The sequence below is a fragment of the Hoplias malabaricus genome, chromosome 15 (assembly GCF_029633855.1).
Source record: "Hoplias malabaricus isolate fHopMal1 chromosome 15, fHopMal1.hap1, whole genome shotgun sequence".
NCBI classification, from domain to species: Eukaryota; Metazoa; Chordata; class Actinopteri; order Characiformes; family Erythrinidae; genus Hoplias; species Hoplias malabaricus.
The window spans coordinates 35,914,341-35,986,429 of NC_089814.1; the positions used below are offsets into that span (position 1 = coordinate 35,914,341).

Here is a 72,089-nt window from a genome sequence, read left to right on the forward strand (position 1 = left end):
TTTCTCAGTGGTACAAAGAGATGTATTAAAGTCTAAGTCTTACCCACTGTGATCAGACAGAGGAGTAGGAGGCCAGCGTTCCACATGATGAGTCTTCAGGTCCCTCAGCTTCTGGATTTACTCTTGACATCCGAAACTCCCTCTACTTTTAAACCTGTCCCTCACACCCACACACACACACACACACACTCTTTCGCTCCCAGTCCCCCACCAATCACACCACACTGCAAAACATCCACCAAACTCACATGTCAAAAGGTTTGTAGATGCCTCCTAAAATGGGTTTGATTTTAAAGGTTTTATTTGAAATTTCCCCTTTTCTTTTCTATTTTTTCCAATAAATAGAAAATGTGTGGGTGGCGCAGCAGGTAGTGTCGCAGTCACACAGCTCCAGGGACCTGGAGGTTGTGGGTTCGATTCCCGCTCTGGGTCACTGTCTGGTGTGTTCTCCCCGTGTCCGCGTGGGTTTCCTCCGGGTGCTCCGGTATCCTCCCACAGTCCAAAAACACACGTTGGTAGGTGGATTGACGACTCAAAAGTGTCCGTAGGTGTGAGTGTGTGAGTGAATGTGTGTGTGTGTGTTGCCCTGTGAAGGACTGGCACCCCCTCCAGGGTGTATTCCAGCCTTGTGCCCAATGATTCCAGGTAGGCTCTGGACCCACCGCGACCCTGAGCTGGATAAGGGTTACAGATAATGAATGAATAGAAAATGTCACATTTGAATTCAGTATCAATAAAACTATGTCTATTTTAGTATTATGAAAGGTGAAAAAACATGGAAACGTGTCTGGATTTTCTATTGGTCCATTCTTCATGAAAGGTCCAAACAGTCTGAAAAACAGCTGCTATGTTCAAATGATGTCATAAACTAAACATCCACAAACATGGAAGTACAGGTTTTTCACTGGACAGCGGATGATATATATTTACACTGATCGGCCATAACTGTACTGTAACAATAGTACTGTACCTGTAGAACTACACAGCACTCCTATGTGGTCAGTGGGGCTAAGAGAAGTGAGAGTGTGTAGAAAAGGGTGTGGCATAATGCTATGGCTGATCTGTGCACAGCCGTGGTAGTGTGTTTTCTTAGGGGACTGCTGGAATCTTATTTTCTTTGTTGCTGAAAAAGGTTTGTTCCTTCAGGGCAGTTATAATTCAAGAGAAATTAAATTATTTTGCTTCAAGTATTAAAGCAGAAAAGTGTTAAAACATTAAAACCTTAAAACCCACAACAATCCCACAATCCTAAATGTGTTTCTCCTAAAATTACTACAGTTTAAGCCTGGAACTGGTCATGAAAAACTTTTATTGATCTTAAAACACATCAAACAATATGCACACAGGGGGAATGTACTCCATACGGGATACTTCTCTGAAATGAAGGACATGAACTGAATTGTGCTCCTCTTAACTGCACCAAGAGCCTCTAATCTTCTGGAAAGACTATACACTAGATGTTGGAACATAGCTGTGAGCATCTGATGGAGCTAATCATAATCATCAGTGAGGGGCTTGTGTTGGTGATTAGTTCTGGATCACGCTCACAACTCCAACTCATACCAGAGGAACTCCATCTCTCCCGAGAACACTGTTCCACAACCCAGTTCTCCCACACTCTCACAGTGTGAAAGAAGACCCACAGTCAGTTTTCTGTGTGCTGTCTAAATCTGAAAACGTGAGAGTAAATGGGCCATCCTAATTCTGCTCCACTTCTGACGTCAAGTCAGAGACTTTAGAATCGCCCCACCCCCTCGTCTGAGTCTGTCCAATCACAGTGCTGGACCCATATTTATGTGAGAGCACAGAGAAATAAGAGCACTGTGTTAAAACAAGAACGAAGAAGAAAGAGAGCCGAGTGAAAACGGTTAAAAACCAGAGCTTCTGCTCCTCACTTTTGGGGTCGGGGTGAACAATGAGCAGCTCATTATCATTTAAAGAAACAGGGCTGTTTAGACAGAGGGAGAACGCTGCTGTGCAGCTTGTGGGGTTTTGAACAAAGCAGGACACAGATGTATTATTAAGAGACAGAACTGTGTTCCACTGTGGGGAAGAGACGGAGTGTTCACTTCAGCTTAAGCCTTCCATTCAAATACAAACATTTGCTTCAGTCAACAGAGTTTGTAGAGAATAGTAAAGGGTGTGGAAGATAAAAACATTTATTTGTTTAATGAAAAAACCGACATGTATCCCGTCCCACAGTGAACCGCTTTCTGAAGACGGGGAGGTGAGTTTGACTCTGTTATCTGAAACTGTGAGTAATTTTTTTATGTGTAACCGCTCAGGTCCTATCTCCTGTCTCCTTCAGCCTAGCTGCTTCATTTGTATTTCTTTCCCATCTCATTTTTGGGAGGAGAGGGGGATGGGGTTGTCCTCTGAGGTCTCTTCTACTTGTATCTGTCCCAGGGGGCTACTGGTCTGCTTGAGCCACCACAGATCCAGCCCCAAGACTCTGGGACTTGGAAACTGCAAAGGAAGGGGGCTATACTGAGGAGAAATTCCAACCTGGAGAAGTTGGGTGGACTTGTCCTTAAACAAAGGAATGTCCCACAACCTGCAGGCCATTAATTCCATCAGCAACTCTCCAGAAGTGGGATACGAACTCAGTTTGCTGAGTTGGTAGATGACTGGCTTCAAATGCCAAGCAAACTCAGTTCCCTCATTTCATTTGCCTCAGAGTTACCCAGGCTGTGTCTCAAATACACACACACACACTTAATACTAATTATAACTAGTGATGAACCTCTTCAAAAGACCATGGCCTAATTTTTAACGAGCTGCTGTTGTGAGTCGGCTAAAAACAAATGTGTTCTCTGCTGTAGCTGGAGATTTTACAGATGGAGAGTTAGTGCTGGATGTCCGCATTGCATGGCGTATCATGGCGACTTTCTCTGGATAATCAGGGCTGTGCAAGGTTTACATGCCATGGTTTAGTCCCTAATCTGCTCGCTCTGAACCATGAGAGAACAGGGACTAAATAAGAACCCGCTTGCAGGACCAGGACTAAATTTAGAAAGGAGTAGAGCACCATAATCTGTACATCACAGTAACCGAGCATCTCTTTGTTTGTGTTTTGTTATAATAGATATTGAATTCACAGAGAAGTGAAGGTCATCAATCCAAAGGCAGTTCTACGTTAAAGACTGGAGCATCCAAATCATCCGCCACAAGAACGTCCCTGTAGTGGGGTTTATTGAATGGACTTTGAGGAAATATGTAGTCATTTTACACAGAAACACACAGGTCTTCCCGCTGAAGGACCCGCGTAATCACCCAGACTCCAAACTTACTGGATTGCAATAGAAAAAGGGATGTGTACACGACATACACAGAGAGGTCTTTATCATATCACTGTCTGTGAGGAGTGTGGTGTGTTCTCCATGTATCTGTGTGGCCTCCTCCAGGTGCTCCACTTTCAGCCCCAACACACTTTGGTGTGTGAAATGACTGTGTGAAACTGTCCACAGGTGTGTGTGTGTGTGTGTGAGAGAGAGTGGCTTTGGGCATAGTGACATTAGTCTCATGTGCAGCTGCTCCAAAAGGTCCTGTTGTATTGGCAGTGCTTAGAGTTGTGTAGTGTGTAGAGTTGAACGTCTATCACTAATGGAATCACCTTAACGCAGCGAGGGTCTTCAACACCAGCGTGTGGCAGGGTTTAACAGCACTGTGAGCATTGAACACTACTGACACCTGTGTTACTGTTCCCCCTGTTAATGACCAAACATCGTCATCTAGTAGCTGAAGTGTGGAATCACACCCAAAGAGTAATAAGGTAACGTCCTGTTGATGGAACCATCTGCTGTGAGCAGTTTGTAAAGGAACAAAAACAGAGCCAGGCCACTGTACTGTCCAGTAGAGTGGACGTCCAGATGGACGTCCAGTGTCTGTCTGCTGCGAAATAGAAACAGAATCACAGCCACTGTCCTGTCATCACAGAGTTTGATCACAGCACACACAGGACTTGAATACAATGTTTCTGTCAGGAAAACATTTTAAATGTTTTTTGGAAATAATTTGCAAATATCTGCAGAAAATGAATGATTGAATGGCCCTAGAAATGTTACCACAGCACGGCAGCAATGCAGGTCTCATACTGGGTGTGGAGTCTAAATTCAAGCGTAATTCTGGCATAAAACAAAACAGGAGACACTTTAATTGTTGCTGTCAACAGTTTAATTTAAATTTAAGCAAAAAGCCAAACAACCGCAAAGGAAAACTGTAGATCTGACCTAATCCTCAAACTGAGACTCTCGCCCTGAGATGAAAACAGCAACTTTCAATGGTCTAGAGAGAGGGAGAGAGAGAGAGAGATGGGTGTCAGAAAAGCATGAAAAAAAATACCACCAAGACAGATTCATAGATTTAACTGATTATAAACAAACTGATCAGTAATAACATTAAAGCCACCTCCTTGTTTCTACACTGTGTGGTCAGTGGAGCTAATAAATGGACAGTGTATGAAAAATGATTGAGGTTTTTTTTTTATATTATGGCTGATCAGTGCATATTACTGAGCTCTTATTATTATTATTTCTGTAGAGAGCTACCATCTCTTCAGTGTTTATCCCAGAATGCCATCGATCCACTTCTTGATTGGTTTGGCACAGATGTCGACAAAGACAAATTTGTCTTCACAAGCGTCTCCGTGTCCACTGATGAGAACTCCGTACAGGACGTCCACCTTCTCCTCCTTGGTCCAGAAAAAGAAATGTGACTTGGAGGTCATCTCTTTCTTCAGGAGACCAGACCCAGAGTCGCCCTGTGTTGAGGGACAGGAAGAAAAGAGGTGTGGAGAAGTGTGTTTTAAACAGACTCAAGAAAACTGATTCTAGTTCATTGGAACTTTTTCATCAAGATGCTGATTCAGTATTTAATTCGTTCATTCTTCTTCTGTAACTGCTCCGTCCTGATCAAGGCCTCAGTACACAGTTGGTCTTTCTCCACTGATGTAAAACCAGTTTGGTTCCTGTTTTCAAACCTTATTTAGAACCATTTTCCACCACATAAACTGGTTCCTGAACTAAAATCTATAGTAGGTTCTTGAGCAGGAACCGTCACAGCATTCGTTGGGCAAGTCGAGACAAATCAAATGATAGCGTGAATTCCATATCAAAACCATAGCTCTACCTTTCCATTGCCCCTAGGGGTGGGGTTCTCATTTCTTGTTGGAAAAGAGAGGGAGGGCTGAATACCCCTTCAAACTGAAATCACACTCCAAACGGAAAGTAAACTCTGTAATCACCAGTGTATTATCTTAGTTTAATGTAATTTCTGTGGATTATGGCCCTTTATCTCAGAACAAGCAGAAATTTGTGTTCTGATGACGTATCAGGATCTTGAAGGGTTGCCCTGGGGGATTTTAACCACTACACCCTGTAAGGACATTTCAAAACAAGGGGGAGAGGGGAAAATAAGGAATGAGATTCACCCTTAGACGCTGCCTACTAGGACTGTTCTTACCTTACAGGCTTTGATTGCTGCACCGTCGACTCCTCCGCCACAGTAGATATAGTTGTGTTTCTGATAGTCGGTTGAGGACAGGTCTGGACAGTGGCTTTTGCTGTGGATCTTGACCTCCAGACACATAAGATCCTTCACACCCATACCTACAATAAATAAATACTCAGTGGTTGTAGAATCGGTTGTTCTACATGAGTAAGTCCTGAGAACCAGTTGCTGGTCTAACTGAATCTCATGGGTTCTGTGTGTGTTGTATCTGATATTCTAGATCTTTAAACCCTGAGAACCTAGTTGTTCCCCTGTAATTTTTACTGAAACACACCTGGGGCATTAATTATTAATAAATGATATAACTGATTGTGATAAAAAACTCAGATGTTCCTCACCTCCCTCAGCAGTAGTAGCTCCTCGTCCAGAGACCTGCAGTTCGTCCCCGTCACTCGGAGCGATGCAGGCTCCTGTCGGCAGCGCAGCCGGAGCAACTTTGGCTGATTCTGGAAGCTTTATCAACATGATGGGCTCCTCTGTCGAGCTCTTGGGATAAACCCTGATGTCTGAGACCATCAGCTGCTGTTTTACAGCCATCTTTGGATGCCCACCGAGTTCCACTTTCAGTTTTCTGTTAGGTCAGAAAGGTCGATAGAAAAAAGAAAACTTGATAACAGGAGCTTGAAGCTCTGAGGACATAGATTGTTTAATATTAAACATGAAGATTACACTTAGCATTAATTAGCCATAAAGTTATATTTTCCTGACCTCTCTAATTAGCTACAGTGTTAGCTTTAATATTAGCTTCAGCTTAAGCTCATCTGGAAATGTATCCATCACTAAAACCTCCTCTTATTAATCCTCAAACCATGCAACATTAACATTTGTTGCTACACCATTCATTTGTTAATCATTTATCTTCTGTCAGGTTTGTGGTGGGGCAGAAGTCCCTGGAGTTGCCAGATCTTCATATTTTAAATGGTTGGCAAATGTGAGCAAATATTGGATGTTGCAGGTTGCTGTCTTTTGACATTATAGTTTTCCATTAAGAATCTGTTATGCTGCATTCGAGTGGTGTTGGAAAATGGGAAGTACCAATTGCATAAATAAAGCAAGCCAAGTCATATTTCACACCAGTGAACTAGATTCTTGATAATACACTAGTTTACAAGATGTGACGTCATATAGCAAACTTTTATTCTTCCCCAAGTAGAAGAATAATGAATACTGAAAAGAATACTATGCCAAGTAGACATAGTAACATTAACCACCTGGTAAACACAGCCTTCCAATGAGCTACTGAATAAAGCATTAGATGAGATCACGCCGTTATGCATTCTTGGTATTACTGGTTGAACATAGTACCTGTAGCCTTAAAACAACAGACTCTTGGAGGCTGCTCTTGAGAAATTGTACTCTTGATTTCCCCTCAACACTGAAATGAAATTTATGCCCAGATCTCCCACACCTGGGTCTCACCCATCTCTTCCAGCGTAGCAGTGAGAGGAGGTGATCACCCACTGTTTGTGAATGAGAGTCCCAGCACACGTCATGCTGGTTCCGTTCCGAAACTCATGCACAACTCGGGCATGCTAGAGTCTCTCGGTGTCAGGACATGTGATGGAGGACACCAAGCGTTTTTGCACATCAGAGCACCCCACACCTGAGGAAAGAGAAGAGAAGCTGGGTTTATTAGGCACAGCTCGGGATAAACCGACTCAGCTGGGCCTCGTGGGCTGAAAATGGGTCAGCTGGGTAACGGAAGGGCATGGGTTCTGGGAGGGTTGGTACATGGGGAATTAAGTTGAGACCCATGACTGCCTGTATCACCCCAATGTTTAACCCTTCCAAGCCTCATCAGCTGTGGTGGACAGTGACTAAATAATTGTAATTCATTACTGTACACTCTTACAACATGATGGTTCTACAAAGGTATTGTAGTAAAGAAAATTGTTTTATATAGAACCATGAGAACCTAGAGTCCTGTGCATGATTAATGGGTTCTTTTGCATCTTAAAACAGTTTTTCAAATTGATGGAGAATGTAGTATATGGTTCTATATAGCACATTTTAGAAAAGGGTTCGATATGGAACAAAATTGTCCTTCTATTGTAACAAATTTGACATTGTAACAATAGAAAAACCCATGTTTGTGTCGTATAAAAGCCATTTCTAAAAGCTGCTATAGAGAGTCATATATATTACATTATCCATCAATCTTAAGAATAATCTTAAGAATTACCTTTAATAAAGGACTCTGGAAGTGCCATCATTTTTAAGAAGTAGTTTTTCATGTATTGTGCACTTGAATATAAGATGGTTCTCTATTGCTAACCAAACCTTGTATCTCCTTTTGTTTCTGATTTGATATAATTTGAAATGGACCAATAGGAACACAGTCTATATTCTACAATCTGTAACTGACCTCCACTAAATGAGAGACAAGATTTTGTTCCAAAAGTTGCGATGAAGAATTTAAACCTAAACTCTCTGATTACAGTGTGTTACTACTGCATTAATGACAATATCAGGTTCTCACCAGATAGTACAGAGAAGTCTTACCCACAGTCAGCAGAGAGAGGAACAGGAGAACCGCGTTCTTCATGATGAGTCTTCAGCTCCTTCAGTGTCTGGATTTAGTCTCAACATCCAAAATATCCAGACTTTTAAAGATGCTCCGCATCATCACTCCACTGCCCCACCTCTCTGTGTCTCCACCCTCCCCACCTCTCCACACCACGCAGCAACTCATCAACAACACTCTCACTGAGCCGTCTGCTGAGGAACTGCTCCGAGACCAGTTCACACTTTCTCTGAGTGTGTCACAGTGTGTAATGCAGATAAACAAACAGATCCCAGATCAGAGAAAAGCTGGACTATGGCAGTTTAGAAGTTAATGTAATTATGATAATATTTAAATGATGATAAGAATTATAAGTATTATTATGAGGTAATTCAAATGTTTTATAATATGAATCTTTAATGTGATTATACATACGTATAATGAAATTTCATGTACAGCCTTCCCAATCAGCAGAACATTTATTTGCACATTCATATGGAGGGCAGAATAGTCAGGAATGAGGAGTATAAACAGTTTTTGAGGTAGATATTGCAATACACATTACAAGTTATTAAAAATATATAATTCAATAAATTAATATGGATGTCCACACATTAGGGACGTGTAGAAACAATGAGGTCATTATAATTATTATCTGATTGGTGTATTCTATATTGTACTGTATTAAATTATATTGATTAATATTCAGAGCATTTGCCTGAGTCCACAGAGGAGGTAAAGGACAGTATTAAAGATGACAGATAATAACGCTCACTCTCCTTATGGAAATGAACGCTCTTTCTATCATTTGACTACATTAGCCCTGAAGAATGGAGGATCCAGCCCTGCCATTAACCACGTTATGAAGATAAGAAGCTGATCTGGTTCCGTTATCTCTGCAAGTGAGGGACTGCTTTGTTACCTGTAGCTGTTCAGATATGTCTGCTACTGTCCTCAGCCTTCCTTCCACAGCTCTAAGGTGAGATTAAATTTGGTCTTTAACGACATTCAAAACACCTCGACTCTACACCACCACGGTCCAGAACTCACTGAAAGCTATTGTCACTGTGGTGGGACTCCCATTCATACCTTGTAGACCATTTAGTTTGGGAACGTATGTAGAACAAATTGTATTTTAACTGTAGGCCGTGAAGTTAAAACCACATACTTTTATTTTATTTTTCTGTTTAAAAACCTTTTATTATGAAAACATACAGCAATTCTACTTTCCTTCTGGAAGACAGAATGTAAGGATATTTACACCGTCTGTAACTTTAGCCAACAAAAATTGTGCCCGTAGAAAATATGTAATTTTTTTGTCACTGAAGTCATCTGAAACTGCATGTGTTTTTTCAGTGTGATAATAAATACAACCTGTTACCAAAAACATTGGGGTGATGTGGAAACATAAACAGGTTTTGTAACAGTTTCAGGTTTCATTTCTTGACACAGCAGTGGACAGCAGTGTTAAAGTGAAAATGGTTTTCTTAAGTCCTTCCATGTCTGTGTGGCTACATTTATAAAAGCAGTTTGACAGTTTCTCCTGCAGAGCCATCTGAGGGCTGGAAGGTCACACACAGTAGTGTCCAGCATTGTCCTAAACAGACAGATTTCTCTGTGAATGTTCACACAATGTTATGTTCAGTAGATTGTAAAAAGACTTAAACTCTTGCTCTGAAAAATGTTTTTTTTTATCATTTTGTCATTTATCAGTTGTTTGTGTTTATTCAATGAATCTCTCAGTGAGTGTGTACTCCTAATTGAGAGTTACTGAAGTGTTTATTTATATGCAGTTAAGGTTTCATGTACATGTATTTACATGGGTGTTTTTCTTTTTTTGCCAGTCTTTATTTTACTCAAGTATCAATCATTTTTCCAGAGGATGGATTTGGAACAGTCAACACACCAGTGCTACTAAGCCATAGCTGGATGAGATGATGGTTCTATGAAGTGATGTTCACAGTAGATTTGTTATGTTAAGGCCACTGATTATTTACCTGTCGGAAATTTTGAAGATGTGTCATTGTGCAGACAATTCCACAAGAAGTTAGATATAGCACTGCCGTCTTGCGTGGTAGGATGTGTTTTGTGAAAGGGTAAACACTGAGAACTCAGAATGGAACCTAACAAAACCAGACGGGAAAACATTTCAGGGATATTAGCTTTATTTTTAATGCACCTTTCACAAATTAAATTAAATTAAAATGCATAACTAATCAGCGTAACGATTAATGCAGAATAAACCAGGACTCAATCAGAAAGTATGAAATAAAAATCAACAAGTAAGATTAATAATGGTGTCTCATTAAAAACAAAAGCCCTATGACTCCGTAAAACATCAGCTAATAGAATGTGAAGCAAAATGACAATAATTTCATTGAGCAGTAGATGGAATAATAAATCAGAATACACAGGTAATCAATACACACACTAAAATTCAACTGAGAGAACTCAAGACTTCTTCCAGCATCCAGTATTAGGCTGCCATTCCATCAACTAGTTTTAAAAGCAGATATGTAAGGTACGTTATATTTGTAGTATTCAGCCGACACTGTCAGTCTAATCTAGTTACGGAAATGATAAATGTAGCATTAGGTTAGTTATAGTTATTTGCTCAACATCACATGTTTATCTTGAGCTAATTGTGTTCTCCATGAAGCGTGTGTTAACAGAGGATCACAACCGTGTGATTCAAGGTGTTCGTGTTTTCTTAACTTTAGAGAGATGACACCGGCAGCTACAGGCTTGATGACAGGAGCAGTGGCAGGGCGGCAGCATTTTGGTGGCTTCGTTGGAGTGTTCAGTGGTGGATTCAGTGGTGGATTCAGTAGTGGGTTTGTCAGTAGGTGTAGCACTGGGTTTTTTATTGGGTTTGTCACTGGAGTTTTTGTCCGGGTGGGCGAAGCATTGGTTTTGTGTGTGGGATGAACAGCAAACCCTGCAGTGGCTGAATTTACACGTTTGGTTGTAGTCAGAGCAGCATTTCTGCTGCAAACACACACACACACACACACAAAGTGCATTTCACTTACTGCAAATCACACACCCAGGTTAGGGTTAGGAAAAAATCACATGTAACAGTATAAAGAATAAGAAGAAGAGGAATTATGGCCCATTCTAACTCTTAGCAAAACATTTTCAGTCCCTCAAAGTTGTGTCCCTATGATGGCAGTTTAATAACTATATATTTGCAATGAGATTAGGGTCAGGATAGTGGATAAGCTGGGAAAAAATTCATCCACCGCGGAATTGCCCTTGAGCAAGGCCCTTAACCCTGAAACTGCCCCCAGGCGGCGACGTGGTCACAGTTCCCTGCTCCAGGTGTGTGTGTGTGTGTTTGTGTGTGAAGAATTGCTCAGTATGTGTGTTTGTCGTATGTGTCAGTGAAATGCACGGATGCAGAGAAATAATTTCCCTAAGGGGATCAATAAATGTGTTTCTTCTTCTTCCAACACCCTTTTAAAAACTATCTATAAAACTAACTATATTAGGATCGCGTTGGGTCCAGAACCTACTCAGAATCATCAGGTGCTAGGCGGAACACACCCTGAGAGGGCGCCTTCACAGGCGCCAGACCTTCATAGACCTTGACATACACATGCACTCATACCCAGGGACACTTTTGAGTAGCCAGTCCACCCACCATGTGTTTTTGGACCATGTGAGGAAACCCACGCGGACACAGGGAGAACACACCAAACTCCTCACAGACAGTCACCCAGAGGATACCCATGCGGACACAGGGAGAACACACCAACTCCTCACAGACAATCACCCGGAAGAAACCCACGCAAACACAGAGAGAACACACCACACTCCTCACAGATAGTCCCCCGTAGGAAACCCACGCAGACACAGGGAGAACACACCACACTCCTCACAGACAGTCACCCGGAGGAAACTCATGCGGACACAGGGAGAACACACCACACTCCTCACAGACAGTCACCCGGAGGAAACCCACGCAGACACAGGGAGAACACACCACACTCCTCACAGACAGTCACCTGGAGCGGGACTCACACCCACAACCTAAAGGTCCCTGGAGCTGTGTGACTGCGACACCTACCTGCTGCACCACCGTGCTGCCTCTAAAATCTCAAGTTAATTATATTAAAGTTAAAGTTAAACACATGTTGGTAGGTGGATTGGCGTGGATTCAAAATTGTCTGTAGGTGTGAGTGAATGTGTGAGAGTATGTTCCTGCCTTGCACCCAATGTTTCTGGGTGATTCTTAGGACCCACAGTGACCCTGAACTGGATAAGAGTTTACAGACAATGACTGAATGAATGATAACATGCCTTACTTATTATATACCAAAGTTTTAAATATTGATACAGTTTATTAATGCACTCAGAATCTGCAGATTACAGAAAAATTGTGTGGATTTATCTCAGCCTTTATTTGATGTGAATCTGCTGGAGAGGAGTATTTCTGCACTGTGTGTGTATGAGGCTGTGGGAACCATGTGTAATAGAAACAAGGGTCTGATTATATGAATCCAGGACTTATATTATGTTCTTTTATTTTTCACAGTTGTATAATGAAAGATTACAGATCTCCCCCTCTCCCTCTAGAGAACAGGACTGGACTTTAACACCACTGCTGTACCTTTAAAAGTATATTACACTGTTTGTAACTTTTTTGTTTTTTGGTTTTTTTTTTGAGAGTGTATGATGGGGAAAAAAACTATCACTGGAAAACTGACCTGTTTTTCACAGTCTTCACATTCGCTGCAGCATCCTTTAAAGAATTCTTTACAGCATTCACTACAGCATCTTTTACAGAATCCTTTACAGCATCTTTTACAGCATCCTCTACCAATCTGGCAAAGCAGAACTACTAACAAGATGATACAGACACAAATATAAACTATGACCTAAAAGAAAAGACAGTTGCACATAATTAGTCTTACAGTAACAGTAACATTTTGTAATTCTTGCATTGACAGCTCTGCATCCTTTCAGACCCATAGTGTTGGGGTCCTCACTAAAACTAGAAAATTTGATCATATCAGTCCAGTCTTATCGGCCCTTCACTGGCTTCCAGTTAAATTCCGTATTGATTACAAAATTCTTTTACTCACGTATAAATCCTTATATGGTCTCGCCCCTGAATACTTGCAAGACCTCATCACACACTATGAACCACCAAGATTACTCAGATCTCAGGGCGCCGGCCTCTTACTAGTACCCAGAATTCATAAGACTTCAGCGGGGGGGAAAGCCTTCTCCTACAAAGCCCCTCAGCTCTGGAACAATCTTCCAGCTAGTGTTCGGGACGCAGACACAGTCACTATGTTTAAGTCTAGGCTCAAAACACACTTGTTCAGTTTAGCCTTTGGCAACTAACCTCTGTCTAGTTTAAGGTTGTCATTTCAGGAACCCATGGACATGGAGAATCAGGGTAAACCTGGATGATGTGCTCACAATTTCTCTTGCTTGGAACAAAAGGATGTCTTTGCCTGAGCTCCTTCTGGTTTCCCTCCTCCCAGTCTGTTACAGTCAGATCCGTCACTACACTACAGAAAATATTCACATGCTCTTATTCTCTGCTGCACTCAACTCAACTAACTGCTTCCCTTTTACTGTTTTACTGTTTTCTGAGAGAATGGTGGCCCACTGATGGAAGATTGTTTGCTGGATTCTCCTGCAGACCAGACCAGACCAGCTGCTCACCTTATTATTATTATTATTATGTAGCATAATGACACTTCATTGGTGATCATTTAAAATTCAATCTATAGTTTGATCAGAGGAGGATGGGTCCCCTTTGTGAGTCTTGGTTCCTCCCAAGGTTTCTTCCTCCAGCCTCGAGGGAGTTTTTCCTTGCCACTGTCGCCTTCGGCTTGCTTGCATTGGGCTTTGATTTAAATGTTCTGTCTTGAAACTGTGAAGCTGCTTTGTGACAACGTCAGTTGTAAAAAGCGCTATACAAATAAATTTGATTTGATTTGATTTGATAGTGTTGAGCTGTTCTCGCAGCAGAAGGATGGACACAGAGAGCCATGTGTGTTCTCAGATCTATGGAAGCCCATTTCTGCCACAAAAGGCCATAAAGTATCTCATTATTATGCCATCGTATCTGATCATTTTGACTTACTATCATTATGTATCTCAAAATAATGAGATATAATCTTAGAATATTGACTTAGTATTTCAAAATATTGAGTTAGCTGCTTACGTTTTAATGAAAAAAAAAAATCGTTACCTATTTTAAATTATATCATGTGGCGGAAATGTGCGTCCATGCAGATCTGAACATTGTTAACTATTAATTGCCCTTGGATTTTCTTTGAATCCCATACTGAATTATGAGGTTGTGTGTCTCTGAGTTTTGAACAGTGGTGTAAGGATGAAAAAATGCAAAGGCAATAAGTACAGCAGGTCTGACAAAATGTGTCAAAAACAACTACATAGATAGATAGATAGATAGATAGATAGATAGATAGATTATTTTCAGGTGGACTGTATTATTTTACAATTGTTTTACAAAACAGTCCTTCAGAGTATTGTCCTTTGACTTAGTCTGCGTATTTGGGAACATGTGCAAACAAGACCAAAATCTATTACAGCATCTGTTATTACACCCCTTATATAACAGGTTTCAACTCAGCAACCATTTATATGTCTATGTGTCTTAAATGTGCTGCACTTTGACCAAACAAATTTCCCATTATTGGGATAATAAAATATAATTTGACTTTGACCTTGATTTAGCGGCCAATAGCAGGAGAATGCACATTAAATAGATACTGCAATATATAAGGCATGGTATTTTAACAACACCCTCCTTAGACATGGATACAGTGCAGTACAGACTTCCAGTGAGTGTACTATAAACAGAGCAAAATATAAGAACAAAACAAAAAACCTACAAAAATATAAGGAAAAGTAGGAAAAGACATTAGGGCAAAGAACAGTGCAATGAAAAAAGTAAGTGTGCAAAATCACTACTCAGAAAGGTCCTAGAGGCTTACCAGCCAACAGGCCGGAATGAATGTGATTGGTTAAACTGAGATTTTCAAACAGCAACATGAACAATAAAGCTCCACAATAAATGTACAATATACTTCTTTAGAATCTGCCTCACAAGCAACAGAGCTTTCTTTAGAGGCAGTGAGTTACAGCGCTATGATTTACACATATGATTTATGATCGCTGCCTCTGAAGAATCTGCAGAATGACAGAGAGGGAGTTACATCAGCCTCCATTCGAACAAAACAAAATATAATTTTTGCAGCACTTCTAAGAAATTATGAAACTAAGTCTATAGTAACATAAAAGAAAGTTATATTGCACATATATTCTTCTACATACATTTCTGGCAGTCACGTTCTGGGGTCTAGGTGGAGCTTTTTACGGTTTATGGCGCTGTATTTGAAAATCTCTGTCCGATGCATTTTAAATCAAACACATTCATCCTGCCTGTTAGCTGGTAACCAATTACATTCCTTCTGCCTCTGCTTTGAAGGCAGCGCTGCTTCTAGAACCATTGTGAGCAGTGTTTCTGCACGTGTGTGATTAAAAACCATGCAAGAACATGTTGGTAGCCTACAGTTTAAAATTTTACCATCACAACAAAACAATATTTCAACAGGATTTAAAATAACTTACTTTAGAAACGTAAATCGATGTCCTTATATGTTCCTTGTCATTGGTCGTTTGATTGGTGCCATTAGAGCATTTCCACAGCTTGCTATTATTCTCAGTTTGTCCTCCACATGATGAAGTCATCAAACAGGCGACATAACGGCCATCACTAAAAAACAGTGTCAGCCAAAACGCAGATGGTACTGAAGAGTACAGAAGTTTCCGACAAATGCAGAAGCAATTGTGTGTTTCTGAAAATGGCCAGAGTTTTGAATTCCAGACGTAAACACCAAGGTTAACAGTGACAAGAAAAGGCATCCCCAGGTACAGAAAGACAATAATCCAGGTAATAATCTCCCAGGTAAACCCCACATTTTCACAGGGGCACTCGAAGTCATGCTCCACCAGCTTTTCTACAACAATAAGAGCAAGGTTCAGCAGCAGATAAATTGCAGCAGGGTGATTGTTAAAAAAATCGTTCAGTTTCCCCAGAGCCATTTCTAACGCATGAGGAAGACGTAGGAGAATGTGGGGGTGGTGTAGTTCAGCAGAGTTGAGGTATAAACAAATTTCACAAAAGATCACACACAAGCCGGATCTTTATTTTGATTGGCTGTTTCAATATATATATATATATATATATATATATATATATATATATATATATTTTTTTTTTTTTGCAAAGTCCAAAAAGCTGGAGAGAGTGGGCGGTACAGCTCCAAGTGAGCGCGGATGAACATTTTAAGCATGACTCAAGCACGTCGCTGCCTTTGAGATATGTAGACAGGCTAAGGCTCTGGAGATGACCCAGAGGCTAAAGAACCCTTTTTATTTGTTTTTGAAAACAGGGCTGATATGGAGCTGTTTCTAAAAGCTTGTGTTGATGAGCAGGGTCTCAGGGTCAATGTGATGTTTGTGGTTAAGCCATGCCCCTCACCCCAGAATTTTTAAGGCATGGAAACTGGACTGTAGGGCCCTCACCTCAATTCTTAAGGCACAGATACTAGACTGTGGGGCACCTTATACACCACAGTTCAGACAGTGTGTATAGTTTGATACCTTTAGAAACCTAGTCTGTCTGGTTCACTGTGATGTCCTGCTTTGCGTAAAATGCCCAAAATAGGGACCCTAGTTGTTTTCTTTCTTCTTACAAATTTCTATAACTAATGCAGCTCTGTTGCTCTGTTTGAGCAGTGTTTGGAAGTGTAAGAGAATGTCAGTGAGTTCTTTGGGATATTGTTAGGTTATTGTGTATTTTGTCGTACAGCTGTACACCTGGTGACCCTGTAATAACTGTTTTGTTTTCAGCGTTAATATTGTACCTTGTAAACATTAAGTACATTATATGGAGCATTATGTGATTCACAGACTTGTTTGTGTTTGGATTAATATGTGAAATCCTTGCAATAAATAAAGAGAATAACAATTTAACTGAGAGCACACTGAGAATGATAATGTTTGCTTACATAGAGGCTACTACTCACTTCCTAACAAGAGACATGACAGTAAATATGGGTTCATCAGCACGGCTCAGTGCTGGGGTGCTATATAATCTTCGCCTGGCATTAGGTTCATGTTTCTCTACTCCAGAGAATCCAGTTCTATTGTCAGTAATTCTCTACAGGGATCAGAGAGGCAGTGTGTGCACATCTGTGTTAGTAATGGGTGCAACTTAATGTAGAATGCATTCATTACAACTTTGTCCTCAAATATTTGTACATGTGGTGTGAAACTGTACAATAAATGAACTATAATAAAATAAATTGATAGCCCTTTGGGCGGCAGTGTTGCAGTCACACAGCTCCAGGGACCTGTAGGTTGTGGGTTTGAGCCACACTCCATGTGATGGTCTGTGAGGAGTTGGTAGGTGGATTGGCGACTCCGTGTGAGTGAACGTGTGTGTGTGTGTGTGTGTTCCCTCCAGGGTGTGTTCCTGCCTTGCACCCAGTGATTCCGGTTAGGCTCCATATGTTTGCAGTTCACTCCATAATCAGATTACCAAAAGTATATGATTAAAATATCAGAAGTGCTATGTATTTCATTTTCACTGAAACCTACTATTTTAAACTATAACTAGTAGAAGGTATCTTGTTCTGTTGGAGAGAAACTATGCCCTTTTTTCAAATCACAAAGGCTGTTTTTCCTACATTCACCTTCCCACAAAACATAAATTTGTGTCAATAAACAAAAAAGTGACATAAATTTGAAAAAACTTGACGTGACTTGAATATCTACATATGCTGAAATAAGCCTGCTCCACACTACAGTATACTTGACCCGAGTTTGAGTCTTATTTTCTCCTCCCAAAAAGTCTCCTAATTGTAGGGAGATGATTAAAGATGATCCTGTAGTGTGTGAAGTCCATTCTTTACTCTTCCTCTCCTCCCAGAGCAGTCGGGGCTCTGAGTGTGAATTGTGAATATGAAACATGTTCAGTATTTACAACACAGAGTCTTGTAGTGTGGGTGGACTTGACTCTTAGATGTGAAACGCCATGTTAACATCAGGCCTGAAAATTGTAAACCAATCAGAGCTGAGCCGTGTGTGTTTACATCATGATTCTGATCTTGATTCTGCCGAGGGTGCGTTAGTGTACAGGTGCCCTGGCAATGTGATGAAATATTGAATACTTCAATGTGACTCTGTTACAAACACCTTCATTTCAAAGTGCTGCCTTGTGAGGAAGCCGAGTGTGTGAGGAACTCATGCCTTCTCTAGTGACGTAGCATTTGACAAAAAACTCCGACGAGGTTTTGAGGAGTGAACCTGTGTGTTGGTGTGTGTTATCTGAAAGTGTGTGGTGTGGAGGAAGAACTAACAACTGAACACGTACAGTGTCTGGTGAAGATCTATCCAAGGTCTTTTGGATCCTTTGGATCTATGAAGCTTAAATATTAAAAAGTATTGGTATCAATATCGGGCGGCACGCTGGCGCAGCAGGTAGGGGGCCTGGAGTTACTGTCTGTGAGGAGTTGGTGTGTTCTCCCCATGTCCGCGTGGGCTTCCTCCGGGTGCTCCGGTTTCCTCCCACAGTCCAAAAACATACATTGGTAGGTGGATTGGCAACTCAAAAGTGTCTGTAAGTGTGATTGTGTGTGTGTGTGTGTTGCCCTGTGAAGGACTGGCGCCCCCTCCAGGGTGTATTCCCGCCTTGCGCCCAATGATTCCAGGTAGGCTCTGGACCCTGAACGGGATAAGCGTTACAGATAATGACTGAATGAATGGTATCAGTATCGATATCGGCGATACTAACCCTATATTTTCTTGGTTTCGGATGCCGTCTACCTCAGGAGATTTTGTTTTAAGTTGTGTTGAGTGTAATTTTTTACACTCAGAGTTGCACTGAAAGGAAGAAAATTTCTTATTTTTATTGTTTTTCCTAAGAACAATTCTATTTGGAAAAAGAAACAAAAAGAAAGAACTAGAAAAGTTGCCTAGTGAGGGGAGAATTTTTATTTTAATTTTATATTGTGGTTTCTACTTTTCTACCTCAAATATGATTTATTTTCCTAATGTTAAGGCAAACTTTGTTTTGTTACTGTTCCATTGTTTCGAAACAAAAATGTTGATTGTTACAATAAAGTATTTTGTTGTCACGTACAATGTCTGGCGAAATTCTATCCTGAACTGACTCCCTTAGAGCTGCGATCTGATTTTACAGCAGATCAGAGACCAGCAGGATCTTTATTTTGATTGGCTGTTTCTCAGAAATCTGCTGATCCTTTGTGAATCACTTTGCTTGATTTATTTTCTTTTTTACTGAAAGAACAATTATTTATAGAAAGGATAAAGGCATTATTAAACAATCGTCTACTTGTTGACTGTGTGACTTTTTGAGCACAGTTATTGGACATTTTGAAACAAGAGAAAGGAATATGTAAATATGGTGTATGAGAAAATCCAAAATTCCCAGGGTCTGCACTAACCTTGCTACCTGACGCTCCTTTTCAGATAAAACAAGTCTTGTTCTAACAAGTCCTGAAATATTGACAACACACACCCTCGTAGTGTTTACGCCCTGAAAACTGACATCTGGGATCCTCTCCACAACACAGTTTAACCAGATAACTTAAGCCCAAAATCAAGTCTGTCTGATATGTACAGAGCTGAGGGAGATTCCTAAAGGACAGTGCTGCACTTTGTGTCTAAGTGAACTGATTAACTGAGAAATCCTGCTTTGTTCAATACCCCCCAGATTTAATGTTGCAAATGGATAAAGTTTTAAAATAAACATATTATAAAGTACAGATATATACAGAAGCGATAATGTAGCTACAGAAAATGTGCAAGGAATTGGATATTGTGTGTCTGTGCAAAGAATTGGTGAACAGTTCCCTATGAATTGCAGACTGCTAAAACCTGTGCTTTTCAGACATGTCGGACACTCTCTCCAGCCTTTCCCTCCACAGCTCCTCTGTGAAATCAAATTTGGTATTTAGCGACATTCAAAACGCCCCAAATCTACTCCAGTTTAGTCCAGAACTCTGAAACCCTGTGAAAAATTTACTTTCACTCTTTAAACTCTCAGAAAAACTCTCACTCTTCTCAAACTGCATGTGCTGTTGACTTTCTTTAAATATTAAATGAGACCCCCTTTCCCAAAAATGTGGGATGCTGTGCAAAAACAGTGATGTGTAAATCACAGCAGAAAGCAGTGATGTGTATTCAAACCCAGTATTTAAAAGCAAAACTACATTTCAAATGTTGAAACATGTTGATGCAGGCAACACTCCAAAAATATTGGACAGAGACGCGTTTACCACTTTTTCACCGTCTTTCAACCATCAGAGATGAACTTAGGCCCAGAAAAGTTTGGTGTTCTCCTATGTAAGATTTTCAAGTTATATTTCATGATGCAGCAGCAGACCGAATTCTGTAACACTGGTTTTCCCAAGTCCTCCTGAGCTAATGTTGCTGTATTTATCACAGTAGCTTGACTGTTTCCCATGCAGAGCCATCTGGGGGCTAGAAGGTCATACACATTCAGTGGTGTCCAAACTGAGATTTTCTGAATCATGCACAGTGTTATAGATGGTAAATGGTGAAAGACCTAAATCATACTCAAAAATAGTTTTTGAACAAGGTGTAATTTATTTGTAATTTATGGAATGTTTGACAGTGATTTTGTACTTGTAGTGTGGACTTAACTCTCAGATGTGAAACGTCACGTTAACATCAGGCCTGAAAACTGTAAACCAATCAGAGCTGAGCCGTGTGTGTTTACATCATGATTCTGATCTTGATTCTGGCGAGGGTGCGTTAGTGTACAGGTGCGTGGCAATGTGATGAAATATTGAATACTTGAATGTGACTCTGTCACAAACACCTTCATTTCAAAGTGCTGTCTTGTGAGGGAGCAAGAGAGCAAGATACATTCTGCTTTCTGTTTTAGATACAGCCCGAGTGTGTGAGGAACTCCTGCCTGCTCTAGTGACATAGCATTTGACAAAAAACTCCGGCGATGTTTTGAGGAGTGAACCTGTGTGTTGGTGTGTGTTATCTGAAAGTGTGTGGTGTGGAGGACTTTAAGAACTAACAACGGTCAAACACAGAAACATCTGTGAAATATGTGTCATGTTCTCAACATCGGTTATGATGAAAAGTCTTGTAGTGTGGGCCAGGCATCAACAGATCAACAGTCACCCATGGGTGAGTTCAGATCTGAAGCCAGAGTGGGGCAGGATGTTCTCCGCTCTCTAGAGGTGGGCGGATCCAAATATCAATAATATCGATACCAACTCTGGTACTGATATTGAACAATACTCGTGTAAAAAGATCGATACTCAAACTTTTTTTGCACTGACTGCTGCGCACACGGATTCATCAAAGTCTACTCTCTGTTGTCTTTTGTTGTTGCACCATCAGGTGGCTCAGCGGCTCCAGCCAATCAGGCCTTCAGGTAGAGACTCAGCCTGGCCCGCCCACTCAGCGCTCTCCTCGAGTCGACACGTCACAAATGTGAACATGATACTGTTCTTAAATAAAAACCTCTAATCCTTTGTTCTCAATGGGGGAGGGCCCCTTAACGTAGTCTTTCTTTATTTATACTTTCTTTATTTAATTTTCACTTTTTTTAAGCCAGAAGTGCACTGAAGGGAAGAAATTCCTTATTCTTTGCATTAGTTTATTATATTGTTTGACTTGAAAAACGGAATAAGTTTGAAACTGTTTACAGTGTTTTTGTAGTGTGTTTATTTTGTTGTATTGTGGTTTGTCTGCTGTCTACCTCAGGAGATTTTGTTTTAAGTTGTGTTGAGTGATATTTTCTACACTCAGAATTGCACTGAAAGGAAGAAAATTTCTTATTTTTATTGTTTTTCCTAAGAACAATTCTATTTGGAAAAAGAAAGAACTAGAAAAGTTGTCTAGTGAGGGGAGAATTTTTATTTTAATTTTATATTGTGGTTTCTACTTTTCTACCTCAAATACGATTTATTTTCCTAATGTCAAGGCAAACTTTGTTTTGTTACTGTTCCATTGTTTCGAAACAAAAATGTTGATTGTTACAATAAAGTATTTTGTTGTCACGTACAATGTCTGGCGAAATTCTGACTCCCTTAGAGCTGCGATCTAATTTTACAGCAGATCAGAGACCAGCAGGATCTTTATTTTGATTGGCTGTTTCTCAGAAATCTGCTGATCCTTTGTGAATCACTTTGTTCTTTCAGTAAAAAAGAAAATAAATCAAGCAATTATTTATAGAAAGCATAAAGGCATTATTAAACAATCGTCTACTTGTTGACTGTGTGACTTTTTGAGCACAGTTATTGGACATTTTGAAACAAGAGAAAGGAATATGTAAATATGGTGTATGAGAAAATCCAAAATTCCCAGGGTCTGCACTAACCTTGCTACCTGACGCTCCTTTTCAGATAAAACAAGTCTTGTTCTAACAAGTCCTGAAATATTGACAACACACACCCTCGTAGTGTTTACGCCCTGAAAACTGACATCTGGGATCCTTTCCACAACACAGTTTAACCAGATAACTTAAGCCCAAAATCAAGTCTGTCTGATATGTACAGAGCTGAGGGAGATTCCTAAAGGACAGTGCTGCACTTTGTGTCTAAGTGAACTGATTAACTGAGAAATCCTGCTTTGTTCAATACCCCCCAGATTTAATGTTGCAAATGGATAAAGTTTTAAAAAAAACATATTGTAAAGTACAGATATATACAGAAGCGATAATGTAGCTACAGAAAATGTGCAAGGAATTGGATATTGTGTGTCTGTGCAAAGAATTGGTGAACAGTTCCCTATGAATTGCAAACTGCTAAAACCTGTGCTTTTCAGACATGTCGGACACTCTCTCCAGCCTTTCCCTCCACAGCTCCTCTGTGAAATCAAATTTGGTATTTAGCGACATTCAAAACGCCCCAAATCTACTCCAGTTTAGTCCAGAACTCTGAAACCCTGTGAAAAATTTACTTTCACTCTTTAAACTCTCAGAAAAACTCTCACTCTTCTTAAACTGCATGTGCTGTTGACTTTCTTTAAATATTAAATAAGACCCCCTTTCCCAAAAATGTGGGATGCTGTGCAAAAACAGTGATGTGTAAATCACAGCAGAAAGCAGTGATGTGTATTCAAACCCAGTATTTAAAAGCAAAACTACATTTCAAATGTTGAAACATGTTGATGCAGGCAACACTTCAAAAATATTGGACAGAGACGCGTTTACCACTTTTTCACCGTCTTTCAACCATCAGAGATGAACTTAGGCCCAGAAAAGTTTGGTGTTCTCCTATGTAAGATTTTCAAGTTATATTTCATGATGCAGCAGCAGACCGAATTCTGTAACACTGGTTTTCCCAAGTCCTCCTGAGCTAATGTTGCTGTATTTATCACAGTAGCTTGACTGTTTCCCATGCAGAGCCATCTGGGGGCTAGAAGGTCATACACATTCAGTGGTGTCCAAACTGAGATTTTCTGAATCATGCACAGTGTTATAGATGGTAAATGGTGAAAGACCTAAATCATATTCAAAAATAGTTTTTGAACAAGGTGTAATTTATTTGTAATTTATGGAATGTTTGACAGTGATTTTGTACTTGTAGTGTGGACTTAACTCTCAGATGTGAAACGTCACGTTAACATCAGGCCTGAAAACTGTAAACCAATCAGAGCTGAGCCGTGTGTGTTTACATCATGATTCTGATCTTGATTCTGGCAAGGGTGCGTTAGTGTACAGGTGCCCTGGCAATGTGATGAAATATTGAATACTTGAATGTGACTCTGTCACAAACACCTTCATTTCAAAGTGCTGCCTTGTGAGGGAGCAATAGAGCAAGATACATTCTGCTTTCTGTTTTAGACACAGTCCGAGTGTGTGAGGAACTCCTGCCTGCTCTAGTGACGTAGCATTTGACAAAAAACTCCGGCGAGGTTTTGAGGAGTGAACCTGTGTGTTGGTGTGTGTTATCTGAAAGTGTGTGGTGTGGAGGACTTTAAGAACTAACAACGGTCAAACACAGAAACATCTGTGAAAAATGTGTCATGTTCTCAACATTGGTTATGATGAAAAATCTTGTAGTGTGGGCCAGGCATCAACAGATCAACAGTCACCCATGGGTGAGTTCAGATCTGAAGCCAGAGTGGGGCAGGATGTTCTCTTCTCTCTAGAGGTGGGCGGATCCAAATATCTATAATATCGATACCAACTCTGGTACTGATATTGAACAATACTTGTGTAAAAAGATCGATACTCAAACTTTTTTTGCACTGACTGCTGCGCACATGGATTCATCAAAGTCTACTCTCTGTCGGTCGTGTTTTGTTGTTGCACCATCACGTGGCTCAGCGACTCCAGCTAATCAGGCCTTCAGGTAGAGGCTCAGCCTGGCCCGCCCACTCAGCACTCTCCTCGAGTCGACACGTCACAAATGTGAAAATGATACTGTTCTTAAATAAAAATCTCTAATCCTTTGTTCTCAATGGGGCAGGGCCCCTTAACGTAGTCTTTCTTTATTTATACTTTCTTTATTTAATTTTCACTTATTGTTTTTTTTAAGCCAGAAGTGCACTGAAGGGAAGAAATTCCTTATTCTTTGCATTATTTTATTATATTGTTTGACTTGAAAAACAGAATAAGTTTGAAACTGTTTACAGTGTTTTTGTAGTGTGTTTATTTTGTTGTATTGTGGTTTGTCTGCTGTCTACCTCAGGAGATTTTGTTTTAAGTTGTGTTGAGTGTAATTTTTTACACTCAGAGTTGCACTGAAAGGAAGAAAATTTCTTATTTTTATTGTTTTTCCTAAGAACAATTCTATTTGGAAAAAGAAACAAAAAGAAAGAAATAGAAAAGTTGCCTAGTGAGGGGAGAATTTTTATTTTAATTTTATATTGTGGTTTCTACTTTTCTACCTCAAATACGATTTATTTTCCTAATGTTAAGGCAAACTTTGTTTTGTTACTGTTCCATTGTTTCGAAACAAAAATGTTGATTGTTACAATAAAGTATTTTGTTGTCACGTACAATGTCTGGCGAAATTCTATCCTGAACTGACTCCCTTAGAGCTGCGATCTAATTTTACAGCAGATCAGAGACCAGCAGGATCTTTATTTTGATTGGCTGTTTCTCAGAAATCTGCTGATCCTTTGTGAATCACTTTGCTTGATTTATTTTCTTTTTTACTGAAAGAACAATTATTTATAGAAAGCATAAAGGCATTATTAAACAATCGTCTACTTGTTGACTGTGTGACTTTTTGAGCACAGTTATTGGACATTTTGAAACAAGAGAAAGGAATATGTAAATATGGTGTATGAGAAAATCCAAAATTCCCAGGATCTGCACTAACCTTGCTACCTGACGCTCCTTTTCAGATAAAACAAGTCTTGTTCTAACAAGTCCTGAAATATTGACAACACACACCCTCGTAGTGTTTACGCCCTGAAAACTGACATCTGAGATCCTCTCCACAACACAGTTTAACCAGATAACTTAAGCCCAAAATCAAGTCTGTCTGATATGTACAGAGCTGAGGGAGATTCCTAAAGGACAGTGCTGCACTTTGTGTCTAAGTGAACTGATTAACTGAGAAATCCTGCTTTGTTCAATACCCCCCAGATTTAATGTTGCAAATGGATAAAGTTTTAAAATAAACATATTGTAAAGTACAGATATATACAGAAGCGATAATGTAGCTACAGAAAATGTGCAAGGAATTGGATATTGTGTGTCTGTGCAAAGAATTGGTGAACAGTTCCCTATGAATTGCAAACTGCTAAAACCTGTGCTTTTCAGACATGTCGGACACTCTCTCCAGCCTTTCCCTCCACAGCTCCTCTGTGAAATCAAATTTGGTATTTAGCGACATTCAAAACGCCCCAAATCTACTCCAGTTTAGTCCAGAACTCTGAAACCCTGTGAAAAATTTACTTTCACTCTTTAAACTCTCAGAAAAACTCTCACTGTTCTCAAACTGCATGTGCTGTTGACTTTCTTTAAATATTTAATAAGACCCCCTTTCCCAAAAATGTGGGATGCTGTGCAAAAACAGTGATGTGTAAATCACAGCAGAAAGCAGTGATGTGTATTCAAACCCAGTATTTAAAAGCAAAACTACATTTCAAATGTTGAAACATGTTGATGCAGGCAACACTCCAAAAATATTGGACAGAGACGCTTTCACCACTTTTTCACCGTCTTTCAACCATCAGAGATGAACTTAGGCCCAGAAAAGTTTGGTGTTCTCCTATGTAAGATTTTCAAGTTATATTTCATGATGCAGCAGCAGACCGAATTCTGTAACACTGGTTTTCCCAAGTCCTCCTGAGCTAATGTTGCTGTATTTATCACAGTAGCTTGACTGTTTCCCATGCAGAGCCATCTGGGGGCTAGAATGTCACACACATTCAGTGGTGTCCAAACTGAGATTTTCTGAATCATCCACAGTGTTATAGATGGTAAATGGTGAAAGACCTAAATCATATTCAAAAATAGTTTTTGAACAAGGTGTAATTTATTTGTAATTTATGGAATGTTTGACAGTGATTTTGTACTTGTAGTGTGGACTTAACTCTCAGATGTGAAACGTCACATTAACATCAGGCCTGAAAACAGTAAACCAATCAGAGCTGAGCCGTGTGTGTTTACATCATGATTCTGATCTTGATTCTGGCGAGGGTGCGTTAGTGTACAGGTGCCCTGGCAATGTGATGAAATATTCAATACTTGAATGTGACTCGAGTGTGTGAGGAATTCCTGCATGCTCTAGTGACGTAGCATTTGATAAAAAACTCCGGCGAGGTTTTGAGGAGTGAACCTGTGTGTTGGTGTGTGTTATCTGAAAGTGTGTGGTGTGGAGGACTTTAAGAACTAACAACGGTCAAACAGAAACATCTGTGAAAAATGTGTCATGTTCTCAACATTGGTTATGATGAAAAATCTTGTAGTGTGGGCCAGGCATCAACAGATCAGCAGTCACCCATGGGTGAGTTCAGATCTGAAGCCAGAGTAGAGCTGGATGTTCTCCTCTCTCTAGAGGTGGGCAGATCCAAATATCTATAATATCGATACCAACACTGGTACTGATATTGAACAATACTCGTGTAAAATGATCGATACTCAAACTTTTTTTCCATTGACTGCTGCGGACACGGTGTAACCAACCTCGTCACTAACTATTGTATACCTCCTCCTATCCTCTAGGGGGCAGGAGGGAGGTTAACATGTCTAGGGGTATAAATAGGGGAAGCCAGGTAAGAGTGAGAGAGAGTTGAACTACAGGCACATGCACTCTCTGCTTAGAAGACCTCTTTGTGAGAAACCTTGGGTTTCAGGCTCATTGTGAGTATGTATTACTTATGCCACAATGCTAATATAATGCTAATGCTAGTGCTAGGCTAAGGCTGTTTTTTATACTAGTATGCTAATGCTAACAGGTTAAGAACATGGTAGTTGGGAAATTCATTTTCACCCTTTTATACAGAAGGAGGTTCTTAATGTGCGGATGGCTGGGATTTGAGAAACTGCTTGGAGGTTTTGCCATACTCAAGTTCCTTCAAGTCTATATCTTCCACCTGCTGCTCATCCTTTCTGGACTGCATTACAACTGGTGGGACTAATTATCTTCTTTTCCATTAAGGATCTACCACTAAGCCCATGCTCCTATAGGATAAAATAAAAAAGGAAAAAGGAAGGACAAAGACATAGGACTGTGTTTTGAGGGGTTATTTGTGGGTTTTTTCTTTTGGTTTGTTTGATTGATTGGTTGGTTTTGTATAGGTTTTGGTTTTTGTTGTATGTTGATGCTATATGTTTTTTTTTTTGCTTATTATTAATGTTGTTAATGAGTATAATAATTAGTAAATGCTATAATAGATAAAAGGTCTCATTTCAGCTACCTTGTCTTCATTTAACACTGTAGCATTTATGCTGTCCCATGTGGTATCCCCCTCATATTTTTTGTAGCAAACATTCTAACAATATCGTTTAGGGTAATTGTTACATAGTGGCGCCCGAACAGGGACCTTCGTGATTCTAGCTGTTCTTGCTATCTGTGTTCATAACTGTGCCTTGTGTTACAACTGTCCAACTGAGATGGAGGTTGGAGCCTCACCCCCACTAGATTTCACGGCTGGACCATTTGTTACACGTCGGGATGCAGTCAGTGAGATCATTGATACCTTGAGTCACCTGTACAGTGCATCTGAGGAGGAGGAAGATGATAGGAGTTCGGTTGGCCAAGAAGAAGCACCTGACTGGCCCGTACCCCCTCCACCGCCAGAGGACAGCCTAGCAGACCAACTTCGGATCATCGAGGAGAGGATTTGCTCCCTAGAAACTAAACTGCAAGAGCAACAAAGTTGCTTAGGTGATGCCAGGGCATTTAAAGAGGCACTGATGACTGTAAAAGAGGAGCTGGAACAGAATGACAGAATAATTGAAGAATGACTCACCCCATGAGAGTATCAGACACTTTGCTTTCCAGTACCGAGCTCTATGCTTAAAATGGAGAGAGGACATGACTAAGAGGGACCTACTCCAGGCTATTCTGAGGAACTGTAACCCTAGGCTTGCAAGCCTACTGAGAGGGACGGTCAAGACGGTGGATGATCTCGTGAGAATTGGAACACTGGTGGAGAGGGACCTGTCTGCTGCAAAGAGTTACTGGAATCAGGTCCAGCAGGACACTGCAGGGAGTAGACTTCAGGCTTCTAAGACCAGCCGAAAAGGCTTAGCTCAGGACCCTGCTCACATGAGTGTATTCCAACCTGCTCCACCTCCCATTGGGATGCTGACACTACCACTCTTCATCAAAGGTCGAGAGTTCTCCGCCGTAGTGGACACTGGCAGCACATATTCTATGATGCAAGAGTCCCAGTGGAAAGTACTGAAAGAGAAGAAGGAGGTGTGGAGGCCTTGTGCGGGGAAAAATTTCCTCCTTGCTGATGGTCAGGCCAGAGCTGCCAAAGGTCTAGTAGAATTAGATTGTCAGTTGCATACCCACTGCAAGCACCACCCATTTTACATTATGGGTTATGGGGATTTGGCATTTCCACTTATTGCTGGCTTAGATTTTCTCCACTCATTCGGCCTCAACATCAATTTTCAAGACACCATGTATTGCTTGCCAGGGGGTTTCCCAACCAGATTCTACAGGGCGGACATGGACAGCAAGATGTCACCACCACGTATAGCCAGCGTGCACCTCTACATCGCTGAGCCCATTAAAGAAGCCCCTGATGCCGAGTTACAACGGCAAGTAGAAAGTCTAGTAGCGAAGGTTGACGTTTCCGATGATCTCAAGCAACAACTAGCAAAACTGTTACACCAATGGCCATCAGTATGATCCACCAAACTAGGGCGAACATCAGAAGTTCTTCACCGTATCACCACCACTGATGAACTCCCTGTCCGCCAAAGGCCTTACAGAGTTTTGATGGAGAAACAACAGATAATCAAAGGGGAAATAAAAGATAAGAAAAGGCATAATCCGACCATCCACTTCCCCGTGGGCTGCTCCAGTGGTCCTTGTGCCTAAGAAGGATGGAGGCACGAGATTCTGTGTGGACTACCGGCGACTGAACATCAAAGCCCACCTTGATGGCTATCCGATGCCTCAGGTACTGGAGATTTTGGAGTCCCTTCATGGAGCAACCATTTTCAGCACCCTTGACCTTAAGAGTGGGTACTGGCAGGTCAACCTGGAGAGGGACAGTATCCAGAAATCTGTGTTTGTCACATGCGAAGGGTTGTATTAATTCTTGGTTCTTCCCTTTGGCCTCAAAAATGCTGCAGCAACATTTCAACGCCTGATGGAGATTGTTCTAAGAGACCTGAAGGGGAAAACGTGTTTTGTCTACATAGACGATATTGTAGTCTATTCCTCTTCGGCCCAGCAACATTTTCACCATCTCCGAGAAGTGTTGGAGCGTCTCCATCAAGCGGGACTGACATTAAACCTGAAGAAGTGCAACCTCTTGCAAACCTCCCTCACTTTTCTTGGTCATGTGGTCTCTAAGGAGGGCATAAGTACAGAACCCAGCAAGGTGGAGGCAGTGAAGGATTTTCCCCAACCTCAATCTGTCAAAAAGGTGCAGAGGTTTTTGGGGATGGCAGGGTGGTACCACCGGTTCATTCCATGTTTCGCTGAAAGAGCGGCTGCCCTCAATGCCCTGAAGAAGAAGAATTCTACCTGGATATGGACGGAAGAATGCTCAAGAGCTTTTGAGGACATCAAGCAAGCCTTGATCACTGCCCCAGTCCTGATCTCCCCAGGCTTCAGTAAACCATTCCAAATTCAGACGGATGCAAGTGAGGAGGGACTTGGTGCTGTACTCTGTCAAGACATAGATGAGCAAGAGCATGTCATTGCTTATGCCTCAAGACTCCTGCGAGGGGCTGAAAAACATTACTCCACTGCAGAGAAGGAATGCCTGGCAGTGGTGTGGGCCGTTGAAAAATGGACGGTGTACCTAGAGGGACGACACTTCCAAGTGATCACCGACCATGCCGCACTCACTTGGGTTTTTAACCACCCTAAACCATCATCAAGATTGACCCGGTGGGCCATACGTCTGCAAGGTTTTGACTTTACTGTCCGCTACCGAAAAGGAAGGTGCAACATGGTACCAGATACCCTCTCTCAAATCAAATCAAATCAAATTTATTTATATAGCGCTTTTCACAACTGATGTTGTCACAAAGCAGCTTCACAGAATTCCTGTAAGACAAAGATTTGACATGAAATGTAAAGACAAGTGTAAAACCCTCAAGTGAGCAAGCCAGGGGCGACAGTGGCAAGGAAAAACTCCCCCAGCTGAGGAAGAAACCTTGGGAGGAACCAAGGCTCACAAGGGGTGACCCATCCTCCTCTGGTCAATCTACTGGTGATAATAGTTAGTAGTCCATGAGAACTTCAGTGTAGGGACAGCTTCAAGGCACTTGGTGGTTGCTGGAGCGTGGGCAGCTGGTCTGAAGCGTGGAGGAGGGTCTCGACAGTCATCCATCAGTGTCCAGACAGACAGGTGGGCAGTCGTTTACTCGGAAAGATGTAAAGGGATGGAATTAGTTTTGAACTGTTTTGTGTTTGTGAAGTAGAAAATATGAAAATTTCCAGAGTGTGGCTAATGACTCCGGCAGATCTGACTATGACAGCTTTAACTAAAAGGAGAGAACCAGAAGGACACACAGACACGGGAGCATCTTGAAACACTGGCATCCCTCCGCTCCACCGTCAACAAACCTGAGTGATCGCGAGAAGCGGCGGGACGACAGCACCAGCGTCTCAGTTTACTATAATTCCCTGTGTCCATGGACCCCCCGGATCTGCCGCCTTTATCTATGGGGGAGCATTAGCTACCAAAAGATAAACTAAACAAATGTGTTTTTAGCCTAGATTTGAAGATTGCGACTGTGTCTGAGTCCCGAACATTTTCTGGAAGATCATTCCAGAGTCTGGGGGCTTTATAAGAAAAGGCTCTTCCCCCAGCTGAGGCCTTCTGAATTCTGGGAACAATTAAAAATCCAGTATTCTGTGATCTGAGTGAACGTGGAGGCTCATAATAGGAAATTGTATCTTGAAGATATTCAGGAGCAAGCCCATGTAGAGCTTTATATGTTAATAACAAAATTTTGTAGTCAATGCGGAATTTAACAGGCAGCCAATGAAGTGATGATAGAACTGGGCTGATATGTTCAAATTTTCTAGTTTTAGTGAGGACCCTAGCTGCAGCATTTTGAACTAGTTGAAGTTTTCTTAAATTGCTGCTGGTGCATCCTGACAGTAGTGTGTTACAGTAGTCAAGCCTTGAAGTAATAAAGGCATGTACTAATGTTTCTGCGTCCTGAGGAGATGAGGCATTTCTAATCTTAGCAATATTGTGAAAATGTAAAAAAGCTGTCCTAGTGATACTGCCTATGTGTTGATCAAATGATAAATCCGGGTCAATTATGACACCAAGATTTTTTGCTGCTGAACCAGGTTTAATTGGAGAGTCAGCGAGATTTAAAATTAAATCTGATAATTTATTTCTTGCCACTTTTGGACCCAAAAGCAGGACCTCTGTTTTGTTGCTGTTTAGAAGGAGGAAGTTACGCAACATCCAGCCTTTCACGTCTTTTACACAGTCCTCTATTTTCTTTAATCTGGGTTTGTCATCAGGCTTGGCTGAAATATACAATTGTGTGTCGTCTGCGTAACAGTGAAAGTTAATGTCATGGTTTCTTATAACTGTGCCTAGCGGTAACATGTATAATGTAAATAATAATGGTCCTAAAATAGAGCCTTGTGGAATTCCAAATCTTACTTTAGAAAAATTTGAATTTAGATTGTTTATTTTTACGAATTGATAACGTTCCGTTAAGTAAGATTTGAACCATAATAGGGCTGTCCCTGTGATTCCAACCATGTTTTCTAACCTTTCTATGAGAATATTGTGGTCTATTGTATCGAAGGCTGCGCTTAGGTCAAGAAGCACCAACAGGGATACGTGGCCTTGATCAGAGGCAAGAAGAAGATCATTTGTTATCTTGACTAGAGCTGTCTCTGTACTATGATGTTGCCTGAATCCAGATTGGAATTTTTCATATATATGATTCTTATGTAGATATGAACTAAGTTGTTGGGCCACAGCTCTTTCTAAGATCTTAGACAGAAATGGCAAATTAGAAATAGGCCTGTAATTAGACAGTGTACTAGCATCAAGATTTGGTTTCTTGATCATAGGTTTAATAACTGCTAGTTTAAAAGCTTTGGGTACATAGCCCAGACTAAGCGATGAGTTTACTATAGTTAAAAGAGGATCAATAATAGCTGGTAGTACTTCTTTGAGCAACTTTGTGGGAATTGCATCAAGTGTGCAAGTTGTACAGTTTGCGGAGGTGATAATCTTCTCTAGTTCTAATTGTGGGAGTGGGTAAAAGGTTTCAAGTCTTCCTTTTACAGTTATATTATGTTTTATATCATTCACATCGGGTGGCAGCCAGGATGGATTTGATCCTGTGGCTTGAGTTTGTTGTCTAATATTCTCAATTTTATTATTAAAAAAGTCCATAAAATCTTTACTGGTGAGAGTTGATGGAATTAGTTGTTCAGAACCTGCTTGATTTTTTGTAATTCTAGAAAACACACTAAACAGTGCTCTCTGGTTATTTTTATTATGGGAGATCAGCGAGGCCAGATATGCTGAGCGAGCTTTAGTGAGGGCATTTCTATACTCTATAAGGCTGTCCTTCCAGGCAGAATGGAACACTTCAAGCTTGGTTGATCGCCATTTCCGCTCTAGTTTTCGTAATGTTTGTTTTAAAGTACGGGTCTTATCGTTATACCATGGTGCGAGCTTTTTCTGTCTTATACTTTTATGTTTAAGTGGTGCTACCTTTTCTAAAGTAGATCGACAGGTATTTTCTAGGTAATCAGTTAGTACATCTAGGTCCATTGGGTCTGATGGAGTTGGAACTGGGGTCGATAGTTCTGGTAGGTTTTCTATAAATTGTAGGGCGGTAGATGGTTTTATTATACGCCTTGTAGAATAGCGAGGGTTCTTACATATATTATGGCTAAAACGTAGCTCATATGAAATTAAGTAATGATCGGAGATTGCTGAGGATTGTGGTAGGATATTAATTTTGTCAATGTTAAGACCTAGTGTCAGAACTAAGTCTAAAGTGTGGCTGCAGTAGTGTGTAGGCCCTGTTACATTTTGAGTAATACCAATAGAGTCTAAGATTGAGGTAAATGCCTTTTTTAGTGGGTCACTTTCCTTCTCAAAATGAATATTGAAATCTCCTACAATTATAACTTTATGATTGCACACCGCTAGGTTTGTAGCAAAATCGCTGAATTCTTTCAGAAATTCTAAGTAAGGCCCTGGTGGTCTGTAAATGTTGCATAATAAAAATGCGTCCTTTTTTGTGACCGGATTTGTAATAATAGTGGAGAGAACCTCAAAAGAAGAGAAGGTGTCACATTGTTTAAGACTAATTTCTAGGGTATTTTGGTAAATTACACATACTCCACCTCCTTTGCCTGATATTCTTGGGCTATGTGCATAATTATAGCCTAGGGGGGTGGCTTCATTTAGTGCTAAATATTCATTTGGTTTAACCCACGTTTCCGTGAGACAGAAAACATTGAATTTATGATCACTTATGATATCATTTACGATGAGTGCTTTTGAGTTTAATGATCTTATGCTGAGTAACCCAAATTTTAGTTCTGAGGTGTTGCTGCTAGGTGTTGTGTATGATTTAATATTGATTAGGTTGCTGAAACAGGCTGATTTTGTTTTTCTACTTTTACATTTAGTTCGGGGGAAAGACACAGTCTCAATACAGTTGAACCTGGGTGACGCCTCAAAACAGTTCGCAGACAGTCGGTTTAGCCTGTCTGTCTGCGGCCTGGTCCCGGCTCTGGATTGTCAGCAGCTATCTACACTACTCTGCTGACTAACTAAAAGACTATGTGCTATGCTGCAAGAAAGTAAGGCAGCACCCTCCCGCGTGGGGTGGATACCATCCCTACCTATAAGACCAGGCTTGCCCTCAAAACGTAACCAATTGTCTATAAAGCCCACTTGATTTTCGGAACACCACTTGGACATCCAGCAGTTTAACGCCCAAAGTCTGCTGTAAGCTTCGTCGCCACGCCGCATTGGTATGGAATATGGAATATCTCCTATTAGCTAACAGTCTAAGGTTGACACTAATATCCGGCGCTCTGGCTCCCGATAGACAGCTAACTGTTACTGCCGACGCCCCTAAAGGAGTAGCTAATTTCACGTGTCGAACAATAGAGTCTCCTATAACCAGAGCACTCTTAACAGGCTCCTCAGCGGGTGCTTCGCTGAGCAGGGCAAACCTGTTTGACACGCGAATCGGAGGAGCGTGGTGTCCCGGTGGGCTAGCTTTGGCCTCAGCGTTAGCATCAGCCTTAGCTTTCCGGCTATGACGCCGAGACGTCACCCATTCACCCCGCTGTGAGGGCTCTAACACCGGAGTCGTGGGGGTGCTAAATCTCCCTAAGGCACCCGGAGTTGCTAACACTGAATCTCGCTGTTTATCCCTCAACAATAAAAAGCTCCGGATGCGCATTTCTAACTGGTCCACTTTATCCACCAGAGAGCTAACTACAAACACAACCACTATCTTTATCGCTAGAGGTGGAAAAGGGGGTTAAACTAAACATGCCACACTCTGAGCAGACAAAACAGCCAGTAGTAGCCATGGAATTGCAGGTACTTACCGCTTTTAGTGAATTTTAGTAACTTACACCAAGAACGTTACTCCAGGGTCCGGTGGCAGTTTTAGTGCCTCTGTAATGAATATTCCTGCGGAGACAATCTAAAAGATAGATCTATGGATGGTTAGTAGGTTATAAAAACAGATATAAATATAGAAATAACAGTGGAAACGAGTAAACAGGAAAACCCGAGCGATCAAAACAGCTTCTTCTAAACGGGTACAGAAACAGCCAAATGGGTTGCCAGATCTCCAACAAACCAGACCTCACAAACCTCTTGCCATCTCTCGCATCCACACTGGTCAGGTGGAGGGGATGGTAGCCACTTACCAGGTAGCTGGAGCAGTGGTGGAAGACTTGCCAGTAGATTGGACAGACCTCACTAGGGAACAAGAAACAGATGATTCTCTCCAGCCACTACGAGACGAGGCAAAAAACCCACAGGGGAGGCAAAACCAGATCCGTTTTGTATTTAAGAATGGTGTTTTATTCAGGGAGGTGCCCAAGCAACATCAGGGTCAAACCTGGCAAGTGGTGGTCCCGAACAAGTTCAGGAGATCTTTTCTTCAATACGCCCATGACAACCCATTGGGTGGACATTTGGGGCAACTAAAGACACTTCTACGGCTATTAGAGGTAGCATATTGGCCTTCCATTCGGAAGGAGGTATGGGCCTATTGTCGTGGTTGCGAGATTTGCCAAAAGTACAAACCACGCATCTCCAAGCTTAGCAGATTGTTACAGTCCACTCCTGTCGTCGAGCCGGGATATATGTTGGGTGTAGATCTCATGGGCCCTCTACCAAAGAGCCTACGGCAGAATGAACACCTCTTGGTTGTGGTGGACTACTATAGCAAATGGGTTGGGTTGTTCCCTATCCGAGTTGCTAAGGCACCCCGAATTGCCCGAATCTTGAGTGATGACATCTTCACCCGGTGGGGTACACCTGCCTATCTGGTGTCCGATCGAGGAGCTCAATTCACCTCCCACCTGCTCCATACCACCTGTCAGCAATGGGGCGTAGTGCAGAAACTCACCACAGCCTATCACCCCCAAACCAACCTGACTGAGCGAGTCAATCGGACCCTCAAAACCATGCTCGCATCCTTCGAACGTGATAAGCACCGATGATAGGACCAGTGGCTCCCTGAGTTTCGGTTTGCTATTAATACTGCATGGCAGGAGAGCACCGGGTTCACTCCAGCTGAGGTGGCATTAGGGAGGAAGCTCAAGGGACCATTGGAAAGACTTTTGAGCCAGCCACCTGACCCTGAACAGGCTGCCTACAAAGTCATCCAAAGGCAACAAAAACTGTTTCAGCAAGTACGAGTGAACATGGAACGAGCTCAGAATAAACAGGCCAAATATTACAACCGTTGCCGTAAGAAAGAGGAGTTCAGTGAGGTTGATCTGGTCTGGGTGAGGTCCCATCCTTTATCTCGAGCCAGTTCTGGGTTTTCAGCCAAACTAGCGGAAAAGTGGAAAGGTCCAGCCAAAATCGTAAAACAACTCAATCCAGTAAACTACCATGTAACTTACCTTAATAATCCCTCAAGGGGTACTATGGTCAGGCTGGGTCGACTCTTGGGGGGAGGGGTATGTAACCAACCTGGTCACTAACTATGGTATACCTCCTCCTACCCTCTAGGGGGCAGGAGGGAGGTTAACATGTCTAAGGGTATAAATAGGGGAAGCCAGGTAAGAGTGAGAGAGAGTTGACCTACAGGCACATGTACTCTCTGCTTGGAAGACCTCCTTGTGAGAAACCTTGGGTTTCAGGCTCATTGTGAGTATGTATTACTTATGCCACAATGCTAATATAATGCTAATGCTAGTGCTAGGCTAAGGCTATTATTTATACTAGTATGCTAATGCTAACAGGTTAAGGACATGGTAGTTGGGAAATTCATTTTCACCCTTTTATACAGAAGGAGGTTCTTAATGTGTTAAAATAAACATATTATAAAGTACAGATATATACAGAAGCGATAATGTAGCTACAGAAAATGTGCAAGGAATTGGATATTGTGTGTCTGTGCAAAGAATTGGTGAACAGTTCCCTATGAATTGCAGACTGCTAAAACCTGTGCTTTTCAGACATGTCGGACACTCTCTCCAGCCTTTCTCTCCACAGCTCCTCCTTGAAATCAAATTTGGTATTTAGCGACATTCAAAACGCCCCAAATCTACTCCAGTTTAGTCCAGATCTCTGAAACCCTGTGAAAAATTTACTTTCACTCTTTAAACTCTCAGAAAAACTCTCACTGTTCTCAAACTGCATGTGCTGTTGACTTTCTTAAAATATTTAATAAGACCCCCTTTCCCAAAAATGGGGGATGCTGTGCAAAAACAGTGATGTGTAAATCACAGCAGAAAGCAGTGATGTGTATTCAAACCCAGTATTTAAAAGCAAAACTACATTTCAAATGTTGAAACATGTTGATGCAGGCAACACTCCAAAAATATTGGACAGAGACGCGTTTACCACTTTTTCACCGTCTTTCAACCATCAGAGATGAACTTAGGCCCAGAAAAGTTTGGTGTTCTCCTATGTAAGATTTTCAAGTTATATTTCATGATGCAGCAGCAGACTGAATTCTGTAACACTGGTTTTCCCAAGTCCTCCTGAGCTAATGTTGCTGTATTTATCACAGTAGCTTGACTGTTTCCCATGCAGAGCCATCTGGGGGCTAGAAGGTCACACACATTCAGTGGTGTCCAAACTGAGATTTTCTGAATCATGCACAGTGTTATAGATGGTAAATGGTGAAAGACCTAAATCATATTCAAAAATAGTTTTTGAACAAGCTGTAATTTATTTGTAATTTATGGAATGTTTCATAGTGATTTTGTACTTGTAGTGTGGACTTAACTCTCAGATGTGAATCGTCACGTTAACATCAGGCCTGAAAACTGTAAACCAATCAGAGCTGAGCCGTGTGTGTTTACATCATGATTCTGATCTTGATTCTGGCGAGGGTGCGTTAGTGTACAGGTGCCCTGGCAATGTGATGAAATATTGAATACTTGAATGTGACTCTGTCACAAACACCTTCATTTCAAAGTGCTGTCTTGCGAGGGAGCAAGAGAGCAAGATACATTCTGCTTTCTGTTTTAGACACAGTCCGAGTGTGTGAGGAACTCCTGCATGCTCTAGTGACGTAGCATTTGACAAACTCCAGCAAGGTTTTGAGGAGTGAACCTGTGTGTTGGTGTGTGTTATCTGAAAGTGTGTGGTGTGGAGGACTTTACAAGATTTTTCATCATAACCGATGTTGAGAACATGACACATTTTTCACAGATGTTTCTGTGTTTGACCGTTGTTAGTTCTTAGTGTGGGCCAGGCATCAACAGATCAGCAGTCACCCATGGGTGAGTTCAGATCTGAAGCCAGAGTGGGGCAGGATGTTCTCCTCTCTCTAGAGGTGGGCGGATCCAAATATCTATAATATCGATACCAACTCTGGTACTGATATTGACGATATTCGTGTAAAAAGATCAATACTCAAACTTATTTTGCACTGACTGCTGCGCACACGGATTCATCAAAGTCTACTCTCTGTTGTCTTTTGTTGTTGCACCATCACGTGGCTCAGCGGCTCCAGCCAATCAGGCCTTCAGGTAGAGGCTCAGCCTGGCCCGCGCACTCAGCGCTCTCCTCGAGTCGACGTCACAAATGTGAACATGATACTGTTCTTAAATAAAAACCTCTAATCCTTTGTTCTCAATGGGGCAGGGCCCCTTAACGTAGTCTTTCTTTATTTATACTTTCTTTATTTAATTTTCACTTATTGTTTTTTTTAAGCCAGAAGTGCACTGAAGGGAAGAAATTCCTTATTCGTTGCATTATTTTATTATATTGTTTGACTTGAAAAACAGAATAAGTTTGAAACTGTTTACAGTGTTTTTGTAGTGTGTTTATTTTGTTGTATTGTGGTTTGTCTGCTGTCTACCTCAGGAGATTTTGTTTTAAGTTGCGTTGAGTGTAATTTTTCACACTCAGAATTGCACTGAAAGGAAGAATTTCTTATTTTTATTGTTTTTCTGAAGAACAATTCTATTTGGAAAAAGAAATAAAAAGAAAGAACTAGAAAAGTTGTCTAGTGAGGGGAGAATTTTTATTTTATTTTTATATTGTGGTTTCTCCTTTTCTACCTCAAAAAAGATTATTTTCCTAATATTAAGGCAAACTTTGTTTTGTTACTGTTCCATTGTTTCAAAACAAAAATGTTGATTGTTACAATAAAGTATTTTGTTGTCACGTACAATGTCTGGTGAAGATAGGTCTTTTGGATCTATGAAGCTTAAATATTAAAAAGTATTGGTATCAATATCGATATCGGCGATACTGGCCCTGCATTTTCTTGGTATCGGATCGATATCAAAATTCCCGGTATCGCCCACTTCTACCTCTCTCTCAGAGATGAAGGCTCTGATGGGAACTGTTGTGGAGAGGGACTGTGCAGTTGTTTTGGGCCCCATTTTGTCTTTTTTTTTTTTTTAAGCATAGCAGATCATTGACAAAATAAATAAAATATCAATAAATAAATATTCCTAGCTTTAGTTTTAGTTTTAAAGTCATGGATCTAAACTGGTCAGAATGCAGAAATTGTGTTTAGTTAAAACTCACCTTAGAAATGTAAAAGGCTTTATTTACACATTCCTGTTCAGCATTCAGACTTTTCTTTTGGTCACACCATTCCACACACACACACACACACACACACACAGAAAATAAATAAAATATTAAAAAATAAGAGAAAGAGGGAAGAAGAACGAAGAGCTGAGGTAAAAAATTGGCGGTTATGAGTTCCAGAGCTTGGGTGCCATAACACTGAATAACCCCCCGCACACACACACGCACACACAACCTTGTATGCTGTAGGCGTACATATGCACTTATCATTTACTGTTTTATTGAAAGGTGGACCCTGATAAACGACCGTACCAGGGCTGCACAAAGTATTCGCTCTGTAACTCCATAGATTATGCAAATGAGGCAGCTAAACCGTTAATAAAATGGTGGATGTTCAAGAAGATTAATAATGCAACTCTGTATTTAATCATGCTACATCAGGGCTTCGATTGTCTTTTAAAAGCGTATCGAAATCCTGCCTTTGTGCCGATATAATCGTGATGCGATTTTCCATAAATATCGTGCAGCCCAGAGACGATCCTGTTCCTGCTCTCACATATGCAAACACTGATTGTTTTTTGTTCTTGTTTTTTTGTCACTGAGCTGAATGAGTGTGTGTGTGCTCGTGGTCCTATCCTGTGGAGTCACTGAGCCCATTGTGAACTGGTTGCCCACAGCACTGCAGGTTTAGTCTGTCTGCTGCATCGACAGAGTCCGTAACGCTGATCTAGGCTCAGTTTTTTCCCCCTCTCAGATTTCCTGAATGAATAAAACTGGCCGAGAAGAGCTGGTCCTGTCCCAGGGTTTTGGACGCAGTGCTCCAGCAGTCCACACGAGGCGCACTATCCGTTTTTATGGAGTGTGTTGAGATTGGGGTCAAGGCTGCTAGGCCTTACTGGGTAGTAACCTGGCCATGGAGGAACAAGACAACCCACATTTAGTGCCCAAGGTTTTATTCTGTGGTATGTGACTGATTTACGTTTGTGAATCCCTGCGACTCCTCGTTTTGTCTTCTGTGAATACTCACCCCGCTCTCTGTTCTCTTTAAGTTAAGCCTCGAAAAGTGAAATAGCTAAGACGGAGTGACACGATGATGATGTCACTGACACACAGCTGCAGAGTCTCGGGGTCCTGGGCAGGAGTCTATCCTCAGCTCACGGTGAAGAGTGTGGTGTGTTCTTTCTGTGCTTGTGAAGATTTCCTTCGGAATGCTCCTACCCTCCTTCAAAGGTTACATAGTGCAGTTGCTGCAGTGCTGAGCCTGGAGTAGAAACAACAGAGGCTCTGTTCTCCCTGTTACAGCTCTACTGTATATTTGTGTTGTAAACCTCAGGGATATTGTGCAAAGTCTGATTTCTCAGTTTAACCAGATGTGACTGAGGTGAGAAGTGTCCAGTAGAAGTCAAGCGGATAGCTTAATTCCTGTTGGAATCCTCAATTCTGGGCTTAAGTGTTCAATCCTTTGTGAAAAGACCTCTGAGCTGTGTCCAAAACTGTGCCCTATATTCACTATATAGTGCATATAGTGCACCATTTTGGAGTTCCGCCATTTTCTAGTAGCATCCAAAAACCTAGTGGACAATGTTCAGTGCACTCAAACAATCCCACAATGCACTGCAAAAAGTAGTGTACAACCCATGTTCACTAGAAAATATCAGATTACCCATAATCCACTGTGTTGTTTGGTGAAAACATACATTCTCTACCCTCCTGAATTCAGTTCTCTATTATAAGTGCACAATATAGTGAATAGAGAGCCATATCGTACACAGGGGTTGGTTTATAAGGTGCAGCTGTCCCTCAATTCTCCTGCTATTGGACAAATCAGGCCAAATACCAGGTTGAATTAATCCCACCTCGAAAGGTGGATTAAAACTGGATTGATAAATTCTGAGGACTCACATTGTACAGAAATTTAAAACACGTGAAATTATATATATATATATAGATATTGTGGGTATATCAGTTCAGCAAAATATCGAAGTCGTGTAAAATATTTTTTGTCCAGCAGAGGGCGACATAGTAGGGATGTAAAAGCACAAAAACACCGATCTAGAAATCCTTATCCTGCGGTGTCTTTATTCGGTCTGAAAATGTTTTGAAAGACTCGGACAAAATCTGTGATCATTCCTTGATAGGAAAATAAAATTATAAATAAGCTTAGTTGTTCAGATAACGTTGTCAGAAATCTGTGCTAGGAAGCTGTGACACCAGGTCAACGTGGATTATAGAAACTATACACATTCAATAAAGATAAATAGTCCATAACCACGTTTATTTCTGCTTTAAAAATATAAGGCTCTTAAGAGGCCGTGCGAAACACAATGTTGAAACATTTCATTCCACCTTAAGAAAGAGACTTGAACACCAAAGGACAACGTAAGGGGACTGCTGTAACGTGACTGGTTTACAGGCTTCATATGCAAAGTAGGAATGCATTGCGCCGCACTAAACTTGGATTTGCGAGGTAAAAAGATAACATACATGATAATAAAGCATATATATATATTATCCAGTGTAATTACTGTCATACAATGGCATAAGTGCAATATTGAAAAGTTGACTTAAAGATACAGTCACCGTCTCTGAGACTTTTAGCTACCCATTGCACTTTATATATTAAGTAAAAAGGGAAAATTAAAGTTTTGTAGTTTGAAAGGATGGAAGATAGGAACTCTCTTTGTCAAGGGTGGGAAGAGTACTAGTGATCTTATGACCCATATACGGTTAAGGCATTGCCACCTACTTCGTGGCATGTCTTGCGAAGTTTTTTCCTAATTAAAATATTAAATTGATTTTTTATGTGCGGGACTGTAATGTGGTTTTGATTACACAACAGTTGATAAAAAACAAAGCCTGCCTTTGGTATTATTGGATTTAGGCGGAGTAACGTTTTCACTTGTTTTAGCGCAGCGACTGTGTTCATTTGTCTCCTAGCAACGCAGCCGTTGTGTTTCGCGTGGAGAGCTGTGGGGAGTGGGGAGATTTGATCCACTACGGTTTAATTCACACACAAAAAGTAACGGCAGACTTTCATAATGTAGTGGAGTAAAAAGTAAGATATTTGAAATGTACTGGAGTAAAAGTAAAAAGTCGCCCAAAATGGAAATACTTCAGTAAAATACAGATACACGACAAAAGTACTTCAGCACCGTAACAGACGACATTTACTGCGTTACTGTGTAGCACTGTTAGAATCATTAAAGGACAGAAGGAAACGGAGGAAGAAAATAAAGCACCTGAAAGGAACCCATGCAGACACAGGGAAAACACCAATAGCTTATTTAAAAGAAACGTTATAACTTATATGTTTCAGTTCTGCATCTCAGTTTGCTCCACAGTAACATTCAGGATGAGCTCATTTGAGCTGAACTTGTGTCACGTTTTACAAATTAGCCTTAATGGAAAAGCCAGAGGTTTGGAGTTAATGTGTGAAAGGGGCTTCAGATCCGCTCTCCCTGCTTGTTTTTAGCAAAGACGGCCCATCAGAGTCTCTCTCACATCAGGGACTTTAAACTGCTGTGAAACGTTTACACCTGCCTTCACAAACGTTTCTTTTTTTATTATTATTAATAAACTGTATTAATTAATACAAATATATGTACAGTCCTTCCAAAATTCCAGCTTACACAAATTATATACTCATACATCCAAACATTTAATTACACATACAAACGAGCACAGTCTCATATATTTAGAGTGTCCCAAAGAATAGAGTCTTTAAAAAGTATATTAAGAGTCTTTTGTTTTTTTTAATTCAGTCCTAATACTCTTCACAACCGCATCACTAGAGACACAAGACTGTTCTATTGTCATTTTACATCGTGTTTTCCACAACTTAGACTTTACCAAACATATAATATACCACATAAAATGACATTTATATTCATCAATATTACAATCAAAAATGCCATAATAGATACTTTTAATATTTACATCAAAATTTAAACCTATGTCCTTTACTTTTTCCCACACTTCTTTAGACCTATAGCATTCTAATAAAAAATGATCCAAAGATTCTTCCTCTTGACATAATGGCATTGGACACTTTATAGTTTTAATAAAACAACTCCATTTTACTAAAAGTCTGACTGGTAACCTCCTTACTGCTATTAACCAGGTTGTATCTCTAATAGTCTCAGATATATTTTTGTTAAGCATATTTTTTAGACATATTTTATTTTCCTCTTTATTTAGTTCTCTAAATTCAAAATTCTGTCCATAAATTTTATCACTCACTATTTTATATATGCTTTTATTTGAAGCATTTATCCAATCAATGTTCAAATCATTGTATTTATGTATAAAATCTGAAAAGATTAATTTATAATATGGAATAGATCCTCTAGCTTTACCTTTTTTAGATTTCTAATTTGTCAAATCTCCTATCCACTCTACTTGTCGTTGAATTCCATTTTGAATAATTTTGCAAAAGGAAATTTTTGTTTTAATAGAGAAATCAATAGCACCTAAGCCTCCTAAATCACGTCTTTTATAAATCAGTTGTCTTTTAGTAACTTCTCTAGTTGTATTCCATATAAAGTTAACACATATTTTATTAATTTTTTTTAACCATATATCAGGTGGAGGGAAAATACATGCTAAGAACAGAATCTTTGATAGAATAAATGTTTTAGTAATATCTATTCTAGTCTTATAATTTAGTTTTTTATCTTTCCATTTTTCGACTTCTTCTTGAACTTTTTCTGTTTTCTGAGACCAATTTGCATCTACACAACCTGTGTTATCTATATAAATTCCTAAAATGTTTATTTTTTGGAATTCAGGAATATTGATTTTGAATTTATTATTTGGATCTCCTATCCAGACACTTTCTGATTTATTTACATTTAATTGTGCCCCCGAAACTTGTTCATACATTTTAAAATGATCGTAAATAATGTCTAACTCTGATTGAGATTTAATAAAAACTGTTATATCATCAGCATATGCAGTAATTATTATTCTTTTATCTCCTAATTTAACACCCTGAAGCCTCTGGTCTGTTTGAATTTTCATTATTAATGGACTTATAGCCAAAACATAAAGTGCTGCACTAAGTGGACAACCTTGTTTAACACCTCTATATATTTTAAACTGTTCGGTTAAATGTCCATTTACATTAATCTGTATTTTAGACTCAACATATAGACACATAATCATTCTAATAAAAGTTAATGGAAATTTATACATTTTTAACACTTCCCATAAATATTCTCTAGAGATATAGTCAAACGCTTTCTTTTGATCTAAAGCGACTATGTAAAAGGATTCATTGGTTTTAGTACAAACTAACTCTCTTAAAATACCTAAATTATCCCACATCAATCTTCCTTTAATAGCACAGGTCTGTTCTTTGGTGATAATTCCATCAAGAACATCCTGCAACCTATTCATAATAATTTTTGCATAAATTTTATAATCAATATTCATTAAAGTGAGATGTCTCCAATTATTGATAACATTTTTATCACCTTTTTTATATAATAGTGACATCACACCTTCATAAAAGGTGTCGTACATAAATCCTTGTTCCACACCTTCGTTAAATACTCTAGTTAATAATTGGGAAATATCATACATACATTTGTTATAAAATTCAGCAGGTAACCCATCTTTTCCAGGAGACTTTTTTAAATTTAATTGTTTTATTGCTGTGATGACTTCACTTTCTATTATTTTGTCAGCTAAAAAATCATACTCATTATTATATTCAAAATTTAAGTATTTTCTAAAATGTTTATTATCTATTTTAATTTCTATATACATCTCTTGACATAATATTTGAATAGATTTTCTAATCTCGTCAGGCTGATTAACAATTTTACCCTTTTCTGAATAGATTGATCCAATATAAGAGCTTTGTTTCCTTTTTGTGTATACAGACATAATTTTAGCTTTATTATGAATTTCCTCCATATTAGCACCTGCAAGAGTTTGTAGATTTGAATATAGATCATTATTCATTGAATCTATTTGTTCCCTCAATTTTGACATAATACTTTCATCTTCATCACTTCTCTTTGTACACTTTAATTTAATATATTGCATCATTGTTAAATTATATTTGTCATTTTTTTCCTTATTGTACGTCCGACATTTTCCTTTAAAAAAATCTCTTATCTGTGTTTTTAGAACTTCCCACAGTTCTCGATCATTTTTAGTAAAGATTTTTAAAGATTTTATTCTATCAATCTCTCCTTTTAAATCTAATAATACTGCAGGAATTTCTAAAATTTGTGTATTTAATTTCCAATAATTCTTTTTAGTTTCACCCTTTACATTTAAATTACAGATTACAGCTAAATGATCAGAATCAATAATCATTTTTGTTTTATAAGAATAAACTTCTAACCCTTTATTTATATAAATTCTATCAATTCTGGTCTTACAAATAGTACTAAATCTGGTAAAATCTATTTTATTAGGGTATAGTATTCTAAAAACATCAGAAAAATCTTGTTCTAACATCATTCTTTTTAAAAAGGGACCTTCTCTTCGTATAGCTGCTGGATTTATTATTATTCTATCTATATCATCTGTTATTGTATTAAAATCACCACAAACAATTGTCAAAAAACCTGTACACAATAACACTTTCAATTTTTTAAAAAGCTGGATTTTTTTTTACTGTACTTTGTGCTGTATAAACATTAATAATTCTCATTTTTCTACCACTGTGGAAGCAATCCATGTACATTAGTCTTCCAGGAATAATTTCTCTACTTCTTATAATCTGAAAATAATTATTATAAAATAGAAAACCAATACCATCTGCTTTGCAATCACCAACAGAAAAATAGGAGGGTCCTTTAATCCATAGTTTTCCTGTTTCATTAATATCATCTAATGTAGCTAATCTTGTTTCTTGAATGCAAACTAAATCTAAATATTCTTTACTTAAGGATTCTAATTTTCTCTCCTTGTTTAATTTAGACTGAATTCCTCGTACGTTACAAGTGGCTATTCTAATACCTACAGTGGACATATTTTATTATGGATTTTGATTTCTTTTCTTTTTTAGAACACTTTTTTTTGTTTGCATTACCTACTTTTCTTGGTGACAATTTGTGTTTTTTCTGTTGTAATATATTTTCCTTATTGGTGTCCTGTCCTTGATTGCAGATTGAAGATTTTCCAAAGTCAGTTGTCGGCAACGTTGTAGAAGCATGATCAATAGGAATGTTTTGTCCTGAAGATGAAGATACCTTTACGTTCTCAGAAGAGAGGTCTCCACTCGAGTCTTTATCTGATCTGGAAAAGTCCTCATCAGAACTTTCAGACGAAGAGCTGCTGCTACTGCTGTTACTACTGTCATCATTCGAAGATCCACTGTTGCTTTTTCCATCTTCATCCACTTTTTGCACTTTGATATTGACTTCATTTCCTCCATTCACCTGTTGATTTTGGATGTGACCAGACTCTTCTATATGAGACGTTCCTTCTGCGTTCTGATCAGCATTTTCTGGTATCTGTTCCTGTTCAGAGTCTTTGCTTCCAACTGCAACTCTTTCTTGTTCCATTTCACTTGGTATATTTTCTTGTTCTTGTGTAGCCATATCTGAGAGTCTTGACATTGCTTTAGAGCGATTTACATATGATTTAGGGCACATAAAAAAGTTGTGCCCTTCCGCACCACATAGTGAGCATATAGCTGTTTCTCTACACTCTTTTCCTTTGTGGCCAAAGGAACCACATTGCCAACATTTAATCTTCCCACAATCTTTGGCCTGGTGATTTTCCTCTTGGCAAATAAAACATCTTGCCACTTGACCTTGATATGATATTTTACCATTGTGGGGGCCCAAAGATATGGAGTTAGGAATGTGTAATTCTCTGCCATTACTGTCTCTCTTAAGTTTCACTTGATACTTCCTGATGCCATACCATAAACCAAACTTGTCGACTGGTTTGACTGCAGGTTTCAAAATATCACAAAAACGATGCAAGTATGTTTCAACATCTTCGTCTGAAATTCTCCCCGTCCAAAACTTGACAATGATTGTTTTAACATCAAGGCTTACAGGTGAGAAAATCTGAAAATCCTCCCACTTTTTTGGGTTATTTCCATAGATTTCAAGAAAAATACGAATACCTCGTTCATTTCTGAAACACAGCTCGAAATCTCTCCTGTTTGGAAGGCTTATGAAAGAATAAATATCTTCTGCATGGAGCCAATGAGACTGGAATATCAAATCGCCAACAAAGTCTCTGTTAGGAGGTTCACCTAAACCAGTAAAGATGATTTTCACCCAGTATTTAACTTGGCGTTCACTATGTGCCATGTGAGATGCCATAATGGCACAACCACCGAAGCGGTGACGTATAGCTTCAACAAGAAAGTATCACTAAAAAATATATATATATAAACGGGAGAAACAATAATAAACTTGACGTTAGACTGCAAACACCGCGAGGTGCTGCAGAGTACAAGCACTGCGTTCTCTCTCTGTGTTTTTGACTCTCAATTGCCGCCCTTTCCTCTTCCGGACATCTTTCTGCTTCTTCTTCAGTAGACGACAAAAGAACGAACACAAACGTTTCCACACAGGGAACATCACAGTCTGGTCTGGGAACAGGTCTTCTGTGAGGAGTGTGTTCAACCGAGAGTTTCCTGACCTGCAGAACATCTACAACAAGCGGAGATGGACCAAGACTGGGAGGACTGCGAAGGACCTCAGCCACTGCAACAATGGACTCTCTTTGGTCAGGGAAGACCTTTCGCTGTGTGAAGACCAAAACAGAGAAGATGAGGAGGGTCTTCCTTCCACAAGCCATTAGGCTCTGAACTTGGCACAATAGACCAGGAATATACCACCCAAAACACACACACACACACACCCTTCACACATTTAGACATTCTTTTCACAGGACACCAGTAAACCATTAACACCTCCTGCTCTGTTTTGCATCTTACAATGTACTATTCACCACTGCATCACACTACAGTCTGATTTGTCTCATTTACAGAGAAATGCTTACATTTCTATATAAACGTATGATTGATAAAATGACAGAAAGTCCCAGCTAAAGTCTACAGTGCATTCTGTGTGTTTTGAACGAATAGATTGAGAAATAACAGCAGTATTATTACACGTGCCCTCTGCAGAAGCACTTATTTCTGGGGCTGTTTTCAGAGCTGAATATACTCTGTATCAACAACGTTAAAACTGACCACGATCAGTAAAAGTACTTAAGTACTTAACTGTCGGCAGCGCAGCCGGAGCAACTTTGGCTGATTCTGGAAGCTTTATCAACATGATGGGCTCCTCTGCCGAGCTCTTGGGATAAACCCTGATGTCTGAGACCATCAGCTGCTGTTTTACAGCCATCTTTGGATGCCCACCGAGTTCCACTTTCAGTTTTCTGTTAGGTCAGAAAGGTCGAGAGAAAAAAGAAAATATGATAACAGGAGCTTGAAGCTCTGAGGACATAGATTGTTTAATATTAAACATGAAGATTACACTTAGCATTAATTAGCCCTAAAGTTATATTACCCTGACCTCTCTAATTAGCTACAGTGTTAGCTTTAATATTAGCTTCAGCTTAAGCTCATCTGGAAATGTATCCATCACTAAAACCTCCTCTTATTAATCCTCAAACCATGCAACATTAACATTTATTGCTACACCATTCATTTGTTAATCATTCAGCTTCTGTCAGGTTTGTGGTGGGGCAGGAGTCGCTGGAGTTGCCAGATCTTCATATTTTAAATGGTTAGCAAATGTGAGCAAATATTGGATGTTTCAGGTTGCTTTTGACATTATGGTTTTCCATTAAGAATCTGTTATGCTGCATTCGAGTGGTGTTGGAAAATGGGAAGTACCAATTGCATCAAAAAAGCAAGCCATGTCATATTTAACACCAGTGAACTAGATTCTTGATAATACACTAGTTTACAAGATGTGACGTCATATAGCAAACTTGTATTCTTCCCCAAGCAGAAGAATAATGAATACTGAAGAATACTATGTCTACTTGGCATAATTTTACTCATGATTTCCCCTCAACACTGAAATTAAATTTATGCCCAGATCCCCCACACCTGGGTCTCACCCATCTCTTCCAGCGTAGCAGTGAGAGGAGGTGATCACCCACTGTTTGTGAATGAGAGTCCCAGCACACGTCATGCTGGTGTAGTGGAAATAGTATGCACGGTGGCATTTGCACTACATAGCGGAGTCAATGATAATTAATTATTATTTTATTAATAATTAATTATTTAATTCATTTTGCTAAGCTCCATGTTTGGGAGCCATTAACTAATATGTAGTGTCCTTACCTGTCTTAATTTTAGATTAGACAAGTAGGTCATCTTCACCTATTATACAGCAGAATTAGCTAGAATTAATTATGCTCATTGACCCGCCGTGGGCTCTTGACTCTGAAATGGAATCTGAACTAGAAGTTATAATTCTATACAAGAAAGGTGCACACACAAATAACCAAGGATTGGTTTTATCACACAACTGGTTTATTAATAATAATATCAAATAATGAATATTGATTAGACATTCATATAATAAAATGGATTACAGCGATACATGAGGGAACAGGGAGATTAATATATGAGGGAATTTCTCTATGATAATTATTGTCCTAAGTTCTAAGAAAGGCTATTGTTTATCCCAGCAAACTTTCAGTACCAACCCATGAGCCATGAGAGACATGAAACCATGTGACCTTACGTATCCGGAGATGAACGGGGAGCATGTCGCTGACGGTGCCTTCCGGCACGACTTCCTGGAGAATTGCAGACGCGGGCCTTGTAGGTTGCAACTGCGGGCGTTCAATTTCTCCCAAAGCTTTCAGACGCAGCCGTCGAAGCTGGTGGTGTTCTGAAGGTCTCTGTAGGGATTCTTCGTCGTCGCTGATCTGCCGCCTTGTGAGAGAGAGACACATCCATGCAGGTCTCTCCTGGGCAGGTTTCCTCATCTCAGAAGATCATTCTGAGGGTGCGTGCAGCAGTCCTCTTCGTGGCGTTGTCGTCGTTTGGAGAGTCAGAGGTCTAAGGTTACCTTCATGCTCTGGGTGTGGCGTTGAAATTTTGCGAGGGTTAAACTATAGCCCTTCTTAATCTGTAGTTTCTATCTGGACCACGCTTTAAAGGCCCAAGACTGTTTAAGAAAGCCACGAGTCTGACGCCTGCAGAGTCATTTCCAAAACTCAGGTCATTTTACTCTTTTAGGGACTGCTTTGCTACCTGTAGCTGTTCAGATATGTCTGCTACTGTTCTCAACCTTCCTTCCACAGCTCTAAGGTGAGATTAAATTTGGTCTTTAACGACATTCAAAACACCCCGACTCTACACCACCACGGTCCAGAACTCTGAAACACTGAAAGCTATTGTCACTGTGGTGGGACCCCCAGTCGTACCTTGTAGACCATTTAGTTTGGGAACGTATGTAGAACAAATTGTATTTTAACTGTAGGCCGTGAAGTTAAAACCACATACTTTTATTTTATTTTTCTGTTTAAAAACCTTTTATTATGAAAACATACAGCAATTCTACTTTCCTTCTGGAAGACAGAATGTAAGGATATTTACACCGTCTGTAACTTTAGCCAACAAAAATTGTGCCCGTAGAAAATATGTAATTTTTTTGTCACTGAAGTCATCTGAAACTGCATGTGTTTTTTCAGTGTGATAATAAATACAACCTGTTACCAAAAATATTGGGGTGATGTGGAAACATAAACAGTTTTTGTAACAGTTTCAGGTTTCATTTCTTGACACAGCAGTGGACAGCAGTGTTAAAGTGAAAATGGTTTTCTTAAGTCCTTCCATGTCTGTGTGGCTATATTTATAAAAGCAGTTTGACAGTTTCTCCTGCAGAGCCGTCTGAGGGCTGGAAGGTCACACACAGTATTGTCCAGCATTGTCCTAAACAGACAGATTTCTCTGTGAATGTTCACACAATGTTATGTTCAGTAGATGGTAAAAAGACTTAAACTCATTCATTCATTCATTCATTATCTGTAACTGCTTATCCAATTCAGGGTCGCAGTGGGTCCAGAGCCTACCTGGAATCATTGGGTGCAAGGCATGAATACACCCTGGAGGGGGCGCCAGTCCTTCACAGGGTAACACACACACACACACATTCACCCACACACTCACACCTACACCCACACACTCACACCTACGGACACTTTTGAGTCACCAATCCACCTACTAACGTGTGTTTTTGGACTGTGGGAGGAAACCGGAGCAGCCGGAGGAAACCCACACGGACACGGGGAGAACGTGAAGGACTGGCGCTTCCCACCTTGCGCCCGGTGATTCCGAGTAGGCTCTGGGCCCACCACGACCCTGAATTGGATAAGGGTTACAGACAATGAATGAATGACAAATCCTCTGGGTTTCTGGTCTCCTTCCACAGTCCAAAAACATGGAGGTTAGGTGAATTGGCCTCTCTCATAACTGTCCTGGTGTATGAGTGAATGAGTGTGTATGTGAAAGAATGTCTGTTTGTGTGAGTGAATGTGTATGTGCCCAGATATGGATCAGTGCTATGTCCTGGGTGAAACCCTAGTGCCCGATGCAATCCTCCAGGTGGACGGTCGTTCCTGGTTGAGAGTACGCTGCGCGTTTGGCTGCCGCTTCTTGCCAGTGTGTGTGGATTGAATATTGAGTGTTGAAGCGTCCTTGGGTTTCTAGAAAAGCACTATGTAAGTGTACCGTTAAATAAAACACATTTAGATGCATATTTGGGGCTCCTCATCCTGACTGGGGTCTATAAGTCAAAGAAAAAATCGACAGCCAATCTTTCAAAAGTAATAAAATGGTGAAAAATTTAAAAATTTGTGTTTTTTATGTAAAACGAGTGAATTATGCTAATTGAACAATTACTCTGAACCATTATCCGTTAGAGGTAAGGAACACCACTGCAATATTGATTGAATAATTAGTAATAGAGTTAGTAATGACATATTTGAGCTTGCAAAAGTAATGACGCCTTTTGAGCTGGCGGCGCGTGCGTCAACACGCATGCAGCGGCCGCTCCGGAACCAAGCGGGCTTTTGTTTGTTTAAAAAACGTTTTTTTTTTCATTTTATTTATAATATATGGACGCAGGAACACCTGCAGTACGTATATATCACCGCCAGACACTGCTTCAATATCGCAAACTGGAAATATGCAGTATCAGCAATGACCTCCAGGAGACGCTGCGGAACCTCCGCTTGCTTCGGAGGCCTAGCCCTGAAGCCTCGACGTTTCCTGATGCCGGCGGCCGGGGAAGGAGACGACGCAAGCGGTGTGAGAGGAGACAGAAGCGCGGCAAGCGAGGGTTGATCCATGCTAGGCTAAGAGCTAACCCGAGCCGGCAGGCTATCCCTTCTCTCTTTCTCTCCAATGTCTGCTCGCTGGATAATAAACTGGACTATATCAAACTTCAGCGAACTACACGGCAAGAATACAGAGACTGCTGTGTTTTTACGGAGACACGGCTCAGCGACAGTATTCCCAACGCCGCCATTCAGCTAGATGGGCTAGCCACATTTCGAGCCGACAGAGACCCAGCGATGTGCGGTAAGACTCACGGTGGTGGATTATGTGTCTATATCAACACTGAATGGTGTAAGAACTCTGTGCTGGTCTCTGCTTGTTGTTCATCGTTAGTGGAGTTTGTGGCTGGGAGATGTAGACCTTTTTATTTACCTCGAGAATTCTCCGTTGTTTACTTAATCTCAATCTATATTCCTCCCGATGCAAATACAAAACAAGCGCTGTGGGAATTATACAAAGCCATAAGTGACTTCCAAAACACACACCCGGATGGTCTGTTTATTGTCGCTGGAGATTTTAATCATGCAAATCTCAAGAAAGTGTTCCCTAAATTCCACCAGTATGTGAACTTTGCTACGAGAGGAGCGAACACGCTGGATATTGTTTACACAAACGTTCCAGACGCATACAGGGCAGAGCCCCGCCCCCACCTCGGATACTCAGATCACATGTCTGTTATGCTAATTCCTGCATACAGACCCATCATCAGGCGATCGAAACCTATCCTGAAAGAGGTGAAAAACTTGCCATCAGAAGCAATCTCTACTCTTCAGGACTGTTTCGAGTGCACTGACTGGGACATGTTCAGAGAGGCTGCAACTTACAGCAACACAATCAACCTGGAGGAGTATGCATCATCAGTGACCAGCTACAAGACCATCACCATCCGCTCCAACCAGAAGCCGTGGATGAATGCAGAGGTGCGCGCGCTGCTGAAGGCTAGAGACGTTGCTTTCAAATCAGGCGATAAGGCGGCCCTGAGAACAGCGAGGGCCAAACTCACCAGAGCTATCAGAGAGGCAAAGAGTGCACACGGCCAGATCATTCACAGCCACTTCCAGAGCAGTAGAGACACTCGGCGCATGTGGCAGGGTATCCAGAGCATCACCGGCTACAAGACTACACCACCTGCTTGTGACGGAGATGCTTCCCTACCAGACGTGCTGAACCATTTCTACGCACGGTTTGAGGCACAGCACAATGTAACGGCGAGAAAGTCCACCCCTTCTCCCAGCGACCAGGTGCTGTCTTTTACTGCAGCCGACGTGAGGAAAACACTGTGCAGAGTCGACCCGCGGAAAGCTGCTGGACCAGACAACATTCCTGGCAGAGTGCCCAGAGAATGTGCAGACCAGCTTGCTGATGTCTTCACTGATATCTTCAACATCTCTCTTAGCAGCGCCGTTGTTCCAACATGCTTCAAGAACACCACCATCATGTGCCTCAATGACTATCGTCCCGTTGCACTCACTCCTGTCATCACAAAGTGCTTCGAGAGGCTCGTCATGAGGCACATCAAAACCCTACTTCCCCTACACTGGACCCTCTACAGTTAGCGTATCGTCCTAACCGTTCAACGGACGATGCCATATCCACCACGCTCCACCTGGCACTCACCCACCTGGACAAAAAAGACACATACGCCCGAATACTGTTCATAGACTTCAGCTCAGTATTCAACACCATCATTCCTCAGCACTTGATCGGGAAGCTGAATATACTGGGCCTTAACACTTCTCTCTGCAACTGGATCCTGGATTTCCTGACTGGGAGACCTCAGTCATTCCGGATCGGTAGGAACAGCTCCAGCACCATCACACTGAACACTGGAGACCCCCAGGGCTGCGTGCTCAGTCCACTGCTGTTCACATTGCTGACCCATGACTGTGCAGCGATGCACAGCTCAAATCATATCATCAAGTTCGATGATGACACGACTGTGGTGGGTCCCATCAGTAAGAACGACGAGTCAGCATACAGAGAGGAGGTGCAGCGGCTAACTGACTGGTGTGAAGTCAACAACCTGTCTCTGAACGTGGACAAAACCAAAGAGATGGTTGTAGACTTCGGAAAAACAAGGGGTGAGCACTCACCGCTGAACATCGACAACTCTGCTGTGGAGATTGTCAGGAATACCACATTCCTTGGTGTTCACCTAGCAGATGATCTCCACTAACACCAGTAACATCAAAAAGAAAGCCCAGCAACGCCTCTACTTTCTACGAAGGCTGAAGAAGTCTCATCTCCCCCCTCCAGTTCTCACCACTTTCTACAGAGGAGTCATCGAGAGCATCATGACCAGCTGCATCACTGTCTGGTTTGGAAACTGCACTGTGGCAGATCGCAAGTCCCTCCAGCGGATCGTGAGGACAGCTGAGAAGATTATCGGTGTGTCTCTTCCCTCCATCACAGACATCTACACCACTCGCTGCACCCGTAAAGCACTCAGCATTGTGGGAGATCACACACACTCCTCAACCTACTGCCATCTGGAAAAAGTCTCAACTCAACTCAACTCAACTTTATTTATAGAGCACTTTAAAACACCAACAGCTAAAACAGGGTGTTGTACAAAATATGTTTATAAAACAAAATAAAATAAAAATTACCAATAAGGAAAAATAAATAACTTAAATAAAACAAAACAAACGTCTCATGCTGGGTTAAAAGCCAAGGAATAAAAATGGGTTTTAAGATAAGTTTTAAAAATCGAAAGTGAAGAAGCCTGCCTAATCTGTAATGGCAGGCTATTCCACAGTTTCGGTGCAGCAATTGAAAAGGCTCTATCTCCTCTGAGCTTACGTTTTGACCTCGGCACCTCCAGGAGCAGCTGATCAGCTGACCTGAGGCACTGAGCAGAGACGTGGGGATGTAGCAGCTCAGTGAGGTAAGGTGGGGCGAGTCCATTTAAAGATTTAAAAACAAATAAGAGAGTCTTAAAATGTACTCTAAAATGCACAGGCAGCCAGTGGAGAGAGGCCAGAATGGGAGTTATGTGTTCCCTCTTACGTGATCCCGTTAAGAGTCGGGCAGCAGCATTTTGTACCAATTGGAGACGTCTGAGGGAGGAATGACTGACTCCAAATTACAGTGCATTGCAGTAATCCAGCCGGGATGTGATGAAGGCATGGATTACTGTTTGAAAGTGCTCATGTGTGAGAAATGGCTTCACCTTTGCCAGCTGCCTCAGGTGGAAAAAGCTGGACCTAACTACTGTGCCTATTTGGCGGTCCAATTTAAAATCACTGTCCATCTTAAAACCCAAATTTAAGATAGTTGGCTTCACATACAAAGTCAAGGGGCCCAAATCAACTGGAGGGGTTTCACAGGGACCACTGGGACCAAACACCATCACTTCTGTTTTGTTTTCGTTAAAATGTAAAAAATTTAAAGCCATCCAGTCTTTAATGTCATTGAGACATAACAAAAGTGGTTTAATGGAGAAAGCATCTTTCTTCTTCAAAGGGACATATATCTGGCTGTCGTCAGCATAACAGTGGAATGCAATGCCATGTTTTCTCAAGATAGAGCCCAATGGGAGCAGATAAAGTGAGAAAAGGAGGGGTCCTAAGATTGAGCCCTGTGGAACTCCATATAATAGGGGAGCTGAGGCGGATTCTGAGCCAGCAAAACTCACACACAAAGTTCTGTCCGTCAGATAGGACCTAAACCATTCCAACGCACTACCACAAATGCCAACTAGATGCTGCAAGTGGGAAACTAAAATGTTGTGATCTACTGTGTCAAAAGCAGCAGTTAGATCCAGCAGGACAAGAATTGCATGGTCCCCAGAATCATTGGCCAGGAGAATATCATTGAAAACCCTGAGCAATGCTGACTCTGTACTATGCAAGGTTTTAAAACCAGACTGAAAAACCTCCAGAATATTATGCTCATCCAAAAATAATTTCAGTTGAGCATAAACAACTTTCTCCAAGATCTTTGAAATAAAAGGCAGCTTGGAAATAGGCCTATAATTAGCCAGTACTGTATGGTCGAGGCCAGGTTTCTTGAGCAAGGGTTGTACTACAGCATATTTAAAACTCACAGGAACAGCACCAGAAGACAGGCTGCTGTTAATAATGGCCAGAACCTGCTGCCCTATACTATGAAAAATCTCTTTTAGAAAGTGAGGAGGCAAAACATCACAAGGAGAATCTGAGGGCTTTAAATGGCCCACCACATCCTCCAAGTGCGACAGAGTCACCGGCTCAAACCTGTCAAACACAGCCAAGCAAGGGGCAGAGTCAGAGGGGTCAACAGCAGGAGCTGTGATAAGAGCTCTTGCAGTAACAATCTTATCAATAAAAAAGTGCAGAAAGTCATTACACATGTCAGGAGATGCTTCCAAACAGACGGGCTGAGGGGCCTTAAGAACAGAGTCAATGGTTTTAAATAACACACGTGACTTATGACAATTTGCCATAATAATATTTGACAAGTGTTCTCTCTTAACCTCTTTGATAGTGCTCTGGTAAAAACGCCAGCAGTCTTTTAACATTTGAAATGAAACCTGCAGCTTATCCTTTTTCCATCGGCGTTCAGCTCTGCGACACTTCTGCTTTGCTGCACGCGCTCAGTCATTGAACCAGGGCTCAGGTTTAACTTTGGGCTGTTTAGTTCTTAATGGAGCCACTGAGTCCAGTATGGTTTGGCAGGAGGAGTGAAACCAGGAGCTGAGCTCCTCCGTATTAACAGAGGCTGAGTCAGGAAGAGGACAAAGCTGGTCGAAAGCGCAGGTGAACTGACCGGCAGTGAATTAAAAACAAGTGAGTTAAAACAACGACCAAGCCGAGCAGGAGCGCAAGGTTTAACAGCAGCACAGGATAAAACAACATCAAATAAAACAGTATGTAATCAGAAAACTCACTATCATGGATCTCTAAATTTAACACAGACAACCCATAAGACAGAACAAGGTCTAAGGTATGTCCATGTTCATGTGTGGGCCCGGACACATACTGCACTAAATTAAAAGAGTCAATGATGTTTACAAAGTCCTTCACCAGCGGTTTATCTGGACAGCAGACGTGAATGTTAAAATCCCCGACGATAAGGATGCGGTTATAGTTCGGCATATGTCCCGCCAAAAAATCAGAAAAGTCATTTATGAAATCCTTATTATATTTAGGCGGTCGATAGATGACAGCACACAGCACCAGGTCAGAGCGGCCCACCTCAAATAAAGTGACTTCAAAACTGGAAAATGAGGGTGATACAGCGCGTTGTTTACATTTAAAATTATTTTTAAAAACAGTCGCCGTTCCTCCTCCCCAGCCTGACGTCCGCGGGGTATTAAAATAACCACAGCCAGCCGGCAGAAGTTCAACGAGAGCACTGTAGTCACCAGCACCAATCCAAGTCTCTGTCACAAAAAGAAAACCCAGGCTTTGGGAAGAGAAGAAGTCTGTCAGGCTTGGTAAACAACAGAGACGCTCGCGGGTGTTTAACAAAAAGAGATTTACTTTAAAGATGTGCGAAGCACACCGTAAAGAGAAAACAATTACAACAATAGGGGCGATCCAAAGAATAGTGAGGGACAGGCTAGGGTCAGAAACACAACATAGTAAATAGTAACAGTCCGTAATCAAAAACACAGAGTCCAGAGAAACGTAAGCAAGGGTCATACACAGGTAGGCTTTCAGAGATAAGGTTCGCTCGGTACGTAACATGGGTTAGCAATACTTCGCAAAGAGTGAAGGTAAGAGTCCGGGTTTATATGGTGAGAGAGTGATTAAGGTAAAACCGAAACAGCTGTGAATCAGAACTCAGGTGACTTGGATCGTGTGAGAGGAGTTCTATTGGCTGTTGATATCAGGTGACCATCAGCTGAATCCTGGGAGTTGAAGTTCTCTGAGTCTTTCCCAGACTCAAGTATTGAAGTGTCCTGATCTGAGTGAGGAAGCGAGACGTCCGCCGCTACAGGCGTGACAGTACCCCCCCCCAAGGAGTCCGGCGCAGTTGAAGGACGAGGTCGAACAGGACGACTCGCTCCGGAACGAAGAGGTAAGCCTCCTGAACCACCTGAGTCAAAAGATTGTTGACCTGAAGAAGTCCTCCCACGACGATTCCCAGAACGTCGAGCAGTAGGCACCCTGCCCGAGCCAAGTGGTTGAGACCTGGGGCGTCCTCTAAGACGAGGGGCTGGTCTGTCCGGGTGGAGATGGTGAAATTCTAAAACTAAAGCAGGATCCAGAACATCCTTGGCAGGAACCCAACTCCTCTCCTCCGGACCATAACCCTCCCAGTCTACCAGGTATTCCAGTTGACCACTCCTCCTCCTGGAATCCAGCAAACCACGAACCTGGTACACCGGATCTCCATCCATGAACACCGGAGGCAGAGGTGTCTCACCTGGTATTGCTTCGTCCAACGGACCTGGAACCACAGGCTTTAAAAGGGATACATGAAAAGATCTAGAAACCTTATATTGTTTAGGTAAGTCCAACTTATATGTAACATCATTGATTCTTTCAATAATCTTAAACGGACCAATATATTTAGAAGTCAGTTTTTTACAACCGCCTTCAGATCTGAAGTCTCTTGTAGAAAGCCAGACCCTATCTCCTGGCTGATAAACTGGAGTCTCCTTTCTGTGACGATCCGCAAAGTCCTTATATCTTTCTATCACTCTCTCGATATGCTGATGAGTAAGTTCCCATACCTGTTCACTTCTTCTCATCCAATTGTCCACAGCAGGAACTTCAGTAGTCACCGCTGTCCAAGGCATGATAGGAGGTTGATAGCCCAACACACATTCAAATGGTGTGATACCTGTGGTGGAGTTTACAAGGGAATTTTGTGCCATTTCGGCCCAAGGGAGGAAACGAACCCATTCTGTCTGGTTCTTGTGGCAATATACTCTAAGAAATTTACCCAATTCCTGGTTAACTCTTTCACATTGTCCATTGGACTGAGGATGGTAACCAGAAGTTAAGCTTACGTTTACTCCCAAATGTTCAAAAAATGCGGACCAAACCTGGGAAGTAAACTGTGGACCACGATCTGACACAATGTCTTCCGGAATTCCAAACAGTCTGAACACATAGTTAAACAAAGCTTCTGCAGTTTCGAAGGCTGTAGGAATCTGAGAAAATGGGATAAACCTCACCGCTCTAGAGAACCTATCTACCACTGTTAATATAGTGGTGAATTGTTGTGAAAGAGGTAAGTCAGTGATAAAGTCAATTGCGATGTGAGACCATGGACGGTTTGGAACAGGTAATGGGTGTAATTTCCCGACAGGTAAAGTCTTTGGTGTCTTGCATTGTGCGCAAACTGAACAAGAGGCAACCACACGGTGAATATCAACTGACATGTTCTCCCACCAATACCTAGCTTTTACGCGTTCCTGAGTACGTTTTTCTCCTGGATGACCAGAGGAAATTGAAGAATGAGCCCACGAGATTAAATAATCTCGGAATTCCAAAGGGACATATTTCTTGTTGACAGGGCACTGAGAGGGAATATTCATGGTTTCTAATGCCTTATCAATTCTATCATCAATCTCCCATCGAACTGCAGCTACTACCACCCCGGGTGACAGTATTTCTTCCGTCTGCTTCTCCAAGTCCTCCTCCATGACAAATTGTCTAGACAGAGTATCAGCTTTTGTATTACGCGAACCCGGGCGGTAAGTAATGGTAAATTGATAACGTGAAAACAAAAGAGACCAACGAGCCTGACGGGGATTGAGTCTTTTTGCATTACGTAAGTATTCTAAGTTCTTATGATCCGTTAAAACTAAGAAGGGATGTAGTGACCCCTCCAACCAATGACGCCATTCCTCGAGAGCCAATTTAATGGCTAATAATTCCCTGTCCCCTATACCGTAATTTCTCTCCGTAGACGTTAATTTATGGGAATAAAATGCTACGGGATGTAATTTCTTATCATTTTCTGAACGTTGGGAGAGAACTGCTCCAATCCCGACATCGGACGCATCTACTTCCACCACGAAAGGAATCTTCGGATTGGGATGATGAAGGATGGGTGCTGTGGTAAAAGCCTCTTTAAGCTTTTGGAAGGCAGTGGCAGCAGAACTGTTCCATTGGAGCTTTCTAGGGCCGCATTTGTGCTATAATCTCTAATAAAACGGCGGTAAAAGTTAGCGAACACCAAAAAACTTTGTAGACCCTTTATAGTAGTGGGAACTGGCCAGTTAATAACAGCGTCCACCTTATTGTCATCCATGACTACCCCATGATTACTTATTATATATCCTAGGAAAGAGATTCTGGGTACATGGAACTCACATTTTTCTATTTTTACGTATAGCTGGTTGTCTAGTAATCTCTTGAGGACTTGACGAACCTGTTGAACATGTGTCTTAATGTCCGGGGAGTAAATTAATATATCGTCTAAATATGCGATAACAAACTTTCCCAGCATCTCTCTCAAAACATCATTAATAAACGATTGGAAGACCGAAGGCGCGATTGCCAGACCAAAAGGCATTACTAGATACTCATAATGTCCATTGCTGGTTGAAAAAGCTGTTTTCCATTCATCTCCCTCCTTAATTCTTATTAGATTATAAGCGCTACGGAGGTCTAGTTTAGTAAAAACACTTGCTCCTCTAATTTGTTCCAAGGCTTCAGGCACTAAGGGTAAAGGGTATGTAAACTTCTTCGTTATTTGATTTAAGCCTCTATAATCAATGCAGGGTCTCAAACCCCCATCCTTTTTCTCTACAAAGAAAAATCCCGCCGATACTGGTGAAGTAGAGGGACGAATAAAACCCTGTTGTAAGGCTTCCTTTATGTACTCCTCCATAGATTGATTTTCCTTTTGTGTAAGTGGATAAATCCGAGCTTTAGGAAGATTAGCTCCCTCTATGAGGTCTATAGTACAATCGTATGAACGATGCGGGGGAAGTGACATGGCTTTGACTTTGCTGAAGACTTCACTAATGTCTCTATATTCATGAGGAATATCACACCGGATACTAGTCTCAGGGCTCTCAATAGAAGTGGAACGAATATTGATCTGGGGTTTGGAAAGACAATGCTTAAAACAGTGCAGAGACCAAGACAAAATCTCCCTTTTGGACCAAGAGATAACCGGATTGTGTTTCACTAACCAGGGTAAGCCCAAAATTACAGGGTAGTCTGATGAGTCTATAACAAAGAAACTGATCTTTTCTTTATGCAAAGCACTGGTCTCTAACAGTACAGGAGCAGTCATTTGGGACACCAAACCAGTTCCTAGAGGGTCTCCATCAGTAGTAGATATTTGTAGAGATTGCTCCATGGAAATAACAGGAATCTTCAATTCTTTCACCACAGCCGCTGTGATGAAGTTTCCTTCTGCTCCTGAGTCAATCAACGCTGGAAATATAGAAGAACAAGCCTGAGAGCAGTGAATGTCCACTGGAATAGTGAGTGACCTCGAAATGAGTCCTTTTGTGATGGTACTCACCCATTTTGTCTGTGGAGATGTCGCGTGCTTTCCAGGGAGAGGTGCTTGATCTTTGCGTGGCAGAGTTGAACACTGACGAAGAACGTGATCAGCTGCGCCACAGTACATGCATAAACCGTTGTCTTGACGGTGAAGCCTCTCCTCTGGTGTAAGCCGTGACGAATCACATTGCATGGGAATAGGATACTCGGATGATTGATGAGTGTAAGTACCAGGTGTCGTAGTTACCCTGTGGTGCTGTTGCCGTGAGTTAGGAATGTGGGTAACCTGGGATGTCTTTCCACTATTGCGACTTCTACGAGCACTTAAAAGATGGTCCAGACGAATAGCCAGGTCAAATAATCCTTCCAGTGAGAGATTATCATCCCGACAGGCTAATTCCGACTGGATATCCCCGTTAAGTCCGTTACGAAAAACAATGATTAATGCTGGTTCATTCCAGCCGCTACCAGCAGCGAGGATACGGAATTCTAACACATAGTCAGCCACCGATCTGCTGCCTTGACGAATCTTTGCGATTATTTCGCCATTAGATCTCCCCTCATTAGGACGATCAAAAACAGTCTTAAAGTCCTTTTCAAAACGATCATAGGAAATGCTCTGTATGTTAGGCCAAACGGCCGTAGCCCAATCGAGAGCTTTACCAGTTAAGCGCGATATTAGAAATGATATCCGAGCGAAATCAGAGCATGGAGGGGAGCTAATGAAATATAATGAGCATTGCAACAAAAATCCCCGACATTTGTCCATACAACCATCATACTTTTCCGGTTTACTCACGCTATACGGAGATGATGGAACAGAAACAGGTGAAACTTCACTCAAGGTTGACGGAGGCTCGAGCAGAGGCGCAAAAGGTCGCTGGGGAACGAGATTCTTTAAATGTTCAGAAATCACCGCCATCTGCTCTTGTTGCTGGCTCTGCTGTTGTCTCAATAGAGTGCCCGACTCAGACAATTGCTGCAATATCGAGTGATGTTCTCCTAACAACTGACCTTGGTTACCGATCGCAGTTGTTAAATCACCCGAACCCGCCGTCTGCATTTTAAAGGCGAAGTATTCTGTCAGGCTTGGTAAACAACAGAGACGCTCGCGGGTGTTTAATAAAAAGAGATTTACTTTAAAGATGTGCGAAGCACACCGTAAAGAGAAAACAATTACAACAATAGGGGTGATCCAAAGAATAGTGAGGGACAGGCTAGGGTCAGAAACACAACATAGTAAATAGTAACGGTCCGTATCAAAAACACAGAGTCCAGAGAAACGTAAGCAAGGGTCATACACAGGTAGGCTTTCAGAGATAAGGTTCGCTCGGTACGTAACATGGGTTAGCAATACTTCGCAAAGAGTGAAGGTAAGAGTCCGGGTTTATATGGTGAGAGAGTGATTAAGGTAAAACCGAAACAGCTGTGAATCAGAACTCAGGTGACTTGGATCGTGTGAGAGGAGTTCTATTGGCTGTTGATATCAGGTGACCATCAGCTGAATCCTGGGAGTTGAAGTTCTCTGAGTCTTTCCCAGACTCAAGTATTGAAGTGTCCTGATCTGAGTGAGGAAGCGAGACGTCCGCCGCTACAGGTGTGACAAAGTCCCTCAGGATAAAAGTTTTATTTGCCAGTGATCTGGCGTTCACAAGGCCGATCCTGGCAGGAGCTGAGGCCTGTGCTTTAGTCAAATTAGGAGCACGAAGCGGCGTCCTCAGGTTGCGGGGATTCACCCCACGCTCGCGGAGCCGGGAAAAGCAGGGGCGGCGGGGACGGGATTCCTCATCCAGGCCGATGACAGGTACCAGGGAGATGCCGATGGGCTCCAGGAAACGCCAGGACACAACGAATTGGGGGGATAATCCACGTCGTGGCCGGGAACTGGATGATGATTGTGAGAGGCAGACCTTTAGTTTCACTAGCCGACCGCCACGTTTACCGCGGCGACGCTTTCGCTGAATTGTTTGGGCCGAGGCCTGGCGCAGGTGATTCGGAATACCCGATAGGTGCGGGGGCAGAGGATTCTGTCCACTATGATTAAAAACACCTACATCACAGGTATTATATCTAAGATTCAGTAGAAATTGGCGATCATACACCACTAGACACTTAATATGTGAAGTGCCAAAGCTTAGCAACACTAACAACACAAGGCAAAGTGAGAGTAACAGACGGCCAGCCACACACACCGGCGCCATCTTGCCTACTTCACCTGTAGTTGTAGGTATCGAAGCATTCGAGCCCTCACATCCAGACTCCGTAACAGCTTCTTCCCACATGCTAACAGACTCCTAAACACCTAGAGACTGAGACTGGACTGAAGAAGCACACACACACACACTTCTTCACGCAAACACTGGTCTGTTGGACTGTAAATGAGTGTACTGTTTACACATATCCTGTTTACATCATGGTTACATCCAGTTACCGTTTACAGCACAAATACACTTTTAATTGCAGTGTCTCTCTCCCTCACCCCCTCCGTACTTATGGTTTTGCATTGTCTTGTATTGCATTGTATTGTATTGTACTGTATGGACATTGTTTTGTATTTTCTTAGCCATATCTTTTGCACTTTAATGTGTATGCACTGTTTTATGTTGCACTAGCTTTGTACTAGTTGCACTTTAATGTTGTGTATTGTTTTATGTTCTATGTCTTTTGCACTTTAATGCGTGTGCACTGTTTTATGTTTGCACTAGTTGCACTTTAATGTTGTGTATTGTTTTATGTAGCACCTTGGTCCTGGAGGAACGCTATTTCGTTTCACTGTGTACTGTAAACACTTTATACTGCTGAAATGACAATAAACTTCTTGAACTTGAAGAGAGATCTGGGTCCATGGCAGTGCAAGTGCACCTCCTTGAATGATTGGCGGGATCATGGAGGGGGTGTGTGAAAAAAAAAAGGTGAAAAATTCTGAAGTGTTCCGCATCTGTGGTTTCTGTTTCTCAATTGACATGAACACACACACAAACCAGAGCTGTGTATGGGTTTCGGTTCCTCCTGAGGATCTGACTGCAGTCCCAGACTGTTGATATGCAAAGTGCAAATAAAGTTGGGGATGATATGCGCCCAACCTGTAGTAGTTAATCCTAAAAGGGACTATCAACCAAAAAAGCCGCTCAAGCGCGTCACTATTGATGGCATCACATCAGTGTTCAATTCGCTCGTCGCTGCTGGTGTGATTGTTCTCCACCCTAATTCAACGGGTTCATACCCTAATAAATTTTAGTGCTTCAGGGGAATCTGGAGAGTGAAGACTTGTATAAGACCTGCAGGCAGTAAATTCACATAGTCACACATAGTCTTATCCCAGGTACCTGTTAAACCTGTTAACAGCACTTATTTTTCTGTGATTAATTTAGTGAATGCGTTCTTCAGCATTCCGGTGCACCCAGAAATCCAGTACTGGTTGGCATTTTTATTTAAGGGTAAATTGTGGACATGGACCCGATTGCCTCAGGGTTATGCAGAATCACTGATCATTTTTAATGCAACACTTAAGGCTGATTTGAGGATTTATTTTTCAGGAGGCAGTGCACGTCTTCAGTACATAGATTATTTGTTGATGTATTTGTCTGATGCTGAAGCATGTCATGAAGATAATGTTGCATTGTTGTGTTCTTATGGTGTTATAAGTGCACAGGTGCATATTTCTCCAGCAAAACTGGCGATCCTAGCTTCTTGAGATATCATGATGTTAAAAATTTTTGATGTTGGTGGTTTAACATGAGGTGTTAATGATTAATGATTTTTGTCAGAACAGGATACATGTCATTTGTCAGCTGCACGCTGGTTTGGCTGTTGTGTCTCTGCATGAGCGTTTGTGTTCTGGCAGGTTGCCAGGGTCATTCTCAGCTCAAGCAGCTGAATTGGTGGCTCTAACAGAGGCCTGTAGACTGCCATGATTTTTTGAATGATGTGGTAATACAGGAAGTTTCTTACATTCACAGGTAAACACATTGATCATAATTTACTGGTGGCTTTATTGAAAGCAATTATTTTGCCCAAAGCTGTTGCTGTGATTAAATGCCAGGCTCACACAAAAGACAGAAACAAAACTGGTCTAACACCTTTTGAAATTTAGTTTGGCAGGCCACCAAGATGGGGTTTGTATCCACCAGGCCACGTGGATGACGTGGGACTCTTGGAAGACCACATGTTGTCCTATTGTAAGAAATTACTAACGATCTTACGCTTTGTTCACTCACAGTCAGCAGCAGCTTTGCCTAAACCATTGGAGGGCAAGTTACACTCTCTGAAACCAGGAGACTGGGTGGTGATAAAAGATCACAGGTGTAAGCACTGGAAGAAACAACGGTGGTTGGGGCCCTTCCAAGTCCTTCTGACTATGGAAACTACAGTGAAGGTTGAGGGACGCGCACCTTGGATCCACGTGTCGCACTGCAAGAAGGCACCAACCTTACAGAGGGACGACAGCGACACCGTGAAGCAAGAATAAATGTTTTCCAACTGTTAATCTTTATCTTTTGGCTGATGTTGCTGGCACCAGCATTGACTAGACCATTTCAAGGTTCAGGTTATCCCAGCGACGCCATACGATCAGGTATAAATCTTTGGCATCAAAAGGCTAAATATGCTGTTACAACAGCAACAAATTCATCATGTTATGAGTGTATGGGTGCTCAGGAATTTCCCATTATCATGCCGTTTCCTTACAATTCTTCCACTTGTGCCAAATACATGAGAGAAATGCATCCAGATCCATTAAAGATAGAATGCTTACTTCAGGGGAATAAAAGTAAAATGTGTAAGGATGAAGACATCCTAGATCAGTCAATTAAGGGAGGCTATATGTGTCCTAGAGATTGTGCTCTCGCAGCTGGCTCAAAAACATCCAATTATTCAGATATACATCGTGAATATGCCACATGCCACAGTCTTTCTTAATGTTATCCCCTACAGGAATGATTGAAAATCCAGATGATTATGTTGATAATTTGGACGCTACCTATGAGTGAAAAAAAATATAAAAAAGAACAAATCCTGGGGAAAAACCTATAACTACATGGACACCTGAAGTCATGCTCAATCAGCTCTTCCAAACCAACAAGAACGAGGTTCAGCAGCCCATAAAAACCCATAGGGTGATTCTTTATTAAATCACTCAGTTTCCCGAGAACCATTTCTAACACATGAAGATGTGGAGGATGTGGTGGAGGTGTTTAGCAGAGATGAGCTCTGAACTGATCTTCTTAGCATCAAGATCAGATTTCACAGCGGAACAGAGACCATCTTTATTTTGATTGGCTGTTTCTCAGCAATCCGCTGGTCCTTTGTGAATCAACTTAAGTAAGAATTTTTTTTTTTAATTAAGAAAAAACAATTACTAAAGGTATGAATGCCTCTGACCATGTAGGTGTTTGTTTAAATCAGTCCTCTTCTCAAACTGTATGTGTTGTTGAGTTATTTTTTTAATATTTAATAAAACCTCATTTCCCTAAAATTTGGGCTGCTGTGCAAAATGTAAATATAAACCAAAAGCAGTGATTTCTGAAGTCCTCCTGAGCCCTTGTTGCTGTGTTTATCACATGAGCTTTCCCATGCAGAGCAGTCTGAGAGCTAGAACGTCACACGTATTCAGTGGTATCCAGCCTTGTTCAGTATGAACTGAGGTTTTCTGAATCTTTCAGTGTTATGGATGGTAACAGTAAAAGGCCTAAATTCTTTTCAGTCTTGCACTGAGAACTGTTCTTTCTGAGCAAGTTGTCTTTATTTCTCATTTATGGATGTACTCCTGCTTTTTTTTTTCTTTAAGTGGGAGGTATTTCTGTTTTCTTGTCGGGCCATGTAAAAGTACTTTTAACCAGAGTACAGGTTTAGAAAAGTGGACACCATATGGACACTATGAAGCTGTGTTTAGAGTAAGATTTTTAACTAAGTTACAGGCACTGATTTTTGAAAACTGTGAGAAACGTTGAAGATATCGCACCAAGCAGCTTTGACAGGAAGCTAGGCACAGCTCTGCACTTTTATTACAGGGTGTGGCTGGTGTAGGACCAGACTACAACGAAGCAGAACATCTCAATAACAGCTTTATTACAGCACTTTCGTATATATATATATATATATACACACACACACATGTGAAAGGTCAAATTACCTGCAACAATAACAACATTGTAGATTAAAAAGGAAGTAAAATGAAAAGAGATTTTAAATTGGTTTAAACAATTATGGACAACTAAAAGAGAATTAGAAAATATATATATATATATATAATGTGACAGAAGAATGACTCATGTGGAAATAACAACCCTGTAGTAAATAAGAAACAGGGACTGGGAATATTTACCACGTCTTTATATTTTCTTTTTGGGTCATCTGTTTTTAATTCGGGTGCAAAATCTCAGCGATTGACGCCTGGCTTCTTGTGTAACAATTTCAGGTTCTATTTCTTGACACAGCAGTGGGTTATGTTCAATGACAGTGGTTTTCTTAAATCCTCCCATGTCTATGTAGCTACATTTATAAAAGCGGTTTGACAGTTTCTCCTGCAGAGCCGTCTGAGGGCTGGAAGGTCACACACATTCAGTGGTGTCCTACACAGACAGACTTCTCTCTGAATCTTGTCACAAAATTATGTTCAGTAGATGGTAAAAACACCTAGTAAAAAAACTCTTTGCGATCTTGCTCTGAAAAATATTATTTTTGAACATTTTATAATTTATCAGTTGTTTGTGTTCTCAGTGAATATTTCTGAGTTAGTGTCTACTCCTATGCAGTTAGTTTTTCATGTACATGTATATACAAGGGTGTTCTTGTTTTGGGGGTTGAGGTATTTTGATTTTTGCCAGTCTTTATTTTACTCAAGTATCAATCAATTTTCCAGAGGATGGATTTGGAACAGTCGACACACCACTGCTACTAAGCCAATGGATGAGATGATGGTTCTATGTAGTGATGTTCACAGTAGAATTGTTATGTTAAGGCCACTGATTATTTACCTGTGAGAAATTTTGAAGATGTGCCACTGTGCAGACAATTCCACAAGATGCTAGATATAGCACTGCAGTCTTGTGTGGTAGGATGTGTTTTGTGAAAGGGTAAACACTGATAGGAAACACTGTGAACAATGGAACCTAACAAAACCAGTCGGGAAAACATTTCAGAGATATTAGTTTTATTTTTTAATGCACCTTTCACAAATGAAATGAAATTAAAATGCATAATTAATCAGCATAAAGATTAATGCAGAATAAACCAGGACTCAATCAGAAAGTATGAAATAAAAATCAACAAGTAAGATTAATAATGGTGTCTCATTAAAAACAAAAGCCCTGCGACTCCGTAAAACATCAGTTAATAGAAAGTGAAGCAAAATGACAATAATTTCATTGAGCAGTAGATGGAATAATGAATCAGAATACACAGGTAATCAATACACACACTAAAATTCAACTGAGAGAACTCAAGACTTCTTCCAGCATCCAGTATTAGGCTGCCATTCCATCAACTAGTTTTAAAAGCAGAAATGTAAGGTACGTTATATTTGTAGTATTCAGCCGACACTGTCAGTCTAATCTAGTTACGGAAATGATAAATGTAGCATTAGGTTAGTTTTAGTTATTTGCTCAACATCACATGTTTATCTTGAGCTAATTGTGTTCTCCATGAAGCGTGTGTTTACAGAGGATCACAACCGCGTGATTCAAGGTGTTCGTGTTTTCTTAACTTTAGAGAGATGACACCGGCAGCTACAGGTGTGATGACAGGAGCAGTGGCAGGACGGCAGCATTTCGGTGGCTTCGTTGGAGTGTTCAGTGGTGGATTCAGTGGTGGATTCAGTGGTGGGTTTGTCACTAGGTGTAGCACTGGGTTTTTTATTGGGTTTGTCACTGGAGTTTTTGTCCGGGTGGGCGAAGCATTGGTTTTGTGTGTGGGATGAACAGCAAACCCTGCAGTGGCTGGAGATGCACTTTTGGTTGTAGTCAGAGCAGCATTTCCGCTGCAAACAGACACACACACACACACACACACACAAAAAAGTGCATTTCACTTACTGCATATCACACACCCAGGTTAGGGTGAGGAAAAAATCACATGTAACAGTATAAAGAATAATAAGAAGAGGAATTATCGCCCATTCTAGCACTTAGCAAAACATTTTCAGTCCCTCAAAGTTGTGTCCCTATGATGGCAGTTTAATAACTATATATTTGCAATGAGATTAGGGTCAGGATAGTGGATAAGCTGGGAAAAAATTCCACCGCGGAATTGCCCTTGAGCAAGGCCCTTAACCCCGAAACTGCCCCCAGGCGGCGACGTGGTCACAGTTACCTGCTCCAGGTGTGGGTGTGTGTGAAGAATTGCTCAGTATGTGTGTTTGTCGTATGTGTCAGTGAAATGCACGGATGCAGAGAAATAATTTCCCTAAGGGGATCAATAAATGCGTTTCTTCTTCTTCCAACTCCCTTTTCAGAAAACTATGATCTCAAGTTCATTCATTCATTCATTATCTGTAAGTGTTTATTCAGTTCAGGGTCGCGTTGGGTCCAGAGCCTACTCAGAATCATCGGGTGCTAGGCGGAACACACCCTGAGAGGGTGCCAGACCTTCACAGGGTGACATACACATGCACTCACACCCAGGGACACTTTTGAGTAGCCAGTCCACCTACCATGTGTTTTTGGACCATATGAGGAAATCCACGCGGACACAGGGAGAACACACCAAACTCCTCACAGACAGTCACCCAGAGGATACCCATGCGGACACAGGGAGAACACACCACACTTATCACAGTCACCCAGAGGAAACTCATGCGGACACAGGGAGAACACACCAACTCCTCACAGACAATCACCCGGAGGAAACCCATGCGGACACAGGGAGAACACACCACACTCCTCACAGACAGTCATCTGGAGGAAACACACGCAGCCACAGAGAGAACACACCACACTCCTCACAGACAGTCACCCAGAGGATACCCATGCGGACACAGGGAGAACACACCAACTCCTCACAGACAATCACCTGGAGGAAACCCACGCCGACACAGAGAACACACCATACTCCTCACAGACAGTCACCCGGAGGAGACCCATGCGGACACAGGGAGAACACACCACACTCCTCACAGACAGTCACCCGGAGAAAACCCACGCAGATACAGAGAGAACACACCACACTCCTCACAGACAGTCACCTGGAGGAAACCCATGCAGACACAGGGAGACTCACACCCACAACCTAAAGGTCCCTGGAGCTGTGTGACTGCGACACCTACCTGCTGCACCACCGTGCTGCCTCTAAAATCTCAAGTTAATTATATTAAAGTTAAACACATGGTATGTGGATTGGTGATTCAAAAGTGTCTGTAGGTGTGAGTGAATGTGAGTGAATGTGAGAGAGTGTGTGTCGCCCTTTGAAGGACGCTTCCTCCAGGGTGTGTTCCTGCCTTGCGCCCAATGTTTCTGGGTGATTCTCAGGACCCACA

General features: G+C 41.2%; 2 protein-coding genes, 1 long non-coding RNA gene and 1 other non-coding gene across 4 annotated transcripts in view; 1 reads left to right on the plus strand and 3 right to left on the minus strand.

Annotated features, from left to right (window-relative positions):
- The window catches only part of LOC136667979 (serine protease 1-like), a 4,069-nt gene extending 3,932 nt beyond the window's left edge, over positions 1-137 (minus strand). Inside the window, exon 1 of the mRNA XM_066645176.1 lies at positions 44-137. Within this exon, the coding sequence (XP_066501273.1) occupies positions 44-86 (43 nt within the window). The 5' untranslated portion in view covers positions 87-137. The remainder of the gene's footprint in view (positions 1-43) is intronic.
- Positions 138-4,194: 4,057 nt separating this feature from the next.
- LOC136667976 (trypsin-2-like) lies at positions 4,195-8,076 on the minus strand. Its single transcript, XM_066645168.1, has 6 exons — positions 8,011-8,076; positions 6,928-7,111; positions 5,847-6,079; positions 5,461-5,606; positions 4,548-4,759; positions 4,195-4,284 (listed from the first exon to the last, which is right to left on the minus strand). Exons 2-5 carry the CDS (start codon positions 6,999-7,001, stop codon positions 4,562-4,564), a joined length of 651 nt encoding a protein of 216 aa, XP_066501265.1. The 5' UTR covers positions 7,002-7,111; positions 8,011-8,076; the 3' UTR covers positions 4,195-4,284; positions 4,548-4,561.
- A 34,497-nt stretch (positions 8,077-42,573) lies between these two features.
- Positions 42,574-42,702, plus strand: LOC136669020 (U6atac minor spliceosomal RNA). Its single transcript, XR_010795593.1, has one exon. It is a non-coding gene; the product is annotated as a U6atac minor spliceosomal RNA (small nuclear RNA).
- Positions 42,703-69,855: 27,153 nt separating this feature from the next.
- The window catches only part of LOC136668877 (uncharacterized), a 5,281-nt gene continuing 3,047 nt past the window's right edge, over positions 69,856-72,089 (minus strand). The window contains exon 3 of the long non-coding RNA XR_010795539.1: positions 69,856-70,595. This is a non-coding gene — a long non-coding RNA (uncharacterized lncRNA). The remainder of the gene's footprint in view (positions 70,596-72,089) is intronic.

Bases quoted from the DNA above. Each gene is read 5' to 3' on its own strand.
- LOC136667976 (XM_066645168.1), bottom strand. From the start codon at position 7,001: ATGACGTGTGCTGGGACTCTCATTCACAAACAGTGGGTGATCACCTCC. The intron at 5,607-5,846 runs GTGAGGAACATC...TATTTATTGTAG, and splicing joins AGCTACTACTGCTGAGGGAG to GTATGGGTGTGAAGGATCTT. The intron at 4,760-5,460 runs GTAAGAACAGTC...CCCTCAACACAG, and splicing joins CAGCAATCAAAGCCTGTAAG to GGCGACTCTGGGTCTGGTCT.